The sequence below is a fragment of the Akebia trifoliata genome, chromosome 3, assembly GCF_017979445.1.
Source record: "Akebia trifoliata isolate Shusen 1 chromosome 3, ASM1797944v1, whole genome shotgun sequence".
Classification (NCBI taxonomy): Eukaryota; Viridiplantae; Streptophyta; class Magnoliopsida; order Ranunculales; family Lardizabalaceae; genus Akebia; species Akebia trifoliata.
In genome coordinates, this window is record NC_141377.1 from 47913854 (window position 1) to 47971379 (window position 57526).

General features: G+C 35.1%; 5 protein-coding genes across 8 annotated transcripts in view; 4 read left to right on the top strand and 1 right to left on the bottom strand.

Moving 5' to 3' along the window:
• The window catches only part of SHD (Chaperone protein htpG family protein), a 5636-nt gene extending 3379 nt beyond the window's left edge, over positions 1-2257 (bottom strand). The window contains exons 1-7 of the mRNA XM_086436147.1: positions 2100-2257; positions 1456-1585; positions 1192-1345; positions 971-1051; positions 709-820; positions 493-619; positions 240-378 (exon numbers count right to left, since the gene is read on the bottom strand). Of these exons, the coding sequence (XP_086292273.1) occupies positions 240-378; positions 493-619; positions 709-820; positions 971-1051; positions 1192-1345; positions 1456-1585; positions 2100-2166 (810 nt within the window). The 5' untranslated portion in view covers positions 2167-2257. The remainder of the gene's footprint in view (positions 1-239; positions 379-492; positions 620-708; positions 821-970; positions 1052-1191; positions 1346-1455; positions 1586-2099) is intronic.
• A 3644-nt stretch (positions 2258-5901) lies between these two features.
• On the top strand, positions 5902-18610 carry RMR1 (receptor homology region transmembrane domain ring H2 motif protein 1). Its single transcript, XM_086436148.1, has 4 exons — positions 5902-6404; positions 6558-6788; positions 17828-18223; positions 18303-18610. Exons 1-4 carry the CDS (start codon positions 6245-6247, stop codon positions 18443-18445), a joined length of 930 nt encoding a protein of 309 aa, XP_086292274.1. The 5' UTR covers positions 5902-6244; the 3' UTR covers positions 18446-18610.
• A 1512-nt stretch (positions 18611-20122) lies between these two features.
• On the top strand, positions 20123-22244 carry STR18 (sulfurtransferase 18). Of its 2 annotated transcripts, XM_086436150.1 has the most exons (6): positions 20123-20286; positions 20383-20460; positions 20595-20674; positions 20794-20864; positions 21888-21941; positions 22041-22244. In XM_086436150.1, exons 1-6 carry the CDS (start codon positions 20270-20272, stop codon positions 22128-22130), a joined length of 390 nt encoding a protein of 129 aa, XP_086292276.1. In that variant the 5' UTR covers positions 20123-20269; the 3' UTR covers positions 22131-22244. The 2 variants fall into 2 exon arrangements, with proteins under 2 accessions (XP_086292276.1, XP_086292275.1); XM_086436149.1 differs by having other exon boundaries at positions 20138-20460.
• A 2252-nt stretch (positions 22245-24496) lies between these two features.
• LOC147407524 (MLO-like protein 4) lies at positions 24497-37278 on the top strand. Of its 3 annotated transcripts, none has more exons than XM_086436151.1 (15): positions 24500-25294; positions 25394-25451; positions 25543-25766; positions 29665-29781; positions 29915-29975; positions 30193-30293; positions 32586-32660; positions 33097-33182; positions 34645-34694; positions 34951-34991; positions 35086-35253; positions 35340-35375; positions 36235-36302; positions 36503-36617; positions 36705-37278. In XM_086436151.1, exons 1-15 carry the CDS (start codon positions 25166-25168, stop codon positions 37101-37103), a joined length of 1728 nt encoding a protein of 575 aa, XP_086292277.1. In that variant the 5' UTR covers positions 24500-25165; the 3' UTR covers positions 37104-37278. The 3 variants fall into 3 exon arrangements, with proteins under 3 accessions (XP_086292279.1, XP_086292277.1, XP_086292278.1); XM_086436152.1 differs by having other exon boundaries at positions 24502-25294; positions 36557-36617; XM_086436153.1 differs by lacking the exon at positions 34645-34694 and having other exon boundaries at positions 24497-25294; positions 35099-35253.
• Positions 37279-41636: 4358 nt separating this feature from the next.
• LOC147407525 (E3 ubiquitin-protein ligase CIP8-like) lies at positions 41637-51994 on the top strand. The gene is made up of 2 exons (XM_086436154.1): positions 41637-42753; positions 51896-51994. Exon 1 carries the CDS (start codon positions 41723-41725, stop codon positions 42737-42739), a length of 1017 nt encoding a protein of 338 aa, XP_086292280.1. The 5' UTR covers positions 41637-41722; the 3' UTR covers positions 42740-42753; positions 51896-51994.
• The last annotated feature ends 5532 nt before the right edge of the window (positions 51995-57526 follow it).

The following is a 57526-nucleotide window of genomic DNA, read 5'->3' on the forward strand; positions in this document are numbered from 1 at the left end:
CGGAACAAAGATATACTATAAAGTCTAAGTATAAATTGATCCCTACATTTGCGGGAATTGAAATTATATCCATCAACCACAAAAGAAACAACAGCAACATATAGAACACAACCCGTGAAACATATTCTCTTACAAGTGATAAATGTTCATAAATCCAAATAACATACTGTAGTATAGACTAGCAAACAAACACAGTGAATCAGTAAAAATAAAATGAGAATGACAACTGTAATACTAACTTTTAATTTGGCCTCCTCCAGATACTCTCCAGCTTCCTCTCTGATATGCAATCTGATCTCAGTTCCACGTCCCAGTGGTTCATTCCATACATCCTCAGAAACTGCAAATGACCCATCAGCTTTCGACTCCCATACATATCTAAAAGAAAAATGAGAAATCAGAATCATTATCATTGGATAGAATATAATTCCCACAAGAAACAATCAATCGAAACAAAAGCCCTGAGAAATTGAATGGATATAGGAACCATACTGTTTGTCATCATTATGTTTGCTAATGACCTCCACATAGTCCGCAACTAGATATACAGAGTAAAATCCAACTCCAAACTGCCCAATGAGATTCACATCACCTCCAGTTTGCAATTTCTCGACAAAAGCTGCATAAAAGGAAAATTACCTAGAATCATTTTCCATCTCTTCAGAAGAAGAAAAAAAAATAGGAAAATTCCAGAATTACGAAAGATACCTGAGGTTCCAGATTTTGCTATGGTTCCTAAGTTCTTTATCAGTTCTTCCTTTGTCATTCCTATACCTCGGTCACGAATGGATAAAATTTTCTTCTCCTTGTCTAGTTTAATCTACATATCATAATAAATCAATTAATCAAATTTAAGTCAGTGAGAAGGCCTTTGAACAAATGCAAGTGTTAAAAACTGATAAATACCATCTATATCATCAAACAAGCTTCAAATTTGACACTTCTAATTTTTACAAAAGCCATTACTAACCTGGATCTCAAGCTTTGTATTGTCACCTTCCCCAAGAATCTCCTTATCCGTGAGGGCCAGGAACCTAATCTTATCCAATGCCTGAAAATGAAGAGGACATAAACACATTAAAAATAAATAAACAAAACCACCGCTGACCAAATAAAAAACACAATTCCACCAGTACTTGGAGAAAAATGGAAGAAAAAAAAAAACAAGTTTATAAAATCAGATTAACTCACATCGGAAGCATTAGAGATTAGTTCTCTCAAGAAGATATCTTTGTTGCTGTAAAGAGAGTTGATGAGAATATCCATAAGCCGAGAAACCTCAGCTTGGAATTCAAACTTCTCTGCATTACTGCGAAGAGACCTCCTTGAAATTGATTCGGCCTCCCTGAACCAAAATGGTTGTTCTTTAAAAAGCATGTATAATCAATAACCAATCATGTAAACAAATTCCACACAGATCCATTAGTGGGAACAGTATCTATCAAAAACACAAACCTCTTAACAACATCCGAATCGGTAGATAGTCCCGAAGGCACAGCACCAAGCTTCTCTTCGACCTTTGGTGGATCTATACCCTCGAGATCTTCGGAATCACCTTTCACCTCAGAAGCATGTATATTACGACCTAAAGAATCACAGATCACGATCCAGACCAAAATAAATAAATCAAAACAAAACCTCCAGCCAATCTATATCAACATAAACACTCAGATTGAGTGATTTGAGTCTAAAACCACTTGATCTCCATGTAAAAAAATGCAAATCTAAAACATTAAAACACATATACTACTCTACACCAATCCGATCTCTAATTCCGTAAACGCAGACACTAATACCTTTCTAAAACTACGAAAATATCATCAATCGCCATCAAAACTCCAAAACACAAATTCCAAATCAAAATCTCTACTCGATCTGGCACACTACAAACATCAAGCTAGAAGATCTAACACATTCAACTTTAAAATCACAAAATGCAGATAAAAATGAATCATCAACCGCATAAAAAAACTAATTTTACTACAATCAAACCTCATAAAAGCTTTGAACAACAGAAACCTAATCTTTAACAACAATCGTAACTTAGACTAAGCTTTTAAGCAGAAGATCCAATTAAAAAAAAAAAAACTCGTACTAACCTTGATCTTCAAGAAGAGAGAAGAGAAGTACAAGAAGCAGAGCGCAAGGGATCGTCCACTTTCTCATTGCTCTCTTGGATTCGCTCTCTGCAGTTTTGCTCACTACCTGTTTGTGGATCGGATTCTCGAATTCTATTATATAACAAGTTTTTGTTGGGCCGGCGACTTGGGACTCCTTGACTTCGGCTTCTACGGTTTGGATTAACTTTATTTTTCCAGCGTGGAAGATCTAACGGGGATTTTCTATCTATAGACACGTGTCAGGGTACTACTGGTTTCATTTACTTTCTTGACGTGGGATGCGTTTAACGGTTTGGATTAGCTTGATTTTTCCAGCGTGGAAGATATTGCGGACGTTTCTGCTAAATCTACACACGTGTCAAGTTTCTACTGGTTTTTTGTTCCTCCGTGACGTGGAGTAAGAAGTCTTCTGGAGTGTTCGATACGGTTATCGTGATACACTACCACACCAAAAGTTGATCTATGATCTTACGGCCAATCATCACTTTCTATCTTAACAACTCCGTTATAAACTTTCTTTCACATAATCGTTTTTAATGACTGGCATTGGCAAACGCACGTGTCAAAGAAAAACTAGGATTTCTATGATTTTATTTTTTTATAATTATTTTAAAAACTATTTTAAACACACAATTTAATTTATATAATATTTTGTTTTTTAAAATCTATATAATAAAATGCAATGGTGGGTCATTAGAGTTTTATAAGAAGGAGGAGTATAAATGACATCCCACTCAGTTACAATTTTGTGTGATTCATATTATTCTATTTTTCTTTTGTCCTTTCAATTTTATTGTTTTACCTCTCTTCTTCTCTTATTTTTTTAATAATACCCCTCAAATTTTACAGTTTACTGTTTTTACTGGGGATAAATGTCATCTCCAACTACTGTGAAGTAGGCTCCACACTATTTTTTCTTTACCCCTTCAATTTTATTGTATTTCTTCTATTCTCCCCTTCTTTTTCAATAATACCCCTTCAGCTTTGTTATTTGTCATATTTCACCCATTTTCAATAATATCTCTTTAACTTTACCGTCTTTACTAACTTTTATTGTTATGATTCAAGTCTACAATTAAGAGATGGAGATGTAAGGTATAAGAGAGGGACGAGTCAAAAATAGATAAAAAGATTATGAACAAGAGAACGTGTAAAGAGAAGATAGGTAAATAGTAAGGCATTTGAGCGAGTGTCTACTTCGCTATTATAATAAAAGTATTTTGGGTATTTTGAGGATATTTTATCTAATGTCGAGATTGAAGAGTTTAAAGTTTTTTAATTGTCGAGGTCGATGTTTCAACACTACAAATGTCAATCTCAACCATTTAAATACTTCAATTTTTCAACATTGACGCTAGATAGATCTTCTCGAAAAATCTAAAATGTATATATTATAGTAGCATTACGACTAAACCTTCAAAATTGTGAGTGTATTCTCCATTCATTACTAGTTGTTACAAATTGTTGAAATAGATCGAAAATTATATCTAAATCTTGAAAATTGCAAGTATGTCGTTCTCCATTTGTCATTTTAGTGTTGAGACACACATATTTTGCATTGTCTCGTAATAATAACAATAAAGATCCATCAAATTTTAGACACTAAAGATTAAGGCTACAACTTAAGCAGGCTAACCCGAACTCAACCGTATTGATGGATGAGTTTAGGTTAGGAAATCTCAACTCGAATTGAATTCGGGTTGAGACTTCGATAGGGGTGTCAATGGGTACCCATTTACCCGAAATCGAAAATCCTGATTCCGGTTCCTTTTTTATTAGAATCGATTGGAGTCAAATCTAATATGGAATCAAACCAATAGGAACCAAAATCATTAGGTTGTAATTTTATTTTTATATTATACATGACTCAAAGTTATCGTATATTTTAAAATTAATATATATGATATAAAGTTATTCACATTTCATATAAACTAAATATTTGAGCTTAATACGAGACATTTCTTTTTTAATTCATTACTTGTAAAGGAAATTAATTTTAATATTTGAAAATAAAAGTCATTAAATCATTATTTTAGTGGAACAAATTACTATTAAGTTGATACTTTACAAATAATATGTTATTTTTTAGAAGGGATTTCTTTTTATAATGATTTTGAAATAAAATTTATCATTCGATTCTTGAGATTCGGAACCAACAGGTACCCATCATTTTTTATGGTTTCGGTTTCGATTCCACTTATTTTAAAATTAGCATTGAAACTGATAAGAACCATAATCGATAAAATATGGTGGTTATGGTTTTAATATTCATGGAAACCGAACCAAAATCGACCCATTGACACCCCTAAGCTCTAGGCAACCCAACTCAACTTAAACCCGATGTTATATATTTACATATAAATATTTGTTATTTGTTTATTTTTTAAATATTTGTAAATTTGAGGACAAGATTTTATAATATAAAAATTAATGGATGTAATGGTCGTGTGCAAATTTATTTACTATCAATTATTATTTTTTTTTTACATTTTATTTATTTTTTAAGATAAAAAATTATTGTGTCGATCAAAATGAAATTAGGTTTTTTCAACAAGCCCAACCCATCCAAAATTACCTAACTTGGGCTAATTTGAGCTCAATCTGGTTTTAGAAGCTCAATCTTGGGTTGAGCTTGGGTTACTGAGCTTTAGCCCGATGGTCGAATTGAGGGTTTTACAACTTGGGTTGAGCTTGGGTTGACCATCTAATCCCCTAGGTCATATCCTTACTAAAGATACATAAAATTTATGACATCTAATATTACTTTTACTCTTACGCAAGTGATAAATAAACCTAACAATTTAGTGAGGGCACCCACACCATAGCCAAAATCTTTTGTCCTATATGGGTTAGAAGTTTCAGAATAAGTTGTTTTTTTTTTTTTTAAGGATGATCACCAAAAATCAATCTATTCCGAAAATTCTAATCCATCGTAATAAGTTGAAGAATTGCGGACCGTTCATTTTTTTAAAAAACCATTTTGACGAGGTTATAAAGTTTAGAATGAGTTGATTTCTAGTGAGATGATCTCCCAACCACAAAGATCATCCTCACTAAAAACCAATTCATTTCAAAATTTCTAACCCATACAAGACAAAGGGTAGTGTTATATGCACTCCAATTATTATTGAGGGCACCCACACCATAGACAATTTTTTTTTTTTTTTTGGTGTTATATGAGTTAAAAGTTTCGGAAGCGCTGAATTTTGGTGAGGATGATCTCCATGACCTCATAAAAAATCAACTCACTCCTAAACTTCTAACCCCATCAAAATAAGTTGGAGTATTGTAAATCATCTATTTTTTCGTAAATCACTTTTGATGAGGTTAGAAGTTTAGGAATGGACTGATTTTTTGTGAGAATGATCTTCTCACCATTGAGATCATCCTCACAAAAAATCAGCTTAAGGCATATAAAGCCCAAAATTTGACTATAGTGTGAGTGCCTTTAACCTACCCTGGAAAAAAAAAAAAAAAACTTTGGCAGACGTGCCTGGCAAAATTGATAGGCACCTTCAACGTTACTCTTCCTTCCTATTATAATGAGTAGGCGGAGTAGTAGCGGTTCGACACCAAATGGATTTCATCATGTAATAATAAAAACAACCAACATCACTTTGTGGTTAGTTTTAAATTTACAAAAATATCCCTATTTTTATCATGTAATCTTAAAAACAACCCTGTAATTAATATTTTAAATTACAAATAAGCCCATGCCACCCGCAGCTCTACATAATTTGATTATGGAAAAGTTGAGGTTCTCCGTCAAACACGATTGAGATGCCAGGTATTTCCAAGAAAAAATTACGTTCGTAAGTAAACAAGTTCTACAAAGTCTGTTTGTCTCATTCTCATCTGAATCGTCAAAAGTCTTTGATATAAAATGCGGAACAAAGTCTTCCATTCGTGCGACGATGATGTTTAACGAACGGCTTAGATTGGAGGTTGGAGGACACGTTCCAATCTCATCTGTCCAACGCAGTTGGATGCTAGAGCTTTTCTATATTCTTCATCTTCATAGTAAGCACCGCTGTACACCAGCTTTGGAATTAGAACAAGTGTTTGGGGGCCTGAGATCTGGACTTGTGTGAGAGCGCGAGCGAGAGAGCAGAGAGGAGTATGTTATGATGAAGGACTCCTATCCCTTGACCATCACCACTAAACCTTACAAAACCCTATTTGGTTTTTTAATTTCTCTCTCATACGTTCGATTCTCTTCTGGCTTTGTTAATCTCAGAGGAAAATCCTTCTCCATTCCCTTTATCGATGCTCCCGCCAGATTTGGTAATTCTCTATACTTCTCTTTCTCTGTAAATTTTTTAGGTTAAAATAGAAGAAGAAAAAACTCACAAGTTCTTCGGTGCTTCTAGGGTCTTAATTTCGCAGATTGTTCAGTTAAAATGGAAACAAAGATTTTTATTCTAATTGATTTTACAGCTGTTCGGGTCAATAGCTCGGGTATCTGTGGCGCTTTGTACTTGGCAGATCCTCTCGATGCATGTTCTTCGCTTGGGAACAGTGTGGGATCGGATGAAACCGAGAAAGTGCGGTTTGCTTTGATTGAGAGGGGTAGATGTTCTTTTGAAGACAAGGTTCGGAATGCTCAAGCGAGTGGATTCCAGGCGGCAATCGTTTATGACTACCGAGACAAGAGTAATTTGGTTTCTAGTGAGTCCAATTTCACTATAATGCTTGTTTTTCTATTTTTTTTTTTTTTTTACCAGTATTCAAGTTACCTGCATCATTGTTTTTATTCTCATAACACTTACTTGCTGCATTTTCTTTGAAGTTAGTTAAGATGGAAATTGCAGAATTTGGCCTTTTAGTTGGTTACATAGGTTTACACTTTCTGAGATTAGCTGATTTTTGGTATCTGAGTGTTTTTTTTTATTATTATAAATATATTCAATACTTTGGGATGAAGAAAAGTCTGCTTTGTTTTGAGAACAATAATGTTAGATTTTTTTGAGGTAGTTTGATAAAATTAGGCATAGTTAATGTTGATTGTGCAAGTGTTCTATGTGTCACCAATTAGGTGTTTGGGAATGAGTTGTTGGCAAAGAGAATTCAGAAAAATTGTGAAAATAATTGAGCCAGGGTTAGGGTTATGTGAAATATTATATCATTAAATCCCATATTAAAATATAATAATAAATCACAAAACCCCATGTTGATATCATCGATGCGTTTACTACAAGTAATGATTGGTTCACAATATATATATTTTTGATTAATAGCAAGAAAAAAACACAAACAGAGTGGAGAGGTCGAGTTGACCTACACCAAAAAGAAAAATACAAGAAGAAGAAAAAAATAAACAAGAAGGAAACATAGCACAAAACACATGAAGCTAGGCCTATGATAGATTACAAAGAAACTCCTAGCGAACTAAAAAGTCCTCGAAGAATACCCCTTTGCACTCTTTAAGGATCTTGCGCCAAAAGAACAAGAGCCCAAGGACCTACAAACATAATTCTTGAGATGTCTACTCATTTCCTTCGAAGATTCTAGCATTTCTTTCATTCCAAACATCCCAAGTAATCGTGAACGGAGTTAGACTCCAAATCAATCTTTTGGAAGATCGAAATCCATTTCCCAACTGAATCCATTCCCTAAACACCTCTCTCACAGTTCTCGGCACACAAGATTCCACACCAAACAAATAGAAGAAATGAGCACACGCCTATTTTGCCAAGCGGCAATGCAATAGAAGGTCATTTATCGATTCCTCATCTAACAAGCAATGCAACAACAATTCGGGCCTCAAAAACCTCTTTTTCTCAATTGATCGACCGTTAGAATCCTCTCCTTCACTATTGTCCACACAAAGAAAGCCATTTTAGATGGCACCCTTGGGCCCCACACAGCCACATATGGGAAGGTTGGATCCCCACTCCTATTTAAGTTGTTATAGAAGTCTCTCACCGAAAACAATCCTTTGCTATTTGTGTTCCAAACTCTTGAATCCTCTCCTGTCAAAATTCCTGGCACATTGTCTTGGCAAGTCAACAACTCTAACATCTCTGGCATCTCCCAATCGTTAAACGGTCTCCTAAGCCCCAAGTTCCAACTAGTACCACTGATATTAATCCCACGAAAGCTAGTCACTGGGAGGTTCCTTTTTCTAGAGATGGCAAAAAGAAATGGCAATCTCTCCTTCAAAGAACCCACTCCACACCACGAGTCTTCCCAAAATCTAACCTTATCACCCTTTCTTACCACCCTTTTATTGAATTGTGGAAGAATTTTTTAGAATGCCTTTCCAAACTCCACACCCACGACACCTCTAGTGTTGATACCATGACCTGGGTTCAAACCCACTTTCACCACTAACCTGCTTGCCTTAAAAAAAACATTTATTGTAAGAAATAAAATTATTGGCTCCTATTCATAGAGAAATTACAGCACGTGATAGGGCATGACATGGACAAAAACGTTGTCCTCATGGCCAAGTCGAGTGATTCACAAGATGAAAACCCTTGCCAGTGCCAGAAAACTGTTTAGAGCAACTCTCCAAAAAATGTCATGTGTTTTCTAGCAATAATCATTTTCATCATCAAAGCATTATCCAAACTATATAGGGTTAGCTGAACAAATTTTGCTTGTTCAATGTTTATTCAAGCGTCTTCATAGATGCTTTGACTACCTCAATATGTGCTTTTTTGGTTTTGCACTAAATCAAGCCTTCAACCTACGACTTCCTTCTCATTGGTGTAGCCAGTCTCTGTCGTTAATTGCCTGATTAAGCCATTTCAATCGACTTTCCCTTAATTTATCACCTTCCGGGGCTACTTCTACATTTTTGCCAATGATTTTGTTTATGATTTCATTCTTCTTGTTCTTTCCACTAATCCATCTACAACTTCATTTCGCCCAACATTCAACTGCATAAAGAATAACCAGTTCCATAGTCATCTTATTAACTTTTTCCTATCAATTTGATTAGAACTTTCCGGTCACTTAACACTTTGTAAGGGCACCTCCAGTATGACTACTTACACCTAGACTTGTATTTGTGTTTGTATTAAAGTTGCATTCCATATTCCCTTCTACATGTTCTACACTTCGTAAGGGCACTTCACTTTAACTACCTACACCTAGCTTTGTATTTGTGTTCATATTAAAGTTGCATTCCATATTCCCCTGTACATGTTTTTTGTAATGCCTATATGTCTACTTGGGACACCTTTTGTTACAAAAATCCACTGAATTAACTCTCCTCTTGGTGTATACATATTTGTTGGTTTATGAATTACTTGTAAGATTCCCAATATTATCTTGTCGCTTGTGTTTTTTTATCCCACTTGCTAGTGTGATATTGAAATAGTCAGTTCTGTCCAAGCATTGTTCTACCCATAGTTTAAAGTTTTGTGTCGTTTCAACAGAACATTCTGGTTTTAGCCGAGACCAGAATGGAACATGGCTGAAATATTGAATGTTTTGGATTGTTTTGAAATGCTTCGGTCGATGCCATTTCATATGTCCTCGTAACTGGAAATTGCTGTGAAATGAGATTTTCAACCTTGGCTCTTCCTATTATTGAGCTAACAAAATATAGTATCTTTCTAGTGCTTTCTTCATTCTTTCGATGGAGTTGTCTAGCCAAATTGAGGACCACGACATGCTGAAACCTCCAATTGAACTATTAATCTCCAATTTATTCTAAATGGTTCTCTTATTCTTATTTGAACAGATTCCCCGGGATATTTGAAGATACCAAAATGCAGGGGTAAACATGCAAATATGAGAAAATGTAGGGGATACGTACAAAAACCACTAACCAAAATCTTTAAGGAAACTCTTGATGCAGTAGAAAATAAATGTTTCGATTGAAGGTCTGAAAATTTGTTGAATATTCAGTGTTTGAAAATGTAATTTTGAACTTTCTGCCAAGTAGACATGAAGGTTCATAAAATTTAGTGTTCCTAGATTTTGACTGGTGAAAGTAACTTTATCTAAGCACATACTGAGTCAAGAAGAAAACTAGTGAAACTTAATGAGTATGTAAGAAATAATTGCATAGCTATTTTACTTTTATTTTTCCTGTTTGGTAAACCTTTTTTCAATGAGATTAGTAACTTGATGATGGCGGGAACTGAACCCAAGTCTATGGTATCATCACCTATAGATTTCGCCAATTAAGCTGGCTGGCACCTTCAATTACATAGCTGGAACCTTCAACTAAGCTATTGAAACTTTACGAATGTATAAGAATTTCATAGCTATTTTTCTTCTTTTATATATATATATCCATCATTTGCACCATTTGTTATTACATGTATCATCTATATCACTGCTTTGATATTCCTATAAAATGGATTGACATGTTATAGCATTAAGTTAGCTTGTTTTGGATATTAGTTACTTGGGTTTTTATGTTGCACAAAACATTGCATTGATTTTCAGTATAACATTTTTATTTTTAAAATTATTTTTTAGAATTTGTTCAATGGGGTGACTATGTGAGCTTATTATTGGTCTTTGCTGAAGTAACTTAAGAAAAGCCATCACATTGAATAAGCACAATTCCCTTTTTCCCCCCATTAAATACTTGTGGAGGTATGTACATTTGTGTGTAACTTTTTAAATATTGGTGTAAGTATATGTCGTTTCTTCTAAAAGTGGAATGACTCGAAAATAAATGGCAATGTACAAATTTTTTTAGAAATTATTGGGGGGTGGGTGGATTTTTTAAGTATTGTGGATAACTTATGAGCCACTCTATGAAATTAAAAGATGTGATGATGGAGAACATGTTAAGATAAGAAACGATGGTATTAAATAACTAATTTGGCTTTTATGCGAGGGAGATTAAATATTGAAGATGTCATAAAAATTACAAGAAAATAGTAAGACTAGTGTCTTCATGTGGTCTTTTTCTGACTTAGAAAGCATGCGATGGAGTCTCTAGAGTTACCCATAAAAAAAGAAAAAAGAGTAGAGACTTAATTTGGTGGATTTTAAGAAAAAAATTGAGTAACAAGTGAGTCTATTGACATTTAAGGACATGCATGTTGGAGCAATAATTGGTGTTTTGACAATGGATTTGCACCATGAATTGGTCCTACAACTACACATTTTTTTATTAACTCTAAATACGCACCTTCTACGGACTATATAAACTAGAGGTCCTATGAATGAAGTGATTGTTCATATTCAATAATAGTCCGTTGATGTATATTACCTACAAATGATGTGTAGTTTTTGAATTTTTTTTTTTTTTGATAAGTGAAAATTTATTGATAAGAGGACAGGGTGTCCTCAAAAAGCAAAAATAGTTTACAATCTCCCCTACTAATAGTTTCCCATCTAAACAAGAAATCTTCAAAAAACAAACTCCTAAACTCCTTAAACTGCTCACACACACAAAAATAAAAAATAAAAAAACAAATGACAAATATTAAAAATTATCTCCTGCAACAAGCTTTCTTTGCCATCGAAAGTGCGCCCATTCCTCTCTTTCCATAAGCCCCAACAAATTGCAAGGGGAGTAAACTTCCACAAAATCTTCAACCTTGTTAAAAAAAAGATGGAGACTTCCAATTGAAAAGAAGAGAAGTAACCGAGCTAGGAAGACATGAAGAAACCTTAAACAACGATAAAGTGATTGTTGTTCACTTCACCTAGAAAGATTGAGTTGCAATTATAAAAGTTGGTGAGAGATTTTCTTTGGAACGATAAAGTGGGAAATCGTAAATTTCATTTAGTGAATTGGAAATTGGTCTGCCGACCTAAAAAGTTGGGTGGTCTTGGGATTAGGATATGTGTAGTGTTGATTAATGAGATTGAAAGAGTAAATGTGAAATTAAAACTATGGAGAGACACCTTAAAACCTAAGGGTTTTGAGGTTAGTAAGATGACAACAATACGCAATGGAACTTTAGTAGGGACACTCATTAAGGATGATATACCGGTTGAGATTAAAGGTGCCACTTCGGGGAGGTGGTAAAGTTTGTGTGTGGTAATACCATAGACCTGGGATCAAAACCCTTACTTAAACTTATCCAAGTTTGTGTGTGGTAATACCATTGTATTATATCATGGAATTTTGATGGGGACATCAAAGCTTGAAGAATAATTTTTATTTTTATTTTTTAGGGCTTTATTTTTTATTTTTTTGGGCTTATTTTCATGTATTATTGGCCTATGGTCTTAGTATATAATATCTAGGGATAGTTTGGTAAATTTAGTTTGTCTTTTATTTAACTTTATAAGAATTGAAAATTTAGGAGAGAGAAAGTTATGAAAATTAAGTTATTTGTTTGGTATTTTAGTTTTATTAGGATTCTTAGATATATATATGTTGATTGTATTAAGATTTTTTTTAAGGAAAAATTTGATGAATAAATAATGAGTTTCTTTCATAGAGTTTCTTGAAGTGAGTTCTCTATCATTTTTGGTGTGATTCCAAGAAACCCTTGGTGTGATTCCAAGGTTCTATCCCATCTTTTTTTGTTTTAATCTTATTTTTCTTTTCTTGATTTTCTTTGAATTTTTCAAGAAATCTTGAATTCCTGATTCTTGATTTCTTGAATTTTTAGATTCTTGAATTTTGACTTCTTGAAACCCCTTTCCCACAACCCACATCTTTAACTAAAAAACTCTTTATTTGAAACATCTTTTCTTCAACCCTTAATCCTTACCCAATATCTTAAACCAAATTCCCTAACCCCTCAAATTTCCCCTTTTTCCCTCATAGCCCTGTATCAAATACACTGATCTAACTTGAGGGAAAAATTTACAGGGTAGTAATATGACTAGCTATGCTTTGTTGACTTATGCGTTGAGCAGTCAAGAAAGAGAATTTGAGCATAGCAGAGATATGGATGTTGCGATGGATTTTTTGTATAAGGTAAAATGAAGGCAAGTGGATTTAGATGATTTGGGCACGTGCAACAAAGATCAAATAAAATTCCGATATGGAAGAATGCTTCCGTGCAAGTTGAATGAATTGTAAAAGTGAAAGGAAAACCAAATGTGATATGGATTGAGATTATAAGAAAATGTATGAAGGCAGTATGGTACAATAGGGTGCATGTTGCTGATGGCACTATTAGGGATATATTCATGTTCTCTTCTTTTTTCAGTATTATGAAACAAACAATCTTCTTTTAGGAGGTCGGGGTAGCTCAATGCTTGAAGTCAAGGTGCTTCGGCACTTAGACAATCGCCTAGAGGCTGGCCTAACTGCTAGGGATCCTGAATATGCAAAAGACAATTGAAATTCCCATGTGGAAGAATGCGTCTGTACAAGTTGAAGGAATTATGAATGTGAGAGGGAAACCAAATGTGACTTGGATTGAGGTTGTGAGAAAATACACAAAGGCAATACGACACATATCTTCAGGGAAGATTTGAAGGCCAAAAATGAATGGCGTAATAGGATTCATTTTGCTGACCGCAATATTTGGGACAAATTGTAGATGATGATCCATGCTTCCTGTTGGGAAACTTTATTGTTTGCTTTTTTTTAGTATTATGATACAAACAATTTTCTTTAGTGGTGTCAGCAGTAGGCTAACGCTTCTAGTCATGGTGCTTCAGCACCTAGTCAACTGCCTAGAGGTTGGCCTATCTGCTAGGGGTCTCGAGTCCTAAGGTGACCACCTAGGCAAAGCATTAACCACACTAGGTAAAAGGAAGGTAATAGCTTTCATCATTTTTTTTTTTCTGTATAATTTAGTACTCAAAAGTCTTAAAAGTGCTGAGGTTAGAGTAGAAGTGCTATATATGGTAAGGAATGGGTGTGATTTGGACAGGTCCGCTCTGAACATGGCCAATCACGAGGGTTATCTATTAGTTAGGTGGCCCAAAATTGCAACATGAGTGTTTCACGTGGCAAGAGAACCCCATCTTAACATGCAATTTAGTCCACGGTGACAGTTCAGAAATCCTATTTCCTTTTTTGCAAATGTTTCTACATTTTCTTCATTGTTTTTTGAAAGATAATTTTCTGTTCTCTTTTTGATTGGTAATAAATTGCCTTCCTTACTCCACCTTCTATCTATTTAATTCAATTTAGTTTTTTTTTCCTATTTCTAAGCTCCATTTTCATTTATAATGTTTCATAAACATTAGCTTTCTCTATATTTGTAGTTTACATTGATCATTATGAATTATTATTCTTCTAGTAGTTGCATGAATAGGTTTTGTGCTGACTGGTAAAAAACTATGTTATCTTTTATGTTAATCTGTGGGTTTCGGATGTTCATTGAACTCACAGAATTTGGAGTTTCAAATGAAACCTTTTCTAGTATTTGACATAAATTTGTTCCTTGTCATTATCTTCAGAAAAATAACCTTCTTGGTGAGTTAAACCATTTTTGAAATTTTTCCATCGAAGTCTCAACTTTGACTTTTTGAGTCATGTCTTGTCTCTTAACATAGTGGTGTAGGTACCCCAGCATTACCCCTTACTCAAACATGCTCAAGGGTAGTGAGATTCTCTTAGAAATTTCTCATTCTAAGAACGTGCTAAAATAAAAGTTCGAATAATATACTACTGATGTTTGCTTTAGAGTAGCTTATCAAAAAAAGAAAAAGGAAAAGGAGTTTGCTTTTTGTCTTTTCTGAAGTGAGCCATTAGTAGGGAGATAAAATAGCAACAGACATTGTTATCGTAATCCAGATAATTGGAGTACCTGTGATGATTTCATCTGAAGTCCTCTTTGGATTTAGAGCTCAGATAGTCAAAGGACGCTTATGTAGGAAATTGGACGTAGAACATCCAATTTCATTAGAAGACAAGAAAGAAAGAGAAAATAATAATGCTATTAACTAATTGGAAACACAATTATCACTACTTCGTACAACCATATCTGGGTTGGGTCATGGAAACAAGTTTATCAATTGCAGAATATGTTTTTTGGATGACCACAAAAGATGCACTCGTTACCCTAAGATCCATAATATATCATCTTTACTATGTTTCTTCTTATTCTGTACTTGTATCAAACCATAGACCTCATTAACTGGCCTAGTGCACCACACGGTCCCTCCACTGCCAAATACTCCAAGGCCATCACATAGGGCATGATAAGGCAATCTTGCTAGCCACCACTAAGAATAACTCCAACAGGGATATCCATCTCCATACCCATTTATGGGTAACCGTGGGCTTTTTTTTTTTTTTTTTATAAGCAAAGATTCATTAATAGAAAAGCGAGATCGGCTGAGATGACCAATCAAGCAAGACCAATACAAGAGAGAACTACTTAATAGCAAAACAACACACCCTTTCCCAATTCTATAAATTCTTTATAAAAAAAAAAACCTAAATTCCTTGATTACCTTAGACCAAAAAAATACAAGACCCAAGATAAACAAAATTGTTTCTTTACAATCTTTCTTTTTTCCATCAAAGGTGTGGCTATTTAGCTCTTTCCAAATCCCCTAACAAATTGCAAACGGGGTGATACTCCACAATAGCCTTTTTGCACCAAAATAAAAGTCAAGGAAAGCCCAAGAAATGAAGAGTACCTTTACAATTCTAGGCTTCTAGGCATACCAGTCGAAACTTCGAACAAGCTAAAAAAGTGGCCCCAAATCTCAGAGGTAAAACTACAATGAAATGATTTGAAGATTCTCCGTTACTCAAATACAACAAACAACAGTTCACCCCACACAAACCTCTTCGCACCAAAAGATCTACCGTCTGAATTCTTCTTAGAGTAGTTGTCCAAGCAAAGAAGGCAATCTTCAAAGGCACTTTTGGACCCCAAATAGCAACATGAGGAAAATAGGACCCCTCCCCAATATGCAAAGAATGATAAAATGACTTCATCGAGAATCTTCCTTCCTTGCTTACCTTCCACGCTCGTCCTCTCTCCACATCAGAACCGAAGGATGAAGTGCCAACGACTAACCTACCAACCTCTTTCACCTCCCATTCATTGAACACCCTGCAGAATCCAAAATCCCAAGCCCAATCTCCACTAACAATCCTTCTAAAATTGGATACAGGTAAACCCTTTTTTGAGGATATGTAGTATAAAGATGGAAAAACCTCCCTAAGGGGATTGTGTAACACCAAACATCTTTCCAGACTCTCACCCTATTACCTTTTCCCACCTTAAACTGGGTTCTAACCTTGAACGCTGAAAGAATCTTCATGATGTCTTTTCACAAACCACACCCGTGAGCATTCCTAACCGTCCTGCTTTCCCACCCAAAATGCCTCATAGCCAAACTTTGCCATTATAACTTGCCTCCAAAGACCATCTTCTTCCACCCCAAACCTTCAAAGCCACTTTCCCATAAGAGCCGAATTCACCTCTCTTAACCTCCTAATACCCAACCCCCCACTCTTCTTATTAGTGCAAACCCTCTTCTAGCTAACAAGATGTTTACGCCTCCCTTCTTTTCATGCCACAAAATTTCGAAATGAGTTTTCTAACCTCAATTCCACACTTTGAGGCATCGAAAATAAGGATAAGAAAAACACTGGAATACTCGAGAGCACGTTTTTAATCAAAGTCAACTTGCTCCCCTTCGATAAATGGTTCGCTTACCACACTACTAATTTCCTTTCCACCCTTTTGATCACGGTGTCCCAAATTGCCAATCTCCTATGTGGAGCACTCAAGGGAAGCCCCAAATAGGTAGTAGGACGACTATCCACCTATCAACCCAAAGAAGCCGCAAGCAAAGATACAAATGGAACCCTTCCGACCCCCAACACCTTGCTCTTTCTCATGTTCCCTGGAATTCCGGAGACTGCTTTGAAGCAACACAAAAGATAACCTAATCTCCTTGTTTGATCCAAGGAAGCATCAAGGAACACTAGTGTGTCATTTGCGAATTGTAAGTGCGAAATCGTAGGAGGACCCCCAACACCAATCGAGAACCTAGATAAATCTATGTTCACCACTCCTCTATCCAACATTCACCCTAAGGCTTCCGCTACTATAATGAACAAGAAGGGGGATAGGGTGTCTCCATATCTTAAACATTTGGAACTCTTGAAAAACTCTTGAGGTGATTGATTGACCAACTCCGAGAAAGGAGAAGAAATACAAGTCATGATCCAAGATATCCACCTTCTACGAAAACCCATCCTCCCAAGCATGTATTCTAGAAAATGCCAACTAACATGGTCATACCCCTTCTCTAGATCTACTTTGCACACCACCCTAGCCTTTCCTAATTTCAACTTAGAATCAATACACTCGTTTGCTATTAAGACCCCATCTAGAATCTGACGCCTTTGATGAAAACACTTGGATTTCCGCCAATCAGCCCTCGAATTAACCCTTTCAATCTGTTAGCGAGTAAACTTGCAATGATTTTATAAGTAGTGTTCACCAAACTAATGGGTCTCATCTTTGGATATTCATGGGGTATGCACTTCAACCGTGCTACCCACAAGGGCTATCCATAGCAGCCATCGTGAGATAAAGGATTGAGGAACCCTCTTCTCTTCGTTCTCAACAAACACCTGAAATCCTAAACCATTAAGCCACAAATGGAGGTTCCTGAGACCAGAAACCATTAACCAGAGAGGGAGGGGGAGAGGAGGGAGAAGCTTTGTGGAGCTACCCATTTGGGTCGTGAAAATCCACGACCCATATTTTTTTATTTCACGACCCAAAATGGCAGTTGAGAGAGGATGGGTAGTTCGTTGGAGTTGCTCTAAAAACTTTTTACTGTGAAATAGTTTCCTTGTTTGGTTTTTGAGTGACTGTAACAAGTTGGTTCCTTGGATGCAGTGATTGGAAACTCTGAGGGCATATCGATACCTGCAGTCTTTGTTTCAAAGTTGGCAGGCGAAACCCTACAGAAGTTTGCTCAAGGTGAAGAAGGCGAATGCTGTATCAGTCCCTCATTAGATGAAACAGCCTGGACTGTGTTGGTAATTTCATTCATTTCTCTTATCGTCATAGTAACTGTTTTGGCTACATTTTTTTTTACTCGGAACCGTCGAGTGCATCGTCAAGGATCACATCACCATCCTACAAGCATGGACAGTCGGATAGTGGAAGTCCTTCCATGCTTCAAATTCAATACCAATTGCCCGAGTGGCCGCCGCACGGGAGAGACTTGTCCCATATGTCTTGAAGACTACAAGGATGGAGAAACCCTGAGAGTTCTCCCCTGCCGACATGGTAAGCTGATCCACTGTGCCTTATTTAACCAACTTGGTGATCATGATTCAATATTCACTAACTCAAAAGTTATTTGCAGAATTTCACGCAAGCTGTGTGGATTCATGGCTGACCAAGTGGAGTACTTTCTGCCCGGTGTGCAAGCATGATGTGAGGACAGACACAACAGATTATATGGTAAGTGAACGAGTGAGTTTGTTGTCTTCCCTGACTACTAGGTAGTCCTACACTTATCAGTTTACTTCGTAGTCCTACACTGCTGGGTCGTCTCTAAGTGTGGCCAGTCTATTCCTTTTTGGTCGGGTCCATTATTCTGCTGTATCTTTATGGGAATTCCATGTAATTTCTGACTGTAATTCTGTGGAAATGAATGCTACTTGGCCTTCATATCATGTGTCTTTTCTTTAGGTGGGGTGGGAGAGGATAGGCAAGGGGGGTTATTGCTTAGTAGGTGAGAGTGAGGTTTGAACCCTGGTTTTTGTGTTGTCAACACCATAGTTTTAAAACGGTTGGGTCAGCTCCAAAGTCGGTGGAGACTCAACTTGTTTTGATTTTGAGGTGATTTTGCTCCAAAACTTGTTGGAACCAACTGGCTGAGTGAACTTGAGAAATAATCAAGTGAATTTGTCAACTCGGTTGAGTTATCTTGAAAATGCACCACCTTGAGTCAGGAACTTGCCCTATATTATGCAACTGTATAGTATATTTGTGGAGAACAACGAATAAATTATTTGTTATTTATTTTAAAAGATCAAAACCTCTTTTTTAAAGATAATACATTTTTGACCTATTCTGTCCCGTCTTGAGTTGAGTTGAGTTCTAAAACTGTGGCCGATTTGTGATTATTATGCTATTGAATCAAATATAGTAGTTTTTGTTTTTGTTTTTTCCTTAATTTTAGCTCAAAACTTTTTTGGGCAATTTAGGCATACCCTTCCATGGCTGGGTGAATATTTGTGATACCCATGTTTTCCAAGTGAGATGCGCATCCCTAATCCATAAATGAAAATGTACAACCTATCATCTTCCACCTCTGGTAAAATAGCCTTGATTTTTCTTTTCAAAATAAGTCATCTTCAAGATTTCGGTAAAATCTGCTATTATACTATTCAAAGTATAAACTTGACCTACTTATCCTTTATAGTAAAATGGGTTGAAAATGATGTATAAAAGACAAGGTTGATTAGATTGGAAATAATTTTCCATAGAAATTGAACTACTTGAAGATGAGGAATTTTGGGAAGAAAAATAAGGTTTTTGGCTAGGATTGAAGTCGAGCTTAAGGGAATATCAACGTGAAAGGGACATTTATTCAATTTGAAAATTTATGTTTATCTCAAATATTCACCAAAACATGGATGAGTTCGCATAAATGACAAAGCCCTAGAATCCAGAGTCTCATTTTATTTCAAGCCAATCCAAAAAACTATCGATTCTTGATTTGAACCGGCCCAGGCTGTGGGTAGAAGAAAGGCAATACATTTCCAACCTCCCTCTAACAAAGAGTTCTCGCACATTATAAAAATAGTGAAAAGTCCATTTGGTTCCTCTCTACAACATATCTTTCCGTGGAGACCCAACTAAAGAAAATAAAATTATTAAATTGTCCTCAAGTACCTAACGCACTATTTAAAAACAAATCCCACAAAATGAATTATGACCTCACTACACTTTCTAAATCTATGCTATAAAATCGTGCTTGGATAGGCCAAATTCAAACCATCAAACGCCAGTGATCTCCATAAAAAAATGGGCCACGTAGCAACACTTGGAGTTACAAGCACGCGGGACGTGTAGTAAACAACACCTTACGTTTCCTCCCATCTAAATTCTCTTGTGCGCGTGACGTGTCCACAAACACACACAAATTAAATAAAAAAAGAAAAATGAGAGTTGATAAGACGTGCAAAACAACTGCAATTTGCCCACCTTTATCTTTGATGGTTTGAAAGACAGAAAACCAAAGCTGAAGACCCGGAAAACTAGCGAAGAAGAATTTTCTTACCTTTGAGTCCCATATATATAAATACACAAGTACCCCTCTTCATGGACATTCAGAAGAGGTGATCACTTCTATTAAATTTTGCTTTATTATTCGACATGGGTATATATACTTGGGTCATATTATTTTCTGGAATCTGTCTTCTCCACTTTTGTAGCTCTGGCGAAGTTGTAACAGTTGATGTTCATCAAGCTACGGATCTCATCCTTTCAGGCCACCGTTATCTAGATGTTAGGTGGAGCTCTTACAGTTAACTTCTAATTCATTTTTTTTTTCCTGGAAAAAAATGTTGGAATCATTATGGGTATTGAGTTGATTTTAGTTTTGATTTTTGGAGGTTAATTTGGTTACATTTTAATTAATTAACAGGACAACAGAAGAGTTCAAGAAAGGTCATGTTGATGTAGCCAACGCTTTGAACATTCCTTACATGTTCAGCACACCTCAAGGTTTGTGTATTTGTGTTTTTATATACAGCCTTTTGTTTTTAATTTTATTCTTTTTAAAATAAAATAAAATAAAATGAACTCTATTTTATTTTCTGTATTTTTTTTTTATTGAATTTCAGGTAGAGTGAAAAATCCTGAATTTCTGGAGCAGGTTAAATCCGCTTGTAGCAAGGATGATCATCTGGTCGTGGTAATGTTTGCACACCAACCTTTTCTTATAGCATCCCAATAATGAAACTAATAAATGGATTTCAAAGATATGGGGATACCTTTTTCTAAAGTTCCATTATGACACTCCATTCATTGTCTCTTCAAGTAAAATCATCAACTTCAATTCACTCTCATTCCCAAATCCAAGTCTCTTGAAATTAAAATCACTCTTTTATCATTGTAACACGCACATATTCTTCTATTTTCTCTAATTTTTCAATTATCAATGTTAATGGCCTAAAGAGATGATTTGGATTAGATTGAAGAAAGTGAAGATTTTATAGGAGATCTAAGACGTGGAGACAAATTTAGGGGGCATGGAAGATTATAATTAGAGTTGGCCTCTTTGGGATTTTGGATAGAGAGTATCATTACTGCTTACTGGTGTGTGATAAACAATAGTTGGTATGCCAATAGAATTTATTTATTATTAATGAATTATTTTGTCAATCTATCAAGGTGTGCCATCCTAAAAAGAATATGTGCTTTTGATGGAAAAAATAATAAATTTTGTAGAAGACAAATATTCATGTCAAAATGCAGATATTATACTTATACATTATAAAATATGAAATTTCTCTTCAAAATGCTTGAAATTGTAAGACACGTTCAAGCATTAGACCTTGATGAACAGTCCTATATTTAACTTAGAAATATCAAATTGTCTGTTTTATCCAAACCTGGCCCGATTAATTGGGATAGAAAGATGAACCTGGGCCATGGTTTTAAATCTCGTCCCATACGTTTCCATTAATGATATGGATTGTCGGTTGAGATTTAAAACCATTGGTTCATTTGTCTCATTGTTGAACCAGACGACTCAAATGTATCGGAAAACTCGTCTGAGATGACTCGATCGGTCTCGTTCATGGACAAGATGAGACATCAAAACGAGTTTTAAAACCATGACCTGGTCTCCACCTAACTCAAATCGTTGGAGCCCTCATATTAGAATCCAAAACTGTGATGCCCACATCTTTATTGTTTGATTTAAACTGTGAAGGGTTGTCAAAGTGGGGTCAGATCACTTTATGCATCAGCTGATCTTCTTGAAGCTGTAAGTTTTCTCCTCTTTTTTTTTAGTTCCTTCTTTTATAAATCTCTCTCTCTCTCTCTCTCTCTCTAAAGAAGATAAATTTAAAATCTTAAATGGCAGGATTTCAAGCATGTGAGCAACATGGGAGGGGGTTACGCTGCATGGGTGGAGAATGGGTTGTCTGTGAAGAAACCTGAAGCCGAGTTGTGATTAATTAGCTCATTCTTCAAAATCTTTGAAATTAAATGTTTCTTTCATGTGGTGGTTCGAAAATGTACTAAGCACTAATTTGTCTCCAATCAGAAAATATATATTTCTCTATCATAGTCACGTAAACCATATCATGATTTTGTATTACTTCTATCAACCCCAAACTACATCACCAACCAAATCCAATCTGATTGAACTTGGGCTTAGAGATGATAGATCGATTGATCGAGGTCTTGACCTGGCAATCACAGTATCTGATGCTCACCCAAAATCATAATTAATTATGGGACTTAGGTATATATCAGAATTAGAATCATTTGTATGCAATAAATTTCAATTTTGGGTACATTGAGAGGATACCCATTCTTGGGATTCGTTGGTTTGGATTGTAGAGCCTGATTCTCTATTTTGACAATGGATTGTCATAATTGTATTATAAGAATTGATTTTCAGATTACAAAATCTTGTTTGGCCAACTCCGATTTCAAAAAATTGATTATAATATTTTTTTGCCCAATTGCACATTTCAAGGTTGAAGATGAGAATACAAATATTTATTTTAGAGATTGAAGATTAGTTTTTGGAAGAAAAAAATTCAATGGTTTTTGGAAAGAGGTTGAAGAAGAGGGCATTTCTTAATAATTTTCAATAAAATGTTATGATTAAGGTACATGTCTAAATTATTCAAGAAATTATGGTGGTTTTGAATTTTTATAAAAAAATTATTATTACTATTATATGTATTTTATGATTTTTTTTTTTTTCTTCATTTGCAAATGATTTGCATGTTCCAAGTAAGGCCTTCAATTCAACAACACCAAAAGTGGATTGTGTGAGAATCAAAACATAACCTAAGAAATATATATATATATATATATATATATATATATAGGGTCCTGTTCGGCACCCTAAGTTTTACCACACACTTTAACAAACGCGTTTTATCTTACATGGGTTAGAAGTTTCGGAATGAGCTGATTTTTGGTGAGGATGATCTCTATGGTGAGGAGATCATCCTCACCAAAAATCAGCTCATTCCAAAACTTCTAACCCCATCAAAAATGGTTTACAAAAAATGGACAGTCCACAATTTTTTAACGTATAAACATAGGGCTAAACATTTCGGAATGGGCTGATTTTTGGGGAGGATGATCTTCTAATCATAGAGATCATTCTCACCAAAAATCAGCCCATTCCAAAACTTCTAACCCATGTAGGACAAAAAACGTTTGTTAAAGTGTGTGGTAAAACTTAGGGTGCTGAACATTTCCCATATATATATATATTATATATATATATATATATATATATATATATATATATATATATAGGGTCCCGTTCAGCAACAAACATTTTGGCAAAACATTTTTCAAAACATGGGTTAGAGGTCTGGAATGGGCTGATTTTTGGTGAGGATGATCTCTACGGTGAGGAGATCATCCTCACCAAAAATCAGCCCATTCCAAAACTTCTAGCCCCAGTTTACAAGTTGAAAAATCGTGGACCGTCTATTTTTTGTAAACCATTTTTGATGGGGTTAGAAGTTTTAGAATGGGCTGATTTTTGGTGATGATGATCTCCTCACTGTAGAGATCATCCTCATAAAAAATCAGCCCATTCCAAAACCTCTAACCCATGTTTTGCCAAAATGTTTGTTGCTGAACATTTCCCATATATATATATATATTTGGATTCTAATTAGAAAAATTTACTTAAAAGACCTAGATAGAGGGATCTTTTTTTAAATAATCCCTAAGTTTGGGGGGATTTCTTAGTAATTCATTTAATCAAATTTTTTTTTCTTAACAGTATGTGGGCAATTCAACTTGGTCCAATATTTTTCTAAAAGGATTGAGCCGAATAAAGAATGAGGCTTTTAGTGCATATGTATGTTTTACATTTTGATCAAACTTGATCTAGATAAATATGATCTTAAATATAGGATCTAAGACTAAACAACTTAAATGCTTCTATTGTATTCTTTGATGGAAAGATTATTATTCATATATTATTAGTAAATTTATTATATTTACATTACTTTACGGCATTCCAATAGAATTTTAAAATGGAAAAGATCTAAAATTTTGTATATCAAAGGAAAATATCTACAATTTTGTACACTTGCTACATTAGTCACATATATATTGCGTACATTTTAATGTGTTATTTTATTATTACTCTTTTAAAAAATCTCAATGATCTTCCACTCCAACTTTAAAATTCACTCTCCAGTCTCATACGAATTTTAAAAGGACATGATGGCCATAAAAAAAAAAAAAAATTCATTCTCTCTAATAAGCCAGGTTTCAGAAAGTTAATTAATAGAATCAGCAGAGAGAGAGAGAGAGAGAGGGTTTTACTGTGATTCTTACAATTCTAACATGGAGATGCATACATAAAGGTTTTTACTTGTATCACGAGGAAATATCTCAATGGCTACGTGCACATCCCACGTCAGACTTGTGAGAATCGCAATAAATACCCTGTGTCATTCCAGCATTTTCCTTATCAAATCCATCTTAAATTACTCCCTCCTCAATGTAACATATGATATGATGCAATCGAGTTCTTTAGACATAAACCTCTCCATTTAAACGGGAAGAGAGGTGGGTGGAGGGTGGTCCTCTAAAGCCATAAAAAAAATCAAATAATCCAAAGCTGTCGATCCATCTACTTTTCTCGACAATCCCAGGTGGAGTCCTCATCAATGCCACGTGTCAAGAGCAAAAAATAAAAAAATTAAAAACACAACACGTTCAAACATAGACTCTTTCCCACGGCCAGCAGGCATGTCAAGACATCAAGCATACCCTTTAACATGCAGCTGCTGCTGCATTGTCTGCAGTTCTTCGTACAAAAAGCCAAGACTGGTTCACCACTTCAATTGACGCCATTAATGGTTTGGTGTAGCTCTTCAACTCAATTTCACGCATAAAGCGTGGACGACGCATTGGGTTTTCTGTTTCAGATGTAATATTTCGAAACATTGAATACCCATCACCCAAAAACTAAAGGATTCAGATTTATGTGTATAAATGGAGAATGAAAAACTGAAGAACGAAAGGTCATTGTCCGAAACTCCAACATGGGCTGTCTCAACGGTCATAACGGCCATGGTTTGTTTTGGTTTTCTCGTTCACGGGTCTTTACAGCTGATTGGGAAGGTGAGAACGTTTTGTAGTTCTTGGTCCTTTTGGTTTTGGTTTTGGCTTTTGGGTTCTATTTTATTTACGTCGTTCTCTGGTTTGAATTTTATCAAACAGTGGTTAATTAGGACTAAGAGGAAAGCTCTGATTGCTGCTCTAGAGAAGATTAAGGAAGGTAAGGTAATTAATGGGTTTTCTTCTGTTCCTTTTTTTTGTTGGGAAATTTTAGATTTTGAGTTTTTTGTTGTTGTTGTTTCTTCAAACAGAGCTAATGCTCTTTGGTCTTCTATCATTGCTGATGGGTCACTGGACCATTTGGGTATCTAAGATTTGCGTGAAATCTTCGGCCTTAAGCAGCCGATTCTATCCGTGTAGAGCAGAAAGCTATGATACATTAGCAATGCCCCAACATCGTAATTTAGTTTCTTTCAATCACACAGTTTTCCCAGAGCATGAGCAGTCGACCGTGCGGCATGAATACTGCCCTGAGGTATTCAATTTCCCAAACCCATGTAGTTTGAATTTTTCTTATGATCTTGAGATAAAAAGTAAGCTTGCAAATGTAGGTTTAGAGATTTCGACCATGATGTCTTTTTAGTTTTCCTTCACAAGAATTGTCCTTAATTGAATGATAGGAGCACTAATATAGGCAGGGCCGGCTCAATACAAGTTAAGGCCCAAGGCAAAACTCTAAATGAGACCCTTTTTTAGATATTTAGTATATTAATATAAATAATATTAATTAATTATGTATATAATAAAAACAATGGGTTTTTTTTTTTTTTTTTTGGTGCTAAAATTATCTTTTGTTTCCTTATGATGTTAAGAGATTCCACTAAAAGTTATTTATGACATAATGTCTTACAAAAAGTTAATTAAAGTATGATTTATCAATAACACTACCATGCACTAGAATCTTGGGGGTGTTTATGAACGAACCTTCAAAAAAAAATTGACCTTGAAATTTCAACGTGGGTGAGGATGGAAATCTAAAGAGTTTTGGATTTTTTTTTTTTTGTAAACTATCAATTTCTAAAGTAATTGGGATCTAAGAGTCTTAATTAACATTTTTATTTATTTATAGGAAATCCGAATGTAAGAATTCTAAAGAATTTTTTTTTTTTTTTGGAGGGGAACGGGTGTTGTTCCTTTAAAGTAGGGAAGGGCTTATTAGAAAACAAGAGTAAGTCTAGCCTTACTAAGTTAGTAATCCTTGGGCTCACCAAGTACCCACCTTGTGACATCAAAAGACATGATCCGATGCTTCAGGGTTGCATAGGTCAAAATTCTATTAACTTCAATACAATTTTTTTTTCCTAAAAAAGTTACTTTTCATCGTTGAATTGTAATTTTAAACTTTGGGGTTAGGTGGAAGTTCAGTAGCCATCCATTTTAAAGACCTTGGATCAAGCCCAAAAGAAATTGATTTTTGAAAAAAAAAAATGTTTTGGATGTAACTTTTTCGATGAAACTTAGAGGCTGTGGTGTTGGATTGTTAATGTAGTAATCTGTGAGTAAAACAACCCTTAGTAAGGCTTAAAATCTTACTACGTTAGTAAGGAAAATGTTTCTCAAGTAACAATAGGGGGAGGTGGGGTTCCAGGTTAAAGAATGAGGACTTTTCTCCACATGGGCAAGGTATTTAGGAAAAAAAAAATAATGGCAGAATTTATATGAGAATCGTAATTTTTTTTGTTTTGTTTTTTTTTTGTGTGGGGGGGGGGGGGGGGGCAGGCTTCTCTAAATGTGGGGCCTTAGGCAATTGCCAAAGTGGCCTTCTGCTTCAGCCGGCCCTGAATATAGGTAGCTAATTTGGACAAGTCCACTACTTGTGTGAGAATTGTGTTGGTGTGTCTACCCTACCAAAGGCAATGAAAGATTCACCATTAGCATCTTTGTTATCGAAGCCTTATCCCAAAAATTTGAGGCCGGTTAATCAAATCTTGTTCCTCCATTCATTCTGTTTAAAGTCATTTCTTCTATTAATTCTAGTGTGGTTATATCCTCTCACTACCTCAAGACACATTCTTTTTGTTCTTCCTCTTGCTCCTTTAGACTTGCGTATCCCTTCTAATTGTTTGCGTGTGGCCTAACCATCTCAATCGACTTTCCTTAGTATGGGGCTACTCCTATTGAGACTGTTTTAATAAATATTCATTTTATTATTTGGTAATTGTGTGCAAGAAATCCAATCTTTTGGGATTTGGCTCTGATGATGATGTGTGCATGTAATGAAAGGAAGTTGGATGTAAGTTGTTTTTTTTCTTTTTCTTTAGAAAAAGTTGCATCGTAGGAAACAAAGTAAGAGGTCCAGTGTTTAAACAACTATAGGAGACCTGCTGACCTTCCATGTCTTTGTTAAGCTGAGATTTTGTTTCAATCATGGGATTGTGTCGCAATGCATGTGTGGTAGTGTATGATTTAGTTAAAGCTGATTCAAAGTAAGGTTGTTTTCCATTAGTTTGAGGAGTCGTGATGGCAACAAGGGGTCAAAATGCTCAAGTTCATGGTATGGAAAATAAACCAAACTCTTGAAAAGTATGATGCGCTACAACAAGTGGAACAAGAATTTCTCCAATAGAGCCAATCAGAGAGGGGATCAACTAGCTATGATGGTAGTGCCTCAAATATCGAACATCCTTTTCTATCATCATGAAAAATAAATGGAATTATTGATGAGACCATACTCAAGACTATTGGGAACTCTACTATGGTCTTCCGATTTATGATGAGTTTGAAGACTATGAGAATGGTATATAGAGAATTCTGCCAAGAAAAGTTTGTTTGGGTCAAATTTCCTGAAGAGAATGTTGAGGGTAAAATATAGATTTCCAACAATGTAGTGTTCGAGGTTGGTCAGAATGTTTTAATCAAATGCATTCAATCTAGAATTGCAACAAGACATCCATTCCATATGGAGATCTTGTCAAGAAATGAAGAAAATGACACATGGAATTGCTATGCCTATGAATGTGAACTTGTAGATAAATTCAGTTGTAGTTCCTTTCAGCTAAAATGGTTAGCCTTTGTTCATGAAGCTGGAAAATAATCTAAATATGGAGCTAGCCAATTTGATGTTTATAAACAATTCATTGATAGAACTCAAGGATGAATTTTTTAGCCACTGAGTAGAATGATGCATTTGAAGCTCATTTAGCCCAACCATGTAGTAGAATATTTTGATCTTTGGTAATTGGTACCCATTTAATGGGCCAAAACTTAAGTTCAACAAGCACATTTTAGTATCTTTTGGAAGCCCATGTTATGTAGCAAAATGTCTTTCTCATTTGCTCCTACAATTTTCTATTTACTTGAAGACTAAGCAAAGTTTTTATCATGGTGTTTTATAGTCAATCTTGATTCTTGAACCATTTATTATGATTTAGCTCAAGACTTAATTCATTTATCATGGTTTTGAGTTTCTAGTTGTTGAGTTCCCATGCAATATTTATTCCCTAATTATCCTATGTATCTTTTAGAATTATCTAAATTGTCCCAAAGTCTCCCTTGGACATTTTTCTTATATAAGATTCTATATATTGTATAAAATAAAAGAATGATGGAGAGACTTCTGATTGGTCAAATACTTTTTTTAAGCTTTGCTAGCATTGTTAGACTTGGTGTTCCTTAAGGTTCACTTGCAGAGATATTTTGTGGGTATCTCTTGATTCAACCACATTCAAAGATTATTTTCAGTCTTCTTGCTTGTTTTTCTTGTTTGGTGTCAAAGTTAAATATTTCTCTTTCTGGGCATCATATTTTTCGTCTGCATCAGTGCTCACGCACAAATTAAAAGGATCTATTAGAGGACATCCTGAGATTCACTGTCATGCGTAGGTTGATGATTTCTCCATGATTCTAGCTATATACTTCTCTATTTTATTTTCTATAGATATTGTGGAATAAAAGGACACAAGGTCATCTAGGAAACAACATAAGGTTATAAATGTTTCAAGCAATCAAGGCAACAACAACAAACAATGGGGACAATGAAAGGAAACAATAATCAATTGTAATGGTATCAAAAGTTTAAAGTTTCATGATCCATGCGATTTTTTTAATATTTTTTGAAAGTTTAGTGACCAACCAATGATAGCATCGTCTCCTATTTATGAAAACTTCAATTTTTATTAGTAACCATTTGCACTTTTGTAATGCTGGACATGTTCCTAACAACTCCACTTTCTTTTTTTGCATAAGCTATCAGAAACACTAATGAAATCATATGAAAGGAAAATTATTCATTTTACTTCTCTTTTGAAACTTACAGGTTTTTTTACCTGTCGATAATAAATATCAATAAACATACATAAACTACTAGAATCTTTTGCGAAAGGCAATGGAGATTTCCTTTTCAATATTGACTTGCAAGTGTCTTTCATTTTCAGGGTCATGAACCCTTTGCTTCATATGAAAGTCTCGAGCAACTTCATCGACTGTTGTTTGTTCTTGGTGTTATCCATGTTTTTTACAACTTCGCCACCATTGCTCTGGCTATGCTTAAGGTCAATTCTGTTCCTTCAAAACTTATTCTACAAGCTTACCTTTCTGATGTAGTTCTCTGACTTTGGAGCTTCTTTTTTATCAAGAGTTCTTAAGGTGTTTTTTTTTCCTTTTCCCTTGTCCTTTCTCATGCAGATATATAGCTGGAGAACATGGGAAAGTCAAGCAAAATCAATGATAAATCAGAGCTTACAAGGTGGGCGTGTTTGCTTGTAGTAATACTCCTGGTCAATATTGTTTGTGCACTTTTTTGAGAGGAAATATCTTACTCTTGTCCATTTTTTCTTTTATTCTTTGTGAATATTTTCTCCAATATCTTTCTTTATTTCTCTCTTAATCATTCTTTTAAGCATTTTTCTTAACAGTCATTTCAGTTGAATACTTTGGCATTTTAATCTTAAATTCTTAATTAGGTTCCTCGGAGGTAGGAACAAAGAATTACAGGCGTCTATCTACTTTCGTTTTTCACCATACATCTCACCCATGGAGCCAAAACAAAGTTCTCATTTGGATGGTAATCCCACGTCCTCAAAATTCTAATTATTTACTTGTTTATGTCATATATAGTGATTTTTCTTATTATATTGGTCAAGAAACATGATTTTTCAATGTTTTTTACTGTTTAAAATTTTGCAAAATCAATGCAAAAGTTGATCAGGCCTGTAGTTCCCCAACTTAGCCGAGTTTATATGGAACATTGGAGCTCAATGGACATTATAGGGATTTCCTGAAAATGATTATCTTTTACTTAGGAGGTTTATGAATTTGATTTATTTCACTTAAATAAAATATATTGAAGAAGGGTTGGGTAAAAATATACAAAGTTAAACGAGTATTGTCGTAATAAGATAATATAGTATCCCCCCCCCCCCCCCCCACATCATAAGTTACGTACAATATCTCAACTGATTGCATAACTCTGTTTCGATACTCTACTTTATTATACAATTTTAACCCTAATGAAGGGGTATTTGTTGGGACGATGGACAATGTGCTCATTACTATCATCTTTTGATTTTGCAGTATGTGTCATTTTTCAAAATATTTATCATGATATTAGAGGCAAAACTTGATTCTTGTCTTGCTCTTGAGTAATCTGGGAAGCTGATTTTTTTTTATAGTACTCGACCTTGAATAATGTTAGGATATATCCTTTTCATTACACTTGCCTCTAAGAAATTCCCTTCTAGCTCTATTTTATAGGTTGCAGCCTTGCTAATGTGAAATATTTTAAGTACTACAAACTACAAAGTATGGTATAGAAATAAGATATTTATCATCAACCATGTTATATATACTAGTTACTGTCGGAGTTTTTTAGGAATTGAAAGGATGCAATGGGTATATGATTGAATTGTGCAGGGGTATTTTAAGGTTTTTGGTTTTTGTCACTTATTAGGAGCATATTTTTAATTTCTTTAAAAGCTTATTATATGTCAGTGAGAGAAGGGAACTGTGAACAGCACATTTTGCAACCCCCTCAAAACCATATTCTCTCTTTTCTCTCGTTCATTCTTTATTCTCTTCCTTCTTTATTCCTTTAATATATATTATGGAATTAGAACAATATATATGTATATGGGTAGCGTTCAGCAGACAATCTTAGGGGGACAACGTTGGGAGACAAAATTTGTCCTATATGGCTTAAAAGTTTCGGATTGGGTTGATTTTTTGTGAGGATGATCTCTATGGTGAGGAGATCATCCTCACAAAAAATCAGCCCAATCTGAAACTTTTAAGCCATATAGGACAAATTTTGTCTCCCAACGTTGTCCCCCTAAGATTGTCTGCCGAACGCTACCCATCAAAAGTGATTTACAAATTAACGACACAAATCAATGGTCCACAATTCTTCAACTTTGTAAACCACTTCCCATCAAAAGTGATTTACAAATTAACGACACAAATCAATGGTCCACAATTCTTCAACTTTGTAAACCACTTTTGATTGGGCTGATTTTTTGTGAGGATGATCTCATCACCATAGAGATGATCCTCACAAAAAACCAGCCCAATCCGAGACTTCTAACCCATATAGGACACATTTGGCTCCCAACGTTGGCTGCCAAACGAGACCCTATATATATATATATAGAGGGTCAGGTTCAACAACCAATAACGTAGCCAAAGTGTTTTGTCCCATATGGGCTAAAAGGAATGGGCTGATTTTTTGTGAGGATAATATCTATGGTGACGAGATCATTCTCACAAAAAATCAGCCTATTCTGAAACCTCTAACCCTAGTTTCCAAGTTGAAGAATCGTGGACCGTTAATTTGTAAACCACTTTTGATGGGATTAGAAGTTACCAAATGGGCTGATTTTTTGTGAGGATGATCTTCTCACCATAGAGACTATCCTCACAAAAAATCAGCCCATTCCGAAACTTTTAGCCACATATGACAAAACCTTGGCTACCGAATGCTATCCATATATATATTTGTAGGGGAGCGTTCGGCTGACAATCTTAGGATGACAAAACGGCGCCAAAACTTTTGTCCTATGTGGGTTAGAAATTTTGGATTGAGCTGATTTTGTGTGAGGATGATCTCCTCACCATATAGATCATTCTCACAAAAAATCAGCCTAATCCGAAACGTTTAAGCCACTAGGACAAATTTTGTCAGCCAACGTTGTCATCCTAAGATTGTCAGCTGAACGCTCACTCCCCATATATATATATGTATGTATATAGATAGATTTGAGCTTTCCAACCGCATGAAGCTAATACATAAATTTACTTGGCCACTATATACAGTTTTGTCCATGCTGGACTATTTGCATACTTAAACTACTCCATTTTGCAGCTTTGTTTCACCCGCCAATTTTGGAGTTCTATAAACAGAGCCGACTACATGGCACTTCGCTTGGGCTTTATTAGCGTGAGTTCCTTTTCTATTATATATTGGTGGATATTTCACCCAGCTAGATCTTATAAGTAGGAAAAATGAACAGATGGATCCAATTAATTAAGATTTGTATCTCTGGTATAATAAGCACAAAACCCACCCATAGAAGCAAATGTTGGTGTAGGGTAGCAATGAAACTGAACAATATGGAGAATTGTAAGTATTAATTGTGCATTTAAACCGGAAGAAAGAGCTTCATTTGTTTTTGTGTGTGTGTGCGCACACTCTTGTGCTTTTCTGTTAAATCATTATATCCGTCGCATTCAAAACTTCCCATGTAAATAATTTTCTGGCTCCAAACCAATGAGATGGTCAAGTTCATCTAGACAAACATTTCTTGTTAACTATTTCATTCTTTAATGTTCAAATGCATTTATTAATTCTTTTTATACTCTATTATGAATTGTAGAATCACAAACTTCATCTGTCATATGATTTCCATAGTTATATGCTTCGTAGCATGGAGGATGAATTTCGTGATATTGTAGGAATCAGGTATCCCTCTGTACTCTACTTTGAAGTTGGTGACCCTTTTAAATTGAATTTTGGATTTGTGTTATATATCACTACATGAAAAAGGGGTAAATTTGACGTCAAGGTCCATCGAATTTACCCATTTTTTTACGTAGTGTATTTTATTCTGTTTTATTTCCTATAGGTAAGGTAATATATTTCTCATTTTATTCTTTTTAAATTATGACTGTGGGTTTGCTTATTGTCCTAAAGAATCATTTCAATTAAATCATAGTTTATTGATTAAAATATGCTCATGTTTTATACTACTTGTTTTTCAAAACACTTACATTCTTGAGATCCGAAGATATATCGTTTCATTTATTTTTATTTTTAGACTGATAAGCTAACCTATTCAAGACCATTTGAATTTTATTTTTCATATTATTTTTGTTACATGTAATTCTTGTCTAAGTGGGAAAGGAGGCTTCCGTACAAATTGTAAATCCCCAGGGAATTGTTTTTTATAGTTCGTTGAATTCTTCCTTATAAATTTGTAAATACTTCGGGCATTATTTTAAGGTTCATCTTATTAATGCCAAGTTGCATAGAAGAACACGCAGTTAGTAAATAAGTGAGTATTGCACGATCTCCCATCATACACTGCATGTATGTTTAATTTATTCATATTGTCCAATGACCATCTAACAAGCATTTTGTTATAGTTTATGATTTCATGGGCTTTAGCCTAGTATTTTCCCCTCGTATTTTTCCACTGCACTTACTTATTTCATCTGATAGCACTTTCGTTTCTTTTTTGGTGTCAGATGGCACATTTTCATGTACAAGATTTTTCTTGCAGTGCAATTATTTAAAAAACAGATCATACTGGTGTTTTTCACTGGAAACATTGCCTAGCATAAATGTTTGAGGAAGACTTACTTAATTTGATAATGAATTGATAATACATAGTTTTGATTTTCATTTTATCTATACTCGACTTTGGAACAATGCCTAGAGAGCCCATATTGCTAGTGCTAGGTAAACTGTTTTCTTCTTAAATGTAAGTGTTTGTGCAGAACTTTGTAATTGCATGATGGTTATGAAGTATTTAGGCATGTGTATGTGTGCACTATTCTTTGGCTGTATATTTGTCATATTCTTTGGATATGAATTAGGCACGTCAGATATAAAGAAAGAGAAGTAGGTATAAGACCTCAATGAAACATGGACAATATGCCATTACTGGATGAGGCACATCTGATATAATCATATAGATTAGATCAAAATATAAAGATGTCAAAATAGTGAGTATTGTTATGTGTTTTCATAGATTGGGGAGTAGATAGTTATCAATAATTGCATAATCAAGTGAAAAGTACCTCTGATATTGGTTTCATCCGTAGACTGCCACATAAGATTTATTTTCTGTTGGATACCAGTGAAGTTATTATGAAGTGCTGACTAAATATATTATCTTACAACTTTTGTTTTCCATATGCAGCATTCCACTATGGGCTTATTCCATATTGTGCATTTTTGTAAATTTTCATGGTAATTTCTGGAAGCTTGTTCATTCTTGAGATTTAATTAGAAAAAAAACCAGTTTTTTTTTTAAAAAATCTTGTAAGCCACCATTGATCGCCAGTTTTTGGGTGTTGGAACCTGAGACAACTTTAATAAGTGCAAAACATATTATTTATGTTTCCATGCCACAGATTTTAGACTAATTTATGAACTATATTTTATTTTCCTTTTGTTTTCTTTTTTTCCTTACCTATAGCATGAATAATGTGATCCCTTATTTCAGGAACCAATGCTTACTTCTGGCTTTCTTTCATTCCAGCCATTGTAAGTACTCACAGTTATATTGCACTAGTTTCTACCCGCTCAATTCTCTGTTATTATATTCCACTAATCAGTTTTTTCTCCAATAATACATAAGTTGATCCTGCTAGTTGGTACAAAACTGCACCATATAGTGCTAAAACTGGCTCTTGAAGTTATGGACACAAATACATGCACGGGAAATCAGTTTAACCTAAGAGATGAGCTCTTCTGGCTTGGAAAGCCAAAACTTCTGTTATGGTTAATACAACTAATCTCATTTCAGGTATATAGAGCAGAAACATTCAGTAGCTTTTAAAAATATTATCTGCGGAAGAAATTCTTATTGTTTCATGGGCATTTGATTTGCAGAATGCATTTGAGATGGCAACATTTATTTGGTCACTGGTAAGAATTTGTTACGATGTTTATTTGGTTACACTAAGTGAAACATAAGGGGAACATATCAAGCCACATAGCAGTATATGTGGGGCACAGGCCCCACCATTCAATGCGTCCCACCTGTGAGACACTTATGACAGCAAGCAACATGATCGAATGATCTTTACCATCCAATAACCCACTTTTTTCTTGGACCATTGTCCATATCTTTTTCCATTCAAAAGATTACAATAAATCAAATCAATATAAGCTATAAGAAATCTCCTTGGTGGGTCCGTTGAATGGTAGTTTTACCTCCGAATGTGCGCTGGATTGTGGTTGTGCCATTGATTAGATTGATTATTAATTATTTCCTTAAGTTTCCCATTATCAGGATTTCAAAGAGTTCCCTTCTTAAGGATTTTTTTTTTTTTTTTGCTGGGAACTCTCCTCTAAGGAAATGATGTTTGATGTCTAGCATTGACGCATGAATCTAAATGGATGGCTTCATGAGTCCAGAGGAGGGATGATTTTGGAATGTGATATAAAAGTGATGCAACTATGTTATGGGTGATTAAAGATAAATCAAACATTTTGTTCAGGATAACTTGGGCGTTGGCGAGTCATGTGTAGAGTTTTATTTATTTAGTTATTTCACCCCAACTCTATAAAAATCAATCAACCAAAAACTGGTTTTTAGACTACATTAGTCTTCACAAATGAATTTGTTCACCTAAAGCCAACTTCTGGGTCATTATCTAGATCTGTCTTTAACTCTTTATTATCAGGTCTTAGTAGACATACCAACATTGGTTGTTTTGGTACCTACTATTTTCTATGCATCTTTCTGACAATTTTACAAGATACCATATTTATTTCTATTCAGTGGGAAATAAGAGGAGCTTCATGTTTCATGGAGAATCGTATTTTTCTTGTTATCCGCTTGGCATCAGGGTATGTCTTCATTATAATGTTCTTTGTTTGCTTGCGTTCTCTTTTAGTCCATAAAAAAATATGAAAACTTTTAATATCAAATTGTGTGTGGGACAATAATTAATTATTTTGATTTCAAAATATATAAAAGTGATTGTAGTGGTGATCAGTCCAAAATATGGAGCAACTGTTGACAGTTTTGTGTATCCTCTAATATTTAGATATCATCATCAAAGCCTTATCCCAAAGTTTTTAAAGATGTTAGATAACTGCAGGATTACTTTCCAGTTCTGGTGTAGCTACATTACCTTTCCGCTATATGTAATAATTACACAGGTATGAGTCAACTCTTTGGAATGCATAATATTATCTAAAAATGGGGTCCTCCCTTCCTTTAAAATCATTGGTGTTACTGATGCACAGATGGGATCAAAGTTCAAGAAATCTGTAGTTAGCGAAAGTGTTAGAGAATCACTTTTTGGGTGGCGTAGGAGAGCAGAGAGGTCAAGACAACATGGTTCCCGTGCCAACCTGGCTACAGCAACATCAACCAGCTCTTTGGATTCCATCGTTGATGAGATGTCTAAAATCAATTATGCTGCCTCAGGCAGCAATCCTATCAGCTCTATGAGATTTGAAAACGTCTTGAGCTCACAACAACCAGTCTGTGTGGCAGAGAGCGAGATTTTTGAACAAGCTCCAAATGATAAAGATTTATATTATTCACTTAGTTCAGGTACTCTCTATGACAGTTATGATGATGATGGTGATGAGAAACAGAAAAATAACTCGTGCCTCATTACACCAGATGAAGAATTTTAGTATCTTTTTCGATACGTCTGCTTTGTCTCATATTGCAAAATGGTAGTTGTTTACAGATAAAATAGCTTGTTCTTCATTCAGTTAATACTTGAAAATTACAAATAGAATGTCTTTGTACAGTCATTTTACATTTAATATGTCCTTTCTGGTCTACAGTTGTATTCCTTTTGTTCCATAGATGGTTTTAGCTGTTGATAGAGGGGTAGGCATTGAGAAGGGATACCACCGTTGGTGGCCGAGGTAAAGATGGGCAACCATGGTTTAAAAAATGTTGAGAAGTGACCTCAAGATCGACCTCATTTCACACTTATCTGAGGTGGATGTGTGTGGAACAATAGATGCTTTTCATCGAGATTCGATTTGAAAAGTATCTATGGTTCTGTATGCACCTCCATGTCAGAAAAGTGTGAACTAAGGTCAATCTTGAGGTCACTCCTGCACAATTCTTTTAAATGTCTATGTTTATTTAATGTTGATTCCAATTAAATTAATGTAAATTTCATATATTTTTAGTGAATGGAGATAGAGTAATTATGTGATATTTGTTGTGTTATTTAGTTAAGGCGAACAGTAGGTAATTTGGAATGGAGTAATACTATTGATTGTTTCCATCTCTCATGGGTCATATAGTTTGTTTTTTGAGAAAGCATGTTTTTGGCTCTCGTTTCAAATATTTAGCAAAATCGTATATATCTTTTTTGAGAAAATATAAATATGAGTCAAAAGCCAAAATTTGTCGTATATGAGTTAAAAGTTTCAGATTGAACAAATTTTTTGTAATGATGATTTCATCCTCAAATTAACCCAGGTAGGTCAAATTTTAGCTCCGGATGATGGTTGCCTAACCTGATATATATATATATTGGAAGCGGTTCAACAGCCCTAAAGATTGCCAAGCATTGTGTCAAACATTTTTCAAAACATGGGTTAGAAGTTTTGGAATGAGCTGATTTTTTGTGAGGATGATCTCTACGGTGAAGAGTTCATCATCTCCAAAAATCAGCTCATTTTGAAATTTCTAACCTTAATTTACAAATTGAAGAATCGTGGACCGTCCAATTTTTGTAAATCACTTTTGATGGGGTTAGAAGTTTTGGAATAGGCTGGTTTTTGGCGAGGATGATCTCCTCATTATAGAGATCATAGTCACAAAAAATCAGCCCATTCCAAAACTTCTAACCCATATTTAGAAAAATGTTTGGCAAACTTTAAGGTCGTTGAAGGGACATGTTGAAAAACAAAAGAATCTTCAATGGAGGAATTTAGGAGAGGTATTTGTAACGGGTTTCTCTGAGAGGCTTTGGAATAATTATGCGTGAGAGAGTTTGATTTGATTCAAGAGAGAGGGAGGGAGTTTGTCCGATTTGAAGAGAATTAGGGTTTCGTGTTTGATTAAGAGAGAGAGAGAGAGAGAAAAGAGTAGGTTTTTTATTTTCAAAGGTTAAATTCAGAGTCGTGTTAAAGTGACTCCAATGGGAGACACATGGGGGACACCTTGACGTGGTAGTGCGTGCATGTACGTAGATGCATTTTACTCGTACCTCAAAGAAAATACATTTATAGGCATGCATAAGTCACCACGTCAAGATATCTCCCGTGTGTCCCCTAGGCCACTCTAACATTAATCTTAAATTTGTTGGGGAGGGAGTTGGTTATAATTTTTAAGGTTTTATTTGTAAATAATGAAAAAATGATTGAAAAGTCCTGCATGACTGAATTATAGCTGGAAAATTTGATCGTGGCTGTCGGATCTCGACTCATCCCACGGGCATTATCTTTTGTCATTGATTTTGTTTTTCAACATGTCCTCTAAATGGTGGATGGTCAGGGGATTGGGGGATAACCATTTGTTACAATGCCTTTACCAAACCACTCAAATATCATCCATTTTTTCATTGTTTTTTACAACAACATCAAATATCGTCAAGTCTTGTAAAATGGGCAACATCTAGATATTGTAAGAAATATTTGTTCCTCAATCCCACCTACACACCTAAAGATTTGGGGTCAGTGAAACGAATCCTTTTTCTCCATTGAATTTTACAAATAGCCTTATCTCATTTAATTAAAGTGTATTTATATCTGCTTTCACTATTCAATCCACATTCTCTATTAAGGATGCTCTTTTTTGTGCATAAAATGTATATAATATTTTAAGATTGGGATTGTAGTTAATCTTTTTTTTACATTTTCAAATAGTTTCAATTAAATTTCTCTTGACTATTTATTGGGGTTATTCTACAATATATTTTTTTAATATCTTTATTTTGTAACTTTTTAGTTTTATCACTTAATATCTTCGTTTCTATCATGCTCAATCTATTAACTTGATATCTCTTGAATGCCCAACAGTCATATACATAAAATACACCATCTTCTTATAAAAATTTTCTTTTAATTTAATTGGTATATGCTAAGTCACGTAGGATTCTAGAAATGCAAATCTAATTCAATCAAACAATCCTAATTCTTTAGGCAACGTCTTGGCCATTTTTATCTTCTTATGTATAGTGGATTTAAGATATGAAAAATGGGTTGGGTTATTTTGACAAAATCTTAGACAATATTCTAGATAAATTTTTGTCTTATATGACTAAAAAGTTTTTAAATGGATCTCTATAGTCAGTAGATCGTCCTCATAAAAAAATCAGTCAATTTTGAAACTTGTAACCCCATGAAAAATGGTTACAAACTAACGGTAAAATTTGATGATTGACGATTCACAATTCTTCAACTTATAAACTAGGGTTAGACATTTCAGAATTGGCTGATTTTTTGTGATGATGATTTTCTCACCACAGAGATCATCCTCACAAAAGATCAGTTCATTTCGAAACTTTTAACCCATACAAGACAAAATGCTTTGTCTAGAATGTTGTCTAAGATTTTGTCAAAAGAACACCACCCATTAAAAATAACTACTAATTATACTCCACATACTTGATCTTACCTCTACTTATTCTAAAGTCTTTGGACGTTAATATTTCTCTCCGAATGTGATCCTATTAGATCAATTTAACAAATTTTCAATCAAATTTGTGTGTCCAATTTTCAAAATATTACTAGACAGGAGTGAAATGTATACTTTAGAAAAATCTAAATAATAAAACATAATGGTGGGTCCTACTCTCTTTGCCTCAAGATTTGTACACATAAACAATGTATCTTGAGGTCAAGTTTTAACTTTTTACCTCTTATCTTCTTCCACCTAATATTATCCCTCAAACTTTATCGTCTTTCTACTTCTCCTCCTTTCTTAATAATACCTCACAAACTTTTTTTCCCTTCTTTTACCCTCCTTAATCCTTTGAAGTCTGAATAGTACTTCTTCAACTTTATTATTTTTTCTCTTTTATCCCTTCAACCCCAAAGAGGATGCTCGCGACGTAGGCATGGGCACATTCTAATTTATATAATAAAATGCAACTATGGATCCTACTCCCTTTTATCCTATATATAAAGAGGGGCTGAGGTGTACTTGTATTTTGATGATTATTTTTTAAAATTTTATTTTATTTCTTTATTTATTATTTTTCAAGAATATATTTTCAACTTTTTTTCCTTTTTTCTTTTACTCTTTCTAAAAATCCCCCTCCAAACTTTATTACATTTATTTTTTTCCTCTCTTTTCAATAATACCCCTCACCCTTCAAATGTACCATTCTTTTACAATAATTCCCATCCAACTCTATTGTATCAGTATATTAGAAACTTGAAACTTTACCAATTGAATTTCAAATAAGATGAGACGAATATTTTTCTTTGTTATTCTGCATGCCTCCCATGTGTGCATACATGGGACCAAATTTCTGATGCAGTCGTTGAAGAAAAGGCACGTGATACACTTTTGGACCCACTTTCAGTTTGCACTTTTGGCACAACATCATTTTGGCGGCTTGTAGTCACAGAAAGATTCTCAATGAACGGTCATTAAATAGTAAGATGACGTAGACATGCAATATAGTCCCTCCACATTTTGGTGAATATTTTAGGTACCCCAAAGTTTTCAAATTGATAATATGCCCATTGACCTTGGTCTTCTCTTATATATTAAGGTAAGTTACACAAATACTCTTATTTTCAACTTTTAATCAAAAGCTCTTCAATTTTTTTTTACAAAATCAATCATTTTCAACCTTAAGATTTTATTTACTTTAAGACTTAAAAGAATAAGATAGGATTTATGACAAAGTAGAAAATAGTGAAATTTTGGATAAAAAAATCTAGAATGTTTCTACAAAGGCTAAAAGAGAGATTGGAAACTATGAATTAAAGATGAGGTTCGATTGATTACAACTAATTTATCACGGAAGTTGACAAACTTGAAAGATTATTGGTTTTGAAAAAAAAAAAAAAAAGTTTTTCTTTTGTGTTAGAAGTTGAAGATAAGGGTGTTTAGGCCATTTTCGTTGATATAAAAGAGAAGACCGATGTCAAACATTAAAACATGGGGGTATATCAATTATTCAGCAAAACGTGAAAGGGTATCTCTAATAAATCACCAAACAAATATCTTATCTTATTATAAATTTTTTTGAAGTTTTAGTTACACCTACAGTCATTTCTCTCACAAAAGGCTTTGCACAGGGTTTCTTGGTCAGATATCGATTCACGAAACCATGGCGGAAAACCCATCTCAGCCACCAGTATCGTTTTTATCGGAGCCCGATACGTCACGACACTGGTGTTACCACTGCGACAAGCGAGTCTCCATCGAAACCGTAACGGATCTTCCCAATATCATCTGTTCCGAATGCAAAAAAGGCTTCGTTGAATCAATTTCCTCCACAAATCCACCATCACCGCCAGTCTCCCCCCCTGCTACTGATAGAAACCAAGATTCCTCTTTCACCAACGATTACCTTGATGTCCTCCGCTTGTTCGCTCTACCTCGCGACTATACTGCTACATATCCCAATCCCAATACCGTCTCGGATCTTTCTGGAACGGACAGTTCCCATCCAACCGTGTTGGATGTATCTGAAAGCGATGAAGAAAATGAATCCGGTAACAACAATGAAGATCAATCTGAATATGAGACCGAAGAAGATAATCCAAGAGTTCGTGGTCTGAGGTTTCGTGACATGCTCCGTAACCGGATGGGGGAATTGGCTGCTCGAGCTGTGGATGCACGGAGTCGAAACCAGATGGTAAATTGGTCGGATATCTTGATGGAATTAGGCGAAGAAGCGATCCGATATGGAGTGGAGATGCCATATCCGGATGATCCGGAGGATTTCATCGACGCCTTGGAGTATGAGGGGTTGTTACGGAGTTTGGAGAATTTTGAAGAGTTTGAGGAAGATATAGGAGGAGCACCTCCAGCGGCAAGATCGGTTGTATTGGCATTGGAGGTGGTGGAGATCACAGGGGAGGATGAAGGTGTGATGTGTGCTATATGTAAGGAATTGGTGGTGGTTGGGGACAAAGTGAGGAAATTGGGGTGTGGGCATGGATACCATGAGGATTGCATAGTACAGTGGTTGGGATCTAGAAATTCCTGCCCAATTTGTAGGTTTGAGTTGCCGACCGACGATCCGGAGTATGAAGAGAGGAAGAGAAGATCAATTGCGTCTGCTGCTGCCGCTGCTGCTGCTGGACCATCGGGTTCTAGAGGGAGTACTGCTATTGTGTAGTACTAAACGAATTGGTAATTTCTATGGTTTTTATGTTAATTTTTACTTTTCGTTGTAGTGTTTGTTGTTAATTAAAATGTGGATTAGAGGAGGAAATGTAGGATTTGTTTCTTTTATTGTAGATACTGCCCTCCCTTACCACCAAAAAATAAAAAACCAAATTTAGTTTGCATGATGTTAATGATGGGCAAGAATTCACATTTCCTCCTTTTAGAATGAATATTATGTTTGATCTCAATAAAATTATGGTTGTCATCTCGATTTACTGCTAGCATTTGGATGTAAAGATTGGGAAAAAAATTACTATCTTGGGAGGTAAGATGAGAGAGAATTCTCATTAAGAGTATCTCACAAGTATTTCTATTTATTTTCCATTTATATAATATATTTTAGGAATAAAGAGACGTGATTGGATTAATTGATTCGAGATTTCTTAAATAAGGACAATGAGGGCAATGAAGATTTTATTTAGTTAAATGTAGGGGTGTCAATTGGGCTCATTGTCATGCTAGCCTGATCAATAAAGGTTAGGGCCTTGATCATTGGCCCAATACTGTAGGGTGGAGCTCAAAATCTTTCGGCCCATTAGGGCTTGCAGCGCCTGACCTGACTCGATTTGTTATTCTATCTATATATAAATATATGAAATTATCATTGTCACAAAATTCTCCACATGAGGGACCAGGTGATTAAATCAGTGAGCTGATGAATTATAGGCTATTTGTTGATTAATTGCCCCAACCTTCAATCTCAAGAACAAGATATGGTTTTTAGGGGGTTTAATTTGGTGGGGGGTTTGGGAAGAAATCCAAAAACATCATTTGTATAAGCTCCAATTTTTTTCTTCAAATTTTCTGAATTTAGCCAAATTGACCCCTGCCAAATAATTGTTGAACCCAACCATACTATGAATCTCATGACAAAAAATACCTAAACTGCACCCAGGAATTACAAGTTAACATTCATCTATAATTAATACAGACTCTTCAACTGTTATAAACAAGAGTGGGAATGTACTTTACAACAAAACTCTAATTACGAAAGAAAGTTAATGTTATCATCTCATCTTCTTTATGTTATTTCTTTGATTACTTTATGGAGCAAACTACGACTGCTCTCTCTCATCACAATGAATTAGAACAAATGCAATGCTAAATACTCTTATTTTATTCAATTTCAACCACTAAGTATTACTCTTTCGCTCCTAGATTGAGCAGACAAAAGAAATGGGCATTTTTCCTTTAATTGGTAACTTATATGTGAAATAAAGATTATATCCAAGTACTATTACTCACTAGGTCCAAGAGTTTGTTTAGTTTTAATTATAGAAACTTATATATCTTTGATAGATTGGCTTCTCTAATAGGTTTCATAGGGATTAGGAAGTTGTGTTTCTTTAAAAGCTGCGTGATTCATATAAAATAATTATTATTACATTCTCTTTCCCTTTCTAACAATCTTGAAAAAAATAAAAACAAAGTGTTCTACATTTTGTAAGATAAGAAAAATGAAAGAATAAGCAATTGTGTGAAATATGTTTTCAAAAGGCTCCAAAAGTACATGAATTTGGAAGTTGGTCTGCACTCCAAAGAAGAATGGAGGCCTAGGGATTAGAGGGCTAAGACTAACAAATAAAGCTCTCTTGGGCAAGTGGCTCTGGAGATTCGGGGAAGAAAGAGAATTTGTGGAGGAGAGTGATCCAGGCTAAATATGGAGAGAAGGGATTTAGTTGGTATAGTGATGAGGCTAGAGGAACTTACGGGTGCAGCGTGTGGAGAGGTATTCTAAAGGGTGTTGATAAGCTTAATAAGGGGGATTAGATTCAAAGTTGGATTGGGGGACAAGGTTAGATTTTGGGAGGATATTTGGTGCGGAACTTCATCTTTATCTAACCCAATACCCATCTTTGTACGCGTGTTCTTTGAAAAAAAATAACTCGGTAAGGCAATGTCTGATTCGGGACGGAACACAGATTCTTAGGATCTGGGATTTAGGATTTAGGAGGAATTTCAATGATTGGGAATTGACGGAGGTTACATCTCTTCTAAATCTCCTTAATCTGATCCAATTCAGAAAGAACGAGCAGGATAGAAGGGAATGGTTCAAGGCTAAGGATAAGAAGTTCTCTGTCAAGTCTTTCTATTATTGCTTGCTTCCGTCGTGTGAGGTTTCTTTCTCTCTATCTGTCATTTGGTCCGCTCTTGTTCCTTCTAAAGTATCGTTCTTTTTATGGCTTGCCTCGTTAGGTAGAATCCTCACCTTGGATAATTTGATTTCTCGGGGGTGGATTACCCCAAATTTTTGCTATCTTTGTTCAAAGGACGGGGAGTCTGTCAATCACATTCTTATTCATTGTTCTTTCACCCGTGCTATTTAGATGTTCTTCTTATCTCGTTTCCAGATGGATTGGGTTCTTCCTTTATCTTGGTTTGCGCTTTTAAAGGGTTGGAGTTTCAATATCTTCTCTTCTAGAAAGAGGTATCTCTGGGCTATCTTTCCATCCGCCATTGCTTGGGGTATCTGGAGAGAGTGCAACAACAGGATATTCTACAACAAGGAGAGCTCATCTCACAAAGTGATTTTAGAGATTTTGGGGTTACTTTTTCTTTGGTCTAAGATGAGTAAGGACTTTGAGGGAGTGTGTTTTCAAGATTTTGTATTTAATTGGGGCGACATTTGTGATCCGTAGCATTACGCTGGATGTGTTTTTTCCTGTCATGTTCTCATTTCTTGTTGTTTTTTCTTGTTTTGTTGTTTGAGGGCTAACTCAGCCTCCTCTCATCTTCTTCTTCTTTAATTAAATTTATATTTATCAACAAAAAAAAAAAAAAAACTACATGAATTTAATCATGTTTATAAAGCTCAAAAATCAGCTCGAGTTTGTTAGAACCAGACTTAGGCTTTGCCAATTCAGGTTTGATAGGAGTTTATGATTGATCTAAGGTACAATCCACTTCTTTAGGGTTGGGTTAGGGCTCAATCAATCCCAGCTCGAACCACCTATTGACTGGTCTTGTTAAGTGGAATATAGGTCATCCTCCTAAAATGCTTGGGATTTAAGTTTTAGGAAGGTTAGGCCAATGAATGAGACGTTGTTGGGAAGCTTATTTAGGGTCTAAAAATGAGAGCATGTGAAAGGGACTCATTATGGTAAAATTTGGCGAGCACAACCTTGGATGTTAGAATGGAAGGATGAATGGTTCTTTCGGGTGTGGTGTCTGGAAGGGTGTTGTGAAGATTCTCTTGGAATTTCAGAAAATGATTATCAGGTTGGAAAAGGAATTAGAATGTGCTATTTGGAAGATTAAGGATTTTCTTTAAGCCAACACATCTTGGTTTAGGGTTGAGGGTGGATTGTTGGTGTGGCATGTATCTATGAAAATTTAATTTCTTTTCTTTTTTGTGTCTTGTAGGTTTTTTTTTAGTGAGTTTTAAGGTTCCATTTGTAGACAACATGCATTCCATTAGAATTCACTAGCACACTATTTGCGGGAGTGCCATAAGTTGTTCTAGAAAGGTATGTTTTATTTTTATTTAGTAGTTTTGTAATGTTTTATTTTTATTTGCGGGAGTACCATATGTTTTATTTTTATTATGTAATGTTTTATTTTATTCGAATGAGCCAAGTTGCAAGACACTTAGAGCTCAAGGCTCTAATTGTGTAGAATGAAATGAGTGCGAAAAAAGTGTTGGAGAGAAACACCAATCAGATAAATTTTCCTCTTTTTAAACTATTGTTACTACAATCATATTCTTATGTTTTTGTGTGGTGGACTACAAGGTGCAAAGTAGGTGTTATTAAACGCCTAGAATCCTGAAAATGAAGTTTGTGATAATTCATAATTAGTGCCCATGATTCACGATGGGAAGGAAAGCAACTTACATGAGATAATTTTCAATATCCTTGGTTTGTTATACTATTAGTGTAAGCAGTTACGGATTTTAAAGGGTTTTTTTTCGAGGACTTTTTGTTTAGATGGGAGAATGTAATTAGTAGGGGTGCAACTTGGTTAGGGTTAGAGCAAAATCAGAACTGAACTGACCAAGATCGGTTCCATTATATAAGAACCAGAACCGAACCAACCCAAACCGACTTTAATTCGGTTTGGTTCCATGGGTTGCCAAGAGATTCCCTCATTTACGGTTTGGTCGTAAATCGCAACCGCAGAGAGAGAGAGAGAGAGAGGAGCTGGCAGCAGGTCTCAGAGACGAGAAAGAGACACGAAAGAGAGAGAGAGAGAGAGCAACGATAGAGACGAGCCGATGGCAGCAGGTCGCAAAGACGAGAAAGAGAGAGAGAGAGACGAGCCGATGGCACTGGCAGCTGGTGGTAGCGGGTTGCACAGACGAACGAGAGAGACGAGAGCGCATAGACGAGAGAAAGAGAAGGGTTAGGTTTTATATAAAATATTAAAAATCAAATATAAATATAAATTTTATTTTAAATTAATATTAATTCGGTTTTCGGTTTGGTTCAGTTTTTTATATTACCTGAACCGAGAACTGAACCGAATTCATTGGTTATTTATTTTTTAAACCTGAAACCGAATTGATACTAGTCTAAGCTGAACCAAACCAATCCAATCCAAATCTCACGGTTTGGTTCGGTTCTCGGTTTGAACCGAATTAAGTTGCACCCTTACTAATTAGGGAGTAGTTGTCTGTTCTTTGCTTCTTTTCCTTTCAAAGGACTCCTTGCCCTCATCTTCAATAAATTTTACTTATAAAAAAAAAAAAAAAAAAATTAACGCCCATAAACTTTTCCATCTTATATAATTTAATATGACTTAACCAAATCTCTTGCATAATTTTCTTATATTGGAATACCGATAGAGATGAATTTTCCAAGTTTTACCTGATAGCACCGAAACAAGAGTGGTTGAAATAACTCATTTTTGACGTTCTCATTTCATTCGGACAGGTGTCTTCACCTTACTTCTGTTGGAGAGGTTATTGTTCATCCCTAAGTGCATACATACAAGCAAAATCTTGATTGTTCATTTCTATATGACGAAAAACTTTATATGAATATGTCTTTTTGACAGAAAGTTCACTAGGTTTGAAGTTCTGCCGAGAAATTGTGATATATGCAGTCATTTCTTCCCTCCATTTCCTAATCTTGTTCCATTCCCCCCATATTCTTATTCAAACAAAACTTCTGCGAATTCTCATTATTAAATTATATTTATTTCTATTCTTTTATGGTATAATGTCGAGCTTCAATTCTTCTGGAAGTTCGAAAAAACATAATTAATTCATACATGGTACTTTTATACGTTATTAGTACAGAGTTTGGAAGCCAAAAAAGCCTGGGTTACTCTCTTAAATCAGAGGCAGTTTATAGGAAACCTTGAGTACAATCGAAAATCTGGTCTAGTGTCAGAATCTCTTTTCCAACGGCTCTTATTGATATGTTGAATCTGCATGATTGATTTCTGGATTAGGAACTGCAGATTAGTGCACTATTGAGTTGTACACCACGTTTAAATACTTTTACTTCTATATTTGCCTTGACAACCTGGAAATGGAGGAGTCAAATATAATATATTTTTATTGGAAGCAATATATAGTAATTTACCATTTAGCTTTTGAATTTTTTTGTGGAACCTGGATATATGTTAACTGGGGGGCAAATCTCGGGATGCTATTGTTTCCTCGAGATTTCCCCCAGCAAACAATCTTCTTTGAATTAAAGCAATCAATCAAACGCACCAATCAATTATAGAGAGAAGAGGCATAGAGAATTAGAGGGTGAGAGAAAAGAATTTTTTACGGGCTTTGTTGCAAATCCAACGACTACATCCCCAAGCTCAATAGAGCCATTCCGCTAGATTTCAAAAATTCCAAGCCTTTACATTCCATGGCCCTTAGGCATTTTCCTCCTCACCTCTCTCATGGAGAAGGTTTCTCAAATAGCTAAAATCAATTCCCTCCCTTGATAGGTAACTGACTCCGCTAATTAAAAATTACCATAATTGTCCCCATCAATTAAGTGATTCAAACAGATTCCTTTCTTTATTCAGAATTTCAGATAAACTCTATTTGAACATTGCCTTATTAGTCAATATGCCACATGGCATCTTGAGAGGTGTATATCTCTGCCTTGGGATTTGCATTGGATTAGTCTTGGGATATGTGCCGCTCAATGCCCTGGGATCCGTGCTTGATCGGTTTTGGGATGTGGAGATCCATGCCTCGACATGTGTCAATATATAATTTACTATCATGATGTTTGTTTTGGTGCCTTGTGTCTAATACAATTTTTTGCCCATACATTAACAATCTCTCAGAATGATCTAAAGTTCCAGAAACAATCTCCAAGATTCTATTGTTTCACATCAAGTTTGTGGTAGAGGACCTAACATCTAACATTGTTTACATATTTGAACTTGAGCTTAGTTTGGTTCATCAGCTAGTCATTAATATATTCTGTTCTGGACTATTTAGAGAAGGAGTTATTGTAAAAGACAGCAGGTCTCTATGCAGAGATCGAAAGACATTAGGTCTCTTTGCAGAGGTCAATCGAAATCTTTTTTTTTTCTTTAAATTGTTACAACATGAGAGGATAAAATTGGAATGTGTTAGGACCTCTCTGAGATATCTGCTTTAGTAATTCCGGACATGTTTGAACTCTGAGGATTTTGCAACTTAAAAACGGAAAAAGGGAGAATGATCCTCAAACTTACGTATGAAATTATTCATAATGGAGAGACATTTGTCATGTTAGCTAACCATAACCTTTGTGTATGTATACAGTAAGAATCTGGTATGTATCTAAGGTTTTGAATGACTTATTAGGGCATGCATACGAAGTCTTATGGTCGACTACGGAGTATTGTAGTTCCTAACTTTCGCCTTAGCCCCCACGACTTACAGCCTTTACGCAAATATCTCCGTACCTTAACTACTATTGTAAGCTACAATTGGTTTCATAATTGGTATGGTAAAAACTTGTTCATGGTGGGTATTGACACTGGTGGTTATTCATCATATGATTGTTTACAAACCATTTTAGGTTGTCATATTGTTAGAGTATTGATCTGAAGCAGTTTAATAAGGTGTACTGTGATACACCGAATCATATTGATAGAGATTTAGATAGGATTAGTTAGTTAGAGATTTAGATAAGATCATATCAAATTATGTTCATTGATTAGTTAGGATTTCATTTATTTCTATATAAACCCCTTTAAGGTTATGTAATTAATCATCAAGAATAAATTAGATCTCATTATTTCACATGGTATCAGAGCCTTGATCTTTTGATCAAGCTTAAGTTCCTGTTACATCTAGAGGGCGGCGCCGTGCCACTCACCAAGCATCAATTTCAACCATCGCAAACCTCCATCTTCTTTTTGCTTCCGTCAATTCTACACCTTACAATCCATCAATCACTAGACACCCTGCATGCAAGAACAAGATTCATCCTCAAGATCAGATGTGTTCACATCCATCTCTATCCCTCTATGATGCCATCTCTACATCACATCATGTTATCATCAGCCTTCCATTCTTCGTTATTTTCATCATTGTGTACCTATCAAAAAATAAATAAAAATTCATCATTGTGTTTTCCACTACTGATTCTCATTCAGGTTTTTCTTCAAGCATCTCCTGTCCAGTAGATGTTAGAATGCTTATCTTACATTGGGAGATTTGAAATCGAAAAAAAAAGCTGCATCAACGTTCGAGTTCATCACCTAGCCCTCTTTGTTGTTTCAGTCCTTCTGCCATTGGTGGAATACATCAACAAAAAAAGAAATCACTTTGGTCGATGCTATTTAATTGTGGAATCCACGATTGCTGCCCCTTAGTATGCTTTTCTTGAATATCAATTTTTTTTTTCTCATGTCAAAACCCCAACCCTCTGTTTTGGTTGTGAGGTTAAAAGACAACTACACATATTTTGTGGGAAAGGTTTTGAAGTTACCTATTGAGCCAAAAAAAGACTACTTTGAGCTTCATTTTTACAGTGTTTTGGTCAACTTCTTCAACCATCCAAGATACCTATATCCTCGAAGTCAACCCATTCAATGCACCTATAAACCTATCCATTTCTATTGACCCTTGTCTACTTGCCAATATGTTTAGATCCCATTCCTTTTCCAAAACCCTGATTAGTTCTATGCTTTGTGAAGAAATATATATGCTTGTGGGTTTTATGTAGCCCAAACATCCTTGACCAACAAATCCCTTGAATCCAAGGTTATCAAGTTCCTTTTTATCCCAAAGATCCCCTGAATCCATAGTGACCAAGCAACGCATCTATTTTGAACCTTTGAAATTTTCATCAATCAAGTTCATTTTACCAATTTTTGAGCCTCTGAATCCTTCTTGATCAAGCTCATCTTGGCCCATCGATGCCCATTCACATTTTCAGATTATAATCCGACAGGTTTTGGTCAAACTGATTATGGATCGATCAAGGCCCATTAGAGTTGAGCTATTTGTTCCTCATTCTCTACTACACATTTGGATGCATCTTTGTTCTTGGGCAGACACTCTCCATTTGGCAAATTAAAGTGAATTTTGATGGAAAACTTCTTCATTAACAAGCATTTGGCAAATTATTCCAGTAGACTTTGACGGTTAACTTCTTCATAAACAAGTACTTGGTTGTAGGCGACTCTTCATCTCGATAATTGCATTTTTGGAGGCGATCCTATTAGATTATGTTCATTGTTTAGTTAGGATTTCATTTATTTCTATATAAACCCCTCTAGGGTTATGTAATCATCAAGAATAAATCAGATCTCATTATTTCACACATATTTCATACCAACTGTTTGTATTTAGCTGATGGTACTAAATAACTCTATTCAGTCAAAAAGAATTTTGCTTCTGATATCTGAGATGTTAGTATTAGATTTGATTGTAATTGGTACAACTTTCAATTAGAAGTTTACTCAGCTAAATGACTTGTTAATGTGCTTGCATTGATTTTGTTTTTTAGTGTCTATAACTTTTTTGAAGCAGACATAAGCTTAATTGGACAAAAAACTTAGAGCCTAATAACTTACTGCTTTTCTTAAATTTAAGAAAACACTGTTTAAGTCAGTTATGTATTTCATCAAAATATTTACTTTTTTTTTTCTCAACTTCAGTGAACATTTTTTTTTTAAACTTGTGTTGTAAAATATCTATTACTCTTGATAGGATTCTATGGAGAGAGACAAAAATTCCGGCAAAGGAGTTAATCAGTGCCTAGAAACCTTACGATCCCAAAATGAAGAAAAAGAGAAAGCGGAGCATGAGGTGTTTGCTGCTTCTCCTACTTATATTGTTATTTTATCTGTTTGAAGTTTGAACATCATATCTGGTGTAAGTGCTTATTTGGAATGCTGTTGGTTGGTTTCTGTTAAATAGAAAAATTTCCATGGAAGAATCATTGAAGACTGAAAGCAGTTCAGAGATGTTGGAAGAAGACGACCAAACTGACAAGTTAGAGCAGGTCTGTCTTTGTGTGTGTGTTGCAAATGAATTCATATTGAATGGGTAATCCATAATCTTGAGTATTTGAGAGAGTGACTACAGTTTATATCGTTCAATTATAATATCAATGATGTCAGAATCAGATTGGATCTTAAACTCATGAGCCTGATTCAAATTGAATTGATATTCATACCATCTGATTATAAATTCATAAGGAATTTACTTTTTTAAATAAAAAATATGAATCAATTTCTATAAAATTAAAATACAGAGTAAACACAATACTTGGGGATCTCGATATGCAATATGGAGTCATTGTTATAAACTCATATGTACAAATAAAAGCTCATTTCTTAGAAAAATAAATTCATGTATCATCACCTCATTAGTGTAGCAAGGAAGAAGGTGCCACATGAATTCAACAAATGAATCAAGTTTCTATATCTCACCAATAAGTTTAACTCAAATCTTTCAAATTGTATCGATGAACGTGCATTTATTTCATTCATGTTAGGTAATGTTTGGTTATTATAAAAATACCTGTTAATCTTCTCTTTTTCTTGTGTTTCAGGTTTATGAAAGTATAAAAATATAAATGCAGAGTTTCTGTTTGCACGTGGAACAAAATTGTCTCCTGTTTTCATTTAAATTGTAAAATTTAATAGAACTATAAGATTCAATCATGAATCATTAACTAATCTTCAGAGTGTTTTTTTTATTTATTGAAATGTATTCATACATACGATTCAGATCATATTGATTAGGATTCCTTTCATACCAGATGATTCAAATAGTATTATTAGGTATTAAGAACATTGATAAATACTTGTACATTTTTAGTTAATAGTGAGGAGGAAATGGTCAAAAAGTCACAGAAGGAAGATTACTTGTGGATGTTTGCTTATTAACAGGAAAAAGCAGTGGAGGCCATAAAGAAGACACAAGCTGTTGGAAAGATTGTGAAGGAGGTTAGCAAGGCATTAAAATGTCATTCTCAATAACTCAGTCGAGGCTAGAAGAGATGTGGGTACTACTCAGAGTGATGGGAAACAGAGAAAAAAGCACTCATGGAGCGGGAAAGAGGAAGTCCAAACATTCCTTCAAGAGCAAATTACGGTATGGATTAAAATTAAATAAAAACATTTTTTAGTTTTGAATATCTTGCATTTGAAAGACATTCTCCATGCTATATGCGTGGGTTGTGACCAAGGACTTAAACCTCAAGGTTTTGCTATGAACTTGGTGGATGCCATTTGCATCAGGTGACAATGGTACTGTGGTAACTAAAAGGAATTTAACTGAATTAGCACTGACCTGGCCTATTCCTTTGGAGGTCTATGACCTCCCAAACGAACTCGGATGAAATAGCTTTTAGAGCAACTTGTTTTGGTGCACCCACAAACGTGGTTAGTGGCAACTTGATGAAGGAACCTTGATTTTCAAAATTGAAATTATCCAACTTCATCAAGCCAAAGTAACTAATCCTTTAACTGAAGGAAGATCGTAGAAGTTCTCTCTCGTTCCTTTCTGTTCATGGGACTCTTTAGTTGCTTTCACATGACAGAAGAATCTAATGCATTATGCAGGCTTCCGCATATTATTTTGGGTTCTACTTTTTCTAGCAAGTTGTGTTTTTTGACCCGTGTTTTTTCAAATTGATGACATACCCCCACGCCGTCTCCTCATTCTGCTCTGGAAGACTTACAGAATATGACATAAATACCCTCATCAACTTCTAGCTCAAAACCTTTGATTTTCTCCCTAAAACCAGTCATCTTCAACCTCTAGGGTAACAATTTTCCCCCTCTTCTTTTTCCACCTTTAAATTTTCTCCCTTCCAACTTTCAAACATCAAGAACAAGATAGCAGTTTTGGCAAGTACCAGATATAGGTATTTTGGGGTGAAAAATCAAGGATTTTATACTCGGTGTAGAAAAAAATTGAATAGGTTAAAATAATAACATTTTTTGGAATAAAAAGCAAGGGTTTTTTGCCATTGGTTGAAGATGAGGGCATTTAGGTCAATTTTCTATTAATCTTTCAGTGTAGACTGAGGTCAAGGTGTTAATGTCATCAGTTTGAAAGCACAGGGGGTCATCTCAAATATTCAGTAAAACAAGGGGGGTAGGCCTAAATCACCCAAACAAATGCTGGATATCTTGATCCATCATTTGCCATGTCCCACCAGGGAGATCTCCTAGAAATGAAGATGATAGGATCATTCATCCATCTAATCTATCTTTGGATTTTTTTTATATATTAAAATTAATCAGAATGAAGTCTGTTGGTTGGTGGTTAATGTTGTAAACAAATGGAAATGCTAATTTCTTGTTCGAAACTACTCTGTGTTTGGTTAATTTTATCTTCATAATTCAATGAAAGAAATCTCCCTAATTGCTTGTATAAGATTCCTTGCAGGTATATGCAGAGATAGCTCTAATAAATCAATTGGAAATTTGAATTTGCTGGAGTCAAGCCTCACGCTGAACTTCTTCCTACATGTACGTTGGAAAGCTCTTCCCTCTGATGCTTAATTTATGTTGCAATTCTAGTTGGTGTAATCAAGTCCCAGAAGGTGCCACTAATCTTGCTTGCCTGGGAAAAAGAGTAATTGTAACACTGAAATCTCCTGTTCTTTAGTTATACTAATTGCATTTATAAACTCTTTTCTAATGTAACAGTTTCACTCGTTCCTTTTACTATGCCCCCAGTTTGCGACTTTTTTCAGTAGATTTGAGCCTAACAGGATATCAGGACTTTTGCATCTGTGCACATCTAGCAAATTTATCATATAGCGATTTTTGCTACTTTGCCTGTTTGATTTGATCCATACATTAGTAACGATACATGCATACAAGTTTATTTGTAGAATTTACATATTGGATTGTTCCATACTGTCAAATGAGAAAGATGTGGTAGGGCGTTGCGGCCATAGCCAACATAAATGTCCAGACAATAAGACAAATCGGCTTTTTCATGGACATCGACTTCGTTGCGTTTTTACGACCATTTGAGCTGGGAAATTTATTAGGTGGGGTGCATTGATTTGGTTGATCAGTTGGACATGCTTGACACGAGATTCAAATTGTTTTCAAGAATGGTAGGTGGCAAGGAAGAGGTTCGAGTACACTGAGTTATTACTGGTGGATGGCATGTTTGAAATTCCGATCCGGGGTTTCATGTCTGATGACACTCTTGTGAAGGTAAAAAATCTCTATATGGTTTCTGAGCAATCTGGCCCTTGCTTGAATGAAGTTAAAACCCTCACGACTGAAAACATTAGAACAGGCTTAACGACTATGTAATGGATTGGTCTGACTATGAAGAGCTGATCTGTCCACACTAAAATGTTCATCTTTTCCAGTCAAAAATGCTGATTAGTTTTTTGATCCACTGGTAATCCATTGATGAAGCTGTTAGAGGAGAAACTCATACCACATGGTCTTAGACTTGTACTAAAAAAAAATGGGTTTTGTAAGGAATAATGCTCAAGTGACCTCAGGCTGGGACCTCACATGGCACTTCTTGACGTGAAAGGCTTGAGGTCACTACAGCACGACTCTTTTGTTAAACAATTCTTTTTGTATGTCTAAGGTTAATTCAGTGTGCTTTTAGGGCTATACATTTTGTTATGTATGGAAAATTAAGGGTATGTTTGATTGCATGGAAAGTGACTTTCCATGGAATTTGAAATTCATGGAAAAATAGTGGTGGAAAATAGGTAAGGTTGGAAAATCAAATTTTATTGTTTGATTATAGTTGGATAAAATCATGAAAAAATTATATGGGAAAAAAGAAGAAGAAGAGGAGAAAAAAGAAGGGAAGAGGGAAGGGGGAGGATGTCGTGGTGGTGGCGGAGGTAAGTGAGGAAGATGAGGGAAGAGCGTGGTGGTGGTGGCGGCGACGGAGAAGATGAGGGAGAGAGAGAGAGAGAAAGTGACCGGAGATGGTGATGACGATGACGGCAACGACAATGGTAACGGTGACAAAGATGGTGACGACGACGAGGTTATTGTGATGGTGGTGGTGATGGTAGAGAAGAAGAAGATATGAGTGAGGAAGAATCGGGGATGGAAAATTTGGGTGGATTTCACTTTTCCACCTATATGGGTGAAAAGTGAAATCCATGTTTTGGTGGACTTTTTGGTTGAGGTGGAAAATGAATTTCCATTTCCATGTGCAATCAAACACTAGAAAATGTTATTTTTCATGGAAATTGATTTTCCATCCTATTTTCTATATGCAATCAAACATACCCAGTGTTTTGGAATATGGACTTTTGCACAAAAGAAATTCAGTGGTAGAAAATACCAAATTCATGTACTGGATCCCTTGAAGACTCCAAAACAAAAACAACATTATTACAAGAAAGGGCCGCATTTGTTTTTTTCCTTTGGGTCTCTATTTCTTGTTGGGGCCAAGCTATCACATCACAACGACAGTCTCTTTCACCAATAGTGATTTTTTTCTTCTTTTTTTAAGTAGTCAGTTAGTGGCTAGTAATTCGAAGGTGTCTGAACACAAGTCCTTAGTATCAAACTATTTTTTCTTCTTCAATGAACTTTGAGATATTTTAAGGATATGTTTGATTGCATGAAAAGTGATTTTCTATAAAATTTGAAATCTATGAAAAAATAGTGATGAAAAATCAAATTTTAATTTTACTTGATAAAATCATGGAAAAAATATCTAAGAAAGATGAAAAAGAAGAATAAGGAGACGAGGAGAAAGAAGATGAGAGGAGAGAGAGAGAGGCTTAGAGTGGAGGGACGAAGAGGAGGAAGAAGAAGAAGAGGGGTGATCGGTGATGGAAATGGCGATGGTGCAATGACGACGACGATGGGCAGAGTGAATGTGATAGTGGCTATGGAGGTGGTATTGATGGAGAAGAAGATATAGAGTTAAGATTTTAATTTAAGATGGAAAATATATGTGGATTTGTGAGATTGTTTGAGGAGGGTGGAAAATCATTTTCCATGTAAAACTGAAATCAAACACATGAAAATTGTCATTTTTCATGGAAAATGGTTTTCCACGCTATTTTTCATATGCAATCAAACATACCCTTAGAAAGATTTAAGAGTCAAGCTTAACTAACTTAGAATGATTTCAAATCTTACTAAGGATTTTTATTGAAAGGTGAATCTTACTAAGGGTTGTTGGGACCATAGTCACAAAATTCTTCGAATTAGGGGTTAGTCAATAAATTCAGTAAATTAATGAATCAATTGATGATTCCTCAATTAATTATTGAATATTGAAACATTTTTATCCTTCATCTCCAAAATTTTAATTTTTTCAACATTCAAGCATCAAAGAAGTTGAGATTTAGAGAGAGAAAGAGAGATTAATGAT

Coding starts and splice junctions, on each gene's coding strand:
- RMR1 (XM_086436148.1), top strand. CDS start 6,245: ATGATGAAGGACTCCTATCCCTTGACCATCACCACTAAACCTTACAAA. Junction 6,789..17,827: donor CAAGAGTAATTTGGTTTCTA/GTGAGTCCAATT, acceptor CCTTGGATGCAG/TGATTGGAAACTCTGAGGGC. Junction 18,224..18,302: donor AGTTCTCCCCTGCCGACATG/GTAAGCTGATCC, acceptor AGTTATTTGCAG/AATTTCACGCAAGCTGTGTG.
- STR18 (XM_086436149.1), top strand. CDS start 20,324: ATGGGTATATATACTTGGGTCATATTATTTTCTGGAATCTGTCTTCTC. Junction 20,461..20,594: donor CACCGTTATCTAGATGTTAG/GTGGAGCTCTTA, acceptor ATTAATTAACAG/GACAACAGAAGAGTTCAAGA. Junction 20,675..20,793: donor CATGTTCAGCACACCTCAAG/GTTTGTGTATTT, acceptor ATTGAATTTCAG/GTAGAGTGAAAAATCCTGAA.
- LOC147407524 (XM_086436151.1), top strand. CDS start 25,166: ATGGAGAATGAAAAACTGAAGAACGAAAGGTCATTGTCCGAAACTCCA. Junction 25,295..25,393: donor CTTTACAGCTGATTGGGAAG/GTGAGAACGTTT, acceptor TTTATCAAACAG/TGGTTAATTAGGACTAAGAG. Junction 29,782..29,914: donor TTGCTCTGGCTATGCTTAAG/GTCAATTCTGTT, acceptor TTTCTCATGCAG/ATATATAGCTGGAGAACATG.
- LOC147407525 (XM_086436154.1), top strand. CDS start 41,723: ATGGCGGAAAACCCATCTCAGCCACCAGTATCGTTTTTATCGGAGCCC.